Raw genomic sequence first — 72,089 nt, 5'->3', positions numbered from 1 at the left:
GCCTGTCCCTATAAGTTAGTGCCACTTTGGATTCACGACTAGTCATGTCGGCCCGGGTTTTTTGTCATATGGATGCTAGCGACACTATCATATACGTGAGCTAAAAGGCGCAAACGGTCCCAGGCCAGGTAAGGTGGCACCCGTGGCAGTACCGTACATGAGGCCGCAAAGTGATATGATGTGTTACATGCTAGATCGGTGTGACTTAGGATCAGGGTCCTGACAGCGTTGGTATCAGAGCATGACTGCCTGTAGGATTACCTAGCCAAACTGGTCGAAGTCGAGTCTAGAAATGCTTTTGTTATACAGGGGAATTGATTATGGAAGGGAACGTATGGCTCTTTTTACTCCTTTACCTTATGCCTTTCTGATCCGAGTCATCTTATCTTTCCTACGGGGTTAAGGAACTAGGCTTTCTATTCTTTCTATCAGGATCACATGTTACTAATCTGTAGACTTATAGGATTGTTGGATTCAAGCCTCAGTTCAGTTCCTATTATTTCCGTGTGTTGACAGTTGATCTCGGAACCTTGATATTACGATGTTGAGTGGCCATGCCACTATTTTGCAGGATGTCTCAAATCTTTTGAGCATTTACAGCCGTTATGCTGTTTGATTCATCCCAGGTTTCTAAATAGTCCGATGCATTTGCAAATCCTTTCTTCCCGTTCCCGATGTCCCTTTGGGCCAGATTAACCACACTAACCAGTGTGTTGAGGTACTTCATTGCCTCGGTATACATGTTGGAGATATTATTATGACCCTAGGTGTCTTAGAGAATCACCTAGTAATCTAGCCATGTTTTGTGTTCCCAGTATGATGATTCTGGCCATCATTCTCGAAAGCATCCCGTGATACCATATAGTTAGTAGGCATTCTATTCCTGGGTTCTTGAACTCGAGATTCACCCTACTTACTTCATGTTGATAGTGTTTGCTAGTTCCTTTAGGATATTAGTAACCTTTGTGATAGTCCTCGAGGTCCGTGGTATATCATTCTTCCAGTACCATGAACCATCATCGGCAGAAGTTCTTTTGAACCAAAAGATCACAACCAGAGTGCTCTTGATGAGTTTTTGATTCTATATTGTGAACCTACCAGTCCTACCCTTCGTCATGGGTTATCCAGAAGAAATATGTTGAGCTCTATTCGACATGTTAATCTATGCATCCACAACTCAGAAAATCATATGTTCCTTTGAGTTGCCCCTCTTTAGTTGTGTTCTGATCTCCGTCTATCAAGTGATAGTCAGGAGTAGTAGTGCAGTCGTGTTCATAGATGCCTATTATTCATGTGGTCCGTCAAGCCATTCTACTCCAGAATGACTAGGAGAAACAAACTCCAGTACCTCGTCCATCTCTGGGATTGGGTCAAAGCAGGTGTATTCCGCAGATCAAAATGCCAATCCAGCTTTTGATCTGTTCTACCTTGGAGTGTTGCCTCTTTATGTCAGAAATGTCATGGGAATTGCACCACCTATTATGACCTCTTGATGCAGTGATACTTCTCGTCATCATTATTCATTCCTCGTTCCATGTGTTGTTGCAACCAGAATGCCGACAAGTGAGTTGTGATGTGTGAAATCAATACTCCTAGCAACCTCGTTGCTTGGTAGTTAATGGACAATACTCTCATTCTTAGTGTGCTAGTTACTGAATCATCATCCTAAGATTGATCGTGCTACCTAGTCCTTATTTCTGGTGCACTCTTTGATCAATGAGTTAGGATTGTGTTAATCCCTCGCTCTTTTGATTGTATCGTCTTGCCCTAAAAAACAAAATTGTTCTCGAGCTTAATAACATGTCGGTGGTTCGTGATTTGCCAAATATCTTCTTGGAAGTATCACCAGGTTGTCCCCTGACCGATATGTTGAGTTCGTGATCAAGTTGGTTTTCCAATAAACCACTCCTTCTCCAAGAAGCTGTGTTGGATACTCCTGAGCTAGTTGGTTAAGCCAAACAACAACTTGAAGAGTTGGAAGATAAAAGTTTGTCCCACTTAGTTCATCTCTAAGGGATATCTTCTATGTGTGTGTGTTGAAGAAAGATGATATCTTCATCAAGTGGTCCTCGTGATCATTTATTGGATCTATTGTCTTGTCCAAACTTTGATTTGGGTGTGGGTTATCCTCAAATCAAATCAGAACCAACGATGTTCGTAATGTTGTCTTACTCGTGGTTGTTTCCTTGAGCATACAACATTATATCTTGCGGGTCTGACCAATGCATACACCATCTATATGGAAATCTCGATAAATTTATGTTGAGCCCATCGACAACATCCTTGTCCTCTCCATGATTTTGTTGGACATTAAGCTAACATGGAAACTTTTGTAAGCATTATCTTCATGTCCCGTTCATGAAGAATATGTTTGGATGAAAGAAGTGATTTCCTCCATACGTGCATTCGATGCAAGTTGCCGCTGTGAATTAGAGAAAGTTTATTTTTTGCCTCCTCTGGAATCATCCCAAGTTAGTCATGCATGTGTGAAGTATTCTATGGTTTGATAGACTGATCATCTCCATTCCATATGTATTCCCCAGCACACCAAGCCACTGATTGATTTGTTCAAGGAGAAGAAGTACCTGCATAAGAGCTAATCATATGACTTATGTAAGGACTTTTTATCCGCAATGATGGTTCCCAACCAGAACTCAGTAGTGTTTTGTTGTAAGACTACCATGTGGTCATGCTTGTCTGGGACAGCATGTTCACATGTGTGTAGTAGAGCTAGATCATGCTTTGGAGCTTGCTACCATAGTTCATCTCCCGTGAATCTCGCAACGTCATCTCGTCGATTTGTGTTGCAATCTTTCCTTTTCAGACATGCTGTCTAAAATATCCTGTTACCAACCAGATCTGAATCTCAGGCAGATACGATGTTGGAACATTCCCAACATTTGCATTTTGTTCCTAGCTTGCACCGCCATTGTGCCAATTTCCCATGGGCTGCCTTCTCAGCAGTTGTTGTCCAAGATCATCTTCAAAGTGGACTTACCATGGGTCCCATCCATTTCCAATGATAAGCAAAAATCATCCATTGCGTTGTCCACAACAAGCTAGTCCACATCATCCATTTTAGTCTGAGTATGCCATTATTCCGAACTCCTTCGAGCGATCGATTGAGATTTGCCTTAGGCTGGTGTAGGGATTTTCAATGATCTAGATATCAAAAGTAATTCTTTTTGCCACTTAAGGGAAAAATCCAACGAGTCACCTCCCCTAAGGTGCCCCGTTATGGAATCATGGCAATCTATCTCCTCGCTACTCTGACACATACTCGCCATCTACTGAAGTGTGTAATTGTTGCCCACCAACTTGAACCTTCGTCATCTGTTTCCTCTATCCCACTTGATGTGTGTTTCGTGTTTCAACTCAAGAGATGCTCCCACTTTTCATTCCATGAGTTGATCGTGTATCGCTTGATCCTTGTGAAGATCGAATTCTGTAGAGTTTCCTCTCTTCCGTCGTCATAGTCGGATGAAGATCTCGAAAGCAAGGGCGTCAAGATCAATTTGAAGCAATGATTCAACATCTTCGAGAGGGGAAATTTGAATCATGAAGTTTGTGTTAGCTTTGTGTCCCCTCTGTCTCTTTACCTCACGTCTTGAATCTCGGGACGAGATTCTTGTTTATTGGGGGTGAGTTGTCACAGCCCTAGGATAATGCTTGTAATTAGTGGCATTGCATCCATGCATCATGTTTAAATTCCATTTAAATTTGAAATGGGGGTGTTCAACCCTAGCACCAGATGAATCTCAACTAGGTTCAAATTAAAATATTTTTAATGAACCCAAAGTGCCTCCAGAAAAGTTCATGATTTTTGATGAAGGTAAAAACCTCTGCCAAAAATGATGACCATATTTCTAGGACATTCTGGATTTTTGAATTAACTCATATTGTATTTGAATTGGGGCATTTAAATCCTATAAATATTTTAAATGCTCTAATAATTCTGAAACTAGTTGTGAGGGCTGTTGGGAATAATTTCAATAGTGCCCACAAATATTTTCAGGAGTTTTAAAAATGGTTCAGTATTTTTATTAAATCTAAACAAAACAGAATAAATAGAAAACAAAAAGAATTAGAAGAGAGAGAGAGAAGGACTCACCTGGGACACTTACCTGGCTTGCCACTGTGCCGGCCCAGCCCACTGGCGCCTGCCAGTCGTCTTGTCCACCGCGCCTGGAGGACAGCGTGTGTGGCCGACGCGCACGAGCACGCGCCTCGCCACCTCCTGCTTGCCGCTTCGCCCTGGGCCTCTCCGGATGAAGCCACGCAACCCATGGAACCCCCTCGGCCTCTCCCTCATGCTCCTCCCCTCCTCTGCTCTCTCACTCACACGCACCCGAGCGGCCCCATCGCCGCCGTCCACCGCTCACATAGCCACCGGCCTCCCCTACGCCCCTAGACACACCCCTGAGCTCTGCGAAGACGTCCTCGTCCTCTCCATCGAGTCAGGCAACGCCGGGTGCCCGGGAACACCGCAACCACCATCGTCTTCAACTCCGGCCTCCGAGATCGCCGGCAATGCCCCGACGTCGTCCGACCTCCCCCGAGCCCACTGAGACGCGTGCTGCAACCGCTGTGAGCTCACGGACCGATTCCCCCTCCTCCCCTGCTCGCGCTCATACTCTAGCGCCGTTCCCCACCTCCGCCGAAGCTCGCCGTCGCCATGGTCGACGAGCTCCATGCTCCTGAGCTCGCCCGCTCGCCCCAGCATCACCAACATGCTTGCCGCGTTCCTGTGAACCCGCAGCACCCACGGGCTGGCCCTGCCGTGCCCTGTAGCGCCATCTCCGCCGTTGCCCGAGCTCCGGCCGCCGCCTCGCTCGCCGCCGTCGCCAAGTTCGGCCTCCCTAGCACGAACTGATGCCACGGTTTGATGCACGCACACTCCAGCTACGCATAGATGCCCTCGGTCGCTGTTTTGGCTACCGGAGCGCGAAACCTACGCCAGTCCGCCGCGTTTGGTTGTTTCCGGCGTCTAAACACCGATGATTTGACCCCCAGCCCTGGTCAAAGTTAGATTAGTGACTAACCTAACCACTAGTTAGTTAGTTAACTAGTTGAGTCACTAACGTGTTGACCCCACATGTCAGGTTTGACCTGGACCGCCCTGTTGACCTGCTGACGTCACAGTGACGCAGTAAAGAATTTTCTGGATTTAAACTTATTCAGAAAATTCCAGAATTTGTTATGAACTTCAATAAATCATAGAAAATAATCTATAGCTCAGAATGAAAAGATTTATATATGAAAAATGATCAGAAAAATCCAATCTATCAATTGGTACTGGTTTCATGGATGTTTAAACAACTTAACCTTGCTGTATAGAACAAAACATGATAATGCACATTATGAATTCATAATTTGAGTTTGAAGTTGAACCTTTGGTTCAAAATAACTCAAACCCCTCTGTTTGTAATTGCATTAGCTCAACACACTCATTTTACCATGTCATATGTATGCATCATATTGTTGCATATTGCCATGTATTGATTGTGTTACCGGTGTGATCTCCGTGGTAGGTTCTGCTCCCGAGGATATCCCTGAGTATCCAGTTGAAGGGCAGTGCCCCTCGACCACTCTATCAGGCAAGCAACCCCATTGATCATCTCGATACAATCCCATCTTCTCGCTCCTGCTCTCATTTACTGCACTAAGACAACAATTTCAAACTGCTGTGTGCTGCGGTAGTTGAACCCATTTCCTCTGCATGACCTGTCTTTGCCACAGTAACTAGATGAAACCCACTAGCATGTGTAGGAGTTGATTGAGCCATGTTTGTTTTTCCTACCATGCTATGTCTGCTATGCTTAGAGTCGTGTCAGGTCTGGTTCATCTGGGTGATGGGCTAGAGTGAAATGGTTGTGTCGGTGATGAGAGTCAAGTGTTGAACATGTTTTGGTAAAGGTATCGATGAGAGGCCATGTAGGAGTACATGGTGGGTTGTTTCATTGGAACCGCCCCTAAGAACAGACATCTGTATGTGTGATTTAAGATCAGCTACTACCATGCATTGGGCCCGAAACCAATGGACCATCTCGACTTATTAACTGCCCTTGTCCTCTGTCCAGGAGTTGCAAGTAGTTTCTGGTGTTTGTAGTATACTGGAGGCCGTCCGCAGCGCTGACCCTAGGGGTGGGCTGTGATGCAGTGGGTACGTGGCCCATACTGAGAGGCCCGTTTGGTGCCTCGGGAACCCTGTACACATCGTTTGGGGCCGTTGAGGACACCCCGGCCGGATCTCCTTGCGGATGGAACCCGAATAGGCGATAAACCTGGACTAGGGACTCGTGTGTTTAGTCAGGTCATGGCCGACACCCTCGCCGGGCTTCCACGTGAAGGTTGCCGAGTACATGTCGTGTAAGCGACGATAAGTGGTGGAAGCGTGTGTGAAGAAGTACACCCCTGCAGGGTTAACATCATCTATTCAAATAGCCGCATCCGCGGTAAAGGACTACTTGGTTGCCTATGAAGTTCATAGACAAGTTAATGGATACTCCTAAAAGCCTCAAGACAAGTGTGAGTGTCGTGGATGGCCCTCTCGTAGGAAGAAGGGAGAGGATCCACGGTAGAGTATTATTGTGGTGATAGAGGACTCATGTGCGAAAAATCATTTACAAGATACTGTCAAACGTAGGGTAGAATAGCCAAGAGTCAAAGCTGGCTTGCTGCAATAAACTCCACTACCCTTGTTGATAATGTTGCATGTATGTAGGATCTGATGTAAGTCTTGCTGAGTACCTTTGTACTGATGTTTGCTTAATAAACTGTTGCAGAGGAGAACACCACCCCCTCCGATGGGTTCTATGTAGATCTCGATGTTGACGAGTGACTTGCCACCCAGGTGGTGATTCTGAGCCGTGAAGGGCCTTGTAGATAGACAGGCTTTGCCAAACCTTCTTGCTTTCTAGTTGTCTGTACTCAAACAAGTTTGCTTCCGCATGTGCTTGTATGTTTGTATGACTTGAGTGTTGGGTCGTGTGACCCCTACCTGTATGGATATGTTATGTATGGCTCTCCGGAGACTTTTAAATAAAGTACTTTGAGTTGTAGAGTTTTGTTGTGATGCCATGTTGTATTTGCACATATCGAGCATATTGTGTGTATGATTTGAAATTCTTGGTATGTGTGGGATTCGACAACCTAGTTGTTTATTCTTGGTAGCCTCTCTTACCCGGAAATGTCTCCTAGTGCTTCCACTAAGCCATGGTAGCTTGCTACTGCTCCGGAACACCTAGGCTGGCCGGCATGTGTCCTTCTTCGTTCCCGTGTCTGTCCCTTCGGCGAAATGTCACGCGTTGTTCCTTTAAGTCCTTGTAGCTTGCTACGACTTGGGTCCATACGTTGATGACCGACACGTTCGTTGTTGGGTCATGTATGCCTGTCCCTGTAAGTTAGTGCCACTCTGGATTCATGACTAGTCATGTCGGCCCGGGTTCTTTGTCATATGGATGCTAGTGACACTATCATATACGTGAGCCAAAAGGCGCAAACGGTCCCGGGCTAGGTAAGGTGGCACCCGTGGGAATACCGTGCGTGAGGCCGCAAAGTGATATGATGTGTTACATGCTAGATTGGTGTGACTTAGGATCGGGGTCCTGACATGTACTTGTTTCATTTCATTATGATGACTGTGTTGCTGCTCTGTTTCACTTGCACCTGAGTACTTATTCCGCTGCTAGTTGTTTGTGACTTAGGAAATTCCTCGCCTTGAATTTCCTCGGGGACGAATTTGTAAAAATCTCCTATTCACCCCCCTCTCGTCGATATAACGCACTTTCAATTGGTATCAGAGCAAGGTACTCCCTTGTTCTGTGTGAGTTTGGTTTAACCACCTGGAGTTTTAGTTATGTCGACCGCAGGAATGAAGAAAGTGACATGCCCCATCTTTGACGGTCACGATTATCGCAAGTGGAAGGCCATGACGAGGAAGCGCCTCATGGCAATGAACAGCAAGCTGTGGACCGTCACTGAGATTGGCCTTACCGATCTATGCAAGATGGCGGATGCTGATGATATTCGCAAGTACACTTGACTTGACATCATGGCGAAGGACAACATCTGTTCCTGCCTATCCAGAAATCAGTTCAGGCTCATTATGCATCTCTGCAATGCTAAGCTTATCTGGGACCGAATCTCTGACGTCTATGAAGGTCATCGAACTTGTCATGATCCCTGTTTTGAGGATTTCAAGGAATCACTCAAAACGATGACTTTCGAACCTGAACCATCATCTTCTGCACCATGCCTCATGGAAAAAGGTGCCAAGGTAACCGAATGTTCCTCATCTGAGTCTAGTGATGATGAATTTGATGATGATTTTGGACCCAGCTATTCCAAGCTTGCCACTATTGCCACTAAATGACAAAAAGCTTTGGAAAAGGTTCAAAACATGCTAGACAAAAGCGATGACCTGTTCGGTGAAGAAATGGATCGAACTCAAACTCTGACTGAAAATCTTCAGAGACTTCAGTCTAAGTTTGATAACCTTCAGAGTCATCATAACACTCTCTTAGCTGATCATGAGAAACTTTCTTATGAATTTCTTCAAAGAAAGCAAGATCTTGAGAAGCTAAGGGTGAGTTATGAAGACCTTCGGAAGGAACGTGATTCATTGCTTGCTCAACAGATCAATTCCGCTCAGGATGAATTCATTCCACCATGTTTGAAATGCATTGAAAGTGAATCTGCTAATTCTTCACCTGAATGTTCAAATGCTTCTATTGCTGCAAATTCTTCAACTGTCTCTGTGGTCACAAATTCCTCATCTGAGGATACCACAAGTATCACTGACAATGCAGGGTTGAAGGAATTGTATGTAATAGGCATGTACAAAAGCGTCTAAGGGCATCAGGCTCTTTGTGATGTGCTTAAAAAGCAGATTCTCAACAGGAACCCTAGGAAAGAGGGTATTGCGTTTGAGAGGAAACCCAATGCTGATGGGACCTATTGGAAACCTGAGCAGTATCCCAAAACCTCATGGGTTGCTGCGAAAGGACCTCTCATAGATACATCCACTTTTATCTTGCTTTAAATGTGAATCTTCATATTCTTCTGATGAGTCATTTGACTCTAACTATAAACTGTTCAAAAATCAGAACGGTGAAGTATTTGCTAGATACGTTGGAACTAACTGCAGGAACGGCCCCCCTATGAAGAAAATCTGGGTTCCCAAAAGGTGCCTTGAAAGTCTTCAGGTGAATGTCATCATGACACCACCTGTGAAGAATAGGAACCCCAGAACAAATTCTTCATATGGACGAAAGTATCCAAGTCCTCATATGGATGAAATTCCTCATATGGATCCAAATCCTCATATGAACATCATCGTGCTAACACTTCTATTTCGCAGGGAAAATCTAAGGGCTATGAATATGTGCATTATTCTTCAAATCATTATTTTCATAAGTCCTCAAAGAATTTCTCTACTTATTCATATGCTTACTCTAACCCCTCTTTTGTGAAACGAAATGGACTGGCTTCTATGCCACCTTTCTCATATGGAGCTCGCATAATGATGAACTCTTTGCCACCCCTCCAAATGTGGTTGGTGAAGAAAAAGAACTAATCTCTTATGCAGGGTCAGGTCTCCAGACGAACTTGAACGTCTGATGAATTTGCTGTAGACCTGAATTTGCTTGAAAGGACGCAAGCTAATCATGAAGAAATGAATATTCATTTCTCACGCACTTATACTGCTATTTCTGTTGTACTGCTTGATGAAATTCAATCTGATGAATTTGATGTCATATTCTTCACTGATGAAGTATATGAGTTCATAAGTTGCACTAATTCATCTGCAGGATGATCAACCCAAAGCTACTGAGTGGGTCCTCGACAGTGGATGTAGAAATCACATGACCAGTGACAAGAACTTATTGATGGACACTGCTTTATCCCCATTGCATCTGAAGCATATCACCTACGCTGACAAAGGAAAAAAGCAAGGTATTGGGTCTAGGTAGGGTTGCGATCTCAAAGGATCGACACATGGACAAAGTCATGCTTGTCGAGTCCTTAGGATACAACCTCATGTCTGTCTCAATGCTTTGTGATCTTGATATGGTTGTCGTCTTTGGAAAATATCATTGCGTTGTGATCATGGAATCTGACAATTCCAAAGTCTTTGAAGGCTTTAGGAGAGGAGACTTGTACATTGTTGATTTGTCTACAGGACCACAGCCTGCCACTTGTCTACTTGCAAAAGCTTCAGAAGGCTGGTTATGGCATCGATGACTAGGTCATGCTGGCACGAGGAACTTACACACACTCGTGAAGAAGAAGCACGTCATTGGCATCGAGGCTGTCAAATTCCTCAAGGACCATCTGTGTGGAGCCTGTGAAGCTGGAAAGATGACCAAGTCCAAGCATCCCTCAAAGACTATCATGACTACCACTCGTCCATTTGAATTGCTTCACATGGATCTCTTCGGCCCTACTCACTATGCCACATTTACAAATGCAACATCTTTATATGGCTTTGTTATTGTTGATGACTATTCTCGTTACACATGGGTGCATATCATCACTTACAAAACTAAAGTGCAAGAAGTCTTCAAACGATTTTCCTCACGGGCCTCGACGAATTTCGGTGTGAAGATCAAGCACATTAGGAGTGACAATGGGACCGAGTTCAAGAATACTGGTCTTGATGACTATCTTGATGAACTTGGTATCACTCACGAGTTATCTGCCCCTTATACTCCTCAGCAGAACGACATCGTGGAGCACAAGAACAGGACTCTTGTTGAGATGGATCGCACTATGTTTGATGAATACAAGACGCCTCCTCGCTTCTGGCCTGAGGCAATTGATACTGCGTGCCACATCATCAACAGGGTATATCTTCACAAATTCTTCAAAAAGACCTCATATGAACTCCTCATGGACAAGAAACCCAATGTGAGTTATTTGAAAGTCTTGTGCTAAATGTTGGATTAGAGATCCTCATCACAATTCTAAATTTGCACGAAAGCACATGAAGGTTTTATGCTTGGTTACAGAAAGGACTCGCACACCTACAGTGTCTTCAACACCTTTCACCACAAGGTTGTTGAAACTGTAGATGTGCGGTTCGATGAAACTAACGGCTCGCAAAGAGAGCACCTACCTAGGGCTGGAAAAAAAGCTCGAAGCCCGCGAGCTAAATGAGTAGCTCATGACTCGGCTCGAATCGACTCGAACTCGAAGAATAATGAGTCGAGCCAAGCTTTATTTTAAGATCATTTATAGACCAAGTTAAACGAGCCGAGTTCACGAGTACTTGTGTAACTCGTTAGGCTCGATATAAAAATCAGCCACCCAGCACCACCTTCCATCCCTAGCGAAATAGCGAGAGACCAAACTATCGATTCCCCTCCTGTCTCCTCTGTTTCTGACGCGTGAGTTCGCGACGGTCGCAGTGCCGCGTAAACCCATCTCTCAGGTCATGTACATGTTACTAACCGCTGATTTATTGTGATCATGAACATGTTACTTACTTGCTGACATGTTGATGCATGGTACTAACAATTGTAAGTTAAGCTACTTACAATTATTTGTGCACATCATACATGCTAAATATGTACACGTTACATTCCCAAATAATAGTTTTTTATCATATTCATAAGGTTTTATGTTCATATCTATAACGAGCTTAACAAGCTAAACGAGCTAGCTCGCGAGCTATACGAGTCGAGCCAATCTTGGATTTGAGCTCGTTATAGTAACGAGTCGAGTCGAGCTAGCTCATTAATGAAACGAGCTCTAGCGAGTTGAGTCGAGCTAGCTCGACTCGGCTCGAATTCCAGCCCTACACCTACCTCCTATGCTAGATGAAATGTCACCTGAGGAATCCATTAAGTTCAAGGCTACTGAGGATGTCATTCCTACCGAAGAATCTGCTGAAGAAGTCATTCCAGAACATGAAGAACATCATGGTGGTGCACCTGAAGAAAATGGTTCTGAAGAAAATGCTGAGCCTACTCAACATCGTCAACCCGCTCATCCTCGCGTCGCAAATGAAGTGCAGATCAAGAAAATCATCGACGACATCAACGCACCAGGTCCTCTCACACACTCAAGGGCTTCACATTTTTCTAACTTTTGTGGGCACTTTGCTTTTGTCTCTATCACAGAGCCCACCAAAGTTGATGAGGCATTTCTGGAGCCTGAGTGGGTCCAAGCGATGCAAGAGGAATTACATCAATTCGAGCTCAACAATGTCTGGGAACTTGTCAAGCGCCCAGACCCACTGTCATGGAAGTGTCACGACAGATGTCCTCATGGCAGGACTTAGTTGCGGAGCCATTGCGACATGATTAGCTTAAAGGGGTTAAACGGGACAAAGGACGCGAGGAGTTTATACTGGTTCGGCCCCTTGCGGTGAAGGTAAAGGCCTAGTCCAGTTTGAGGTGGTATTGCTAGGGTTTCGATGACCAGGGAGCGAATACGCTTTGCCTGGTTCTCGACTTGTTGTTTCTTGCCCTAAGCCGATGCCGGGTCGTCCCCTTATATACACGGGTTGACGCCCTGCGGCCTACAGAGTCCCGGCCGGTTCATACAACATGTCCGGCTCGGTGACTTATTTTACATGCCTTACAATACAAGTTCACATATACATGGCGGTTTATACTTGTGGGCCTTAAGCCGCCTTCGGGTTTGGGCCCTCTAACAAGCCTGTCTATGAACCGCCATTTTAATATACTCTTGGGCTTCATTGAGATGAACCGCCATAGGGATGACCCGGCCCCTCCTGGCCGGGTCATATCTAATAGTCATATCCCCAACATTAGGTCCCAGGTTGATTTGAACTTGTTCATGTCAATCTTCAACACTTAGAAAAATCCTTCTTCATCTTACTGTGAAATACCGTAACCCGCCATGACGTCATCTCCGGAAATTGCGGTAACCCGCCCTGACGTCACCTGCGATTAATGCTTCATAGAACCCAAATCTAAATAAATCTCTTTCTTTACTGTCCCTCCAAAAATCGAGGCGCCCGCGCCGTCGCTTATCCATTTTTCTACCTCCTCGATTCTCGCGCCTGCCGTTTGTCCTTCCAGCCCTATAAATAATACCACAGACTCTCCTCTCATTCTCCCCCCTTTCATTCTCGCCTTCTTCTTCCTCCTCGCAACGCACCAGCCCGCACGAGCTCCGCCGCCGTCGACCTTCGTCCCCTTCATCAACTCTGGCCGCTGCATCACCCTAAACGGACCAGAAAACCGCGGCGCCTCTCCGCTGTCCCATCAGCATCAGTAAGTCTTCCCTTTCCTCACCATAGATCTGTCATTAGGTTTTCAGTGTTCATCGGTGTTTGTCACTGTTCTTCCCCTTCTCCATTCCAGATCGCGTAGTTTTGATCTGAAAATAACATAGATCCTGTGCGGTAGCAGTTTTAGCACCTGTTTTTGATACTAGAGCATATCCTCATTGAGACAGATCTCCTCTGGGGCACCTCCATCTTTTTTCCGCTGCCACCTTTAGGTTTAGAATTTATTTCCTTTTCTTAACAGCTACAGATCCAAATTTGTAGTCTTAATCTGCGAAACATGTTTGTCCTGGCACTTAGTAAAATTTTGCTCTTGTCAGATCTTGAACATCTATGCTGGTCATGGCGGCTTACCTCACCGGCTTATACTTACTCATATATCATTAGTCCTCACTTAAGCCGCCATGCTGAGTATATGCTGTAACTGTTTAACTTGTGTTTTCACCAAATGACTTAAACCGACCAAATTTTCCTTTCTATTAGGCTTTCTCTTTTCACCATGCCGCCAAAAACAGTCTATACATGCAACTGGGTCCCCTCCATCGTCACCAAGGGCTCATTTAAGGACTTTGTCAAAATCGGGTATCTGCCAGCCAAGAGTGTGATGCATTACCGTGCTCCTGACCCGGGCGAAGAAAGACCTCAACCGAAGGATGGCGAAATCATCATTTTTACTGGCCACATGAGCCGGGGCTTCTCACCACCGGCTCTAAATTCTTCCGGGACGTTCTGCACTTTTTCCAACTCCATCCTCAAGACATCAGACCCAATTCCATGTCAAATATCTGCAACTTTCAAGTCTTCTGTGAAGTATACCTTCAAGAGGAACCCAGTGTTGATCTCTTTAGAGAGTATTTTTACTTGAACCGCCAGACTGAGTTCACGAACGGCCCTAGCTTGGAGCTCGGCGGAATATCAATTCAACGCAGAAGAGACGCCATCTTCCCTTATGCCTGCCTGCCGAGTCACCCAAAATATTGGAACCAGACTTGGTTTTATTGCAAAGATACTTCTCCGGCTGACGAGAATCCACTGCCGGGTTACCGTGTCGAGCGCCTAGACCCAAAGCACAATCTTCCTGAAAAACTTACTGCTGCTGAACGGAAGAAAATTGCTCCTACCATTGTGAAGGTTAAGGCTCTCCTAGGAAATGGGCTAACTGGCGTTGATTTAGTCAAGTGTTGGGTTTCTTGGCGGATCATCCCCTTAAGTCGCCGCACCGGTTTAATGTGCACTTACACTGGTGGTGTAAAGGATCCACTGCGCCACAGCTCTGCACCATTAACCGACGCTGCAATAGACGAAATGGTTAAATCCCTTCTGAATGAAGACCCAGAAGATTGCACTAAAGTAGGCCTGGCTCCTTTCTGCAAACTTAACCTGCCACCATATGTGAGTCTCTAAACTTTATTACTTTTACCTCATTATTCCCAAACCTTATTAACTCAACTTTTGATGACCTTTACAGGCAAAATCTGACTTTTGGAAGATGGAGTATGATCATGAGGCTGCTAAGAAGGCTAGGGCTGTCAAGAAAGCCGCCAAAAAAGCTGCCAAGAGGACCACCAAGAAGAAGAAAAAACCAAGCGCCTCTGATCTGCTTAAGCTGGATGACACCTCTGAGTCGGAGGTAGCCCTTGACTCTCTTGGCTCTTTTTTCAATCATCTCATTGACACTGACTATTATCAGGATGACACGGGAGCTAGCCAAGCAGCTGAAGAAGAGGTAACTATTATTTCCTCCGTCTCAGAATCTTTGCCAAGACAGAAACTTCGACAAGTAACCCGGAAAGTAAGGTTTTCACACCCCTTGGCTTATTTAGATCCTCACTTTCTTTTGAAACAACAGCAACGCGAGAATCGTCATCAGACCTGGACCAATGGAGGTGACGAGTTGTCCTCCGGCTTACCAAACACTCCTGCTCCTCGAAAACGGTGAAACGAGGTTCTTGTTAACTTACTTCTTTGGCCTGTTGGCGGGTCTTATTTATCCATCACTTAACTCTGTTGATGATCATTGATCAGGAACTTGCTCGTTCTTCCTCTGGTGACTCATCACAAACCGAGTTGCCGACTTTCAAGACTGCCCCTGGGTAATGATAATCACTTCTTACTCTGCACCTCTTTATACTCTGATAACCATACTGATTTGTCATAATCCATGTAGGGGACAAGCAAAGCCTAACAAAAAGGCAAAGGTGACCAAGCCAACTGAGGCACCTGAAGTTGCTGAGCCGGAGTAGCAAGTCCCTGTACCTGAAGCTTCTGATAAACAACCAGAAGAAACTGTCACTACGCTCCGCCTGAGATTCCGGATCTCTGTGTTGATGACACTACTATCAATCCTTCAAATCCTGCACCATCCAGCTCACTTAAGCCGTCGGAGACTCATAATGTTTACATGTTGATTACTGGCATCGGCTTTATAGAGCCGGGAAATCCTATAGCCTTAGCTAAGCATACTGCAAAGCAAGAGGTTATTGAAAGGCGGAAGATGAAATTTGATGTCTCCCACTATGCGCAACTGAGCAGCAATGAGATCCTCTCTGGTTATGTCAGCCAAGTACACTCCAGCCGCGATCTTGAAATTGATATGGTGAAACAAATGCACCAAAAGTATGAGGTATGACTTCCAGCTTTGAACAATTTATGTATATCCTGCCAGCCCCCAAGTCTACTGGTTATGATAAGATTGAATAGGCTGTAGACTTAGAAGAACCCATAAACTTCTGTCATAGAATCCCTCCAAGTCCGGTTTAAAAATAAACCGGATGTTTAAGCAGTTTTAACTTTTGCATCCCTAGTCCCCAAGGGCCGGTTTAATCAGTATGAATGAGCCGGTCCTATTTATCATTTGTAAGAAAAGAGAGCTTAATCTGCATAGCCCCCATGAGTCGGTTGGGACTGTTTACCGTACATCTGGCTCATTATGAAGAAGATACAAGCGATATGCATTAGTCCCCAAGTGCCAAGTAGTCTTGCTTGCAAAGTGCTTGGGACTTTAGTTATAAGAGCCTTTTCCTTGAAAAATTTCTTTGACAGACATTAGCCCCAAGTGTCAAGTGTTGTTGCTTGCAAAAGACTTGGGACTTATATTCTTGTAACCTTGATATAAATGTTGATAACTCTGTACTTCATACAGGCTGCTACTGCTGAACTGGACTCTCAATTGAATGACGCAAAGACCCGGCTGGCGACTCAGGAAACTGAGACCCGGAAAGCTGAGTCAAAGTTCTAGTTTAGCGTGGTTGAGTCGGAAAAGCTGAAGACCAGTTTTGAGGCAGAGAAAAAGACTTGGGTTGAAGAAAAGACTGCTTTAACGCAGCGGGCTGAGAAAGCCGAGGCGGCTCTTCAAGAAGTCACCACTGAACTCACCGGTTTAAAACACCGTGTATCTCAGATGGTTTCAGCTATCTTTGGTAAGTCGCCTTTCTAACCGTCCAACGTCAATCCTTTCTTCATAGTATAAGCCGCCACTAACGAACTTGTGATCTAATTCAGGTCCCAGGAGCAGAAATCTTGACCAAGACATAATTGTAAAGCTGAAAGCTGTCTATACACTTGTTGAACAGTTGTACAGTGGAACTCAGCATGCCCTGGCCAAAATTTCTCCAACTAATCAAGCTCATAGGCTTTTGATAGATGTCTTAAAAAAGCTCTCTGTGCTGCCTGCTAGGATCGATGAAATGAAGCGATCATCTGCAAGAGCCGGCGCTGTGACAGCCTTGAGCCGGGCTAAAGCATGGGTACCGAAATTAGAGCCGGCTGATGTAGCCACTGGATATCCAAGCTTAAAAGAGGATGGTACTCCTTTTGACCAAAATGACTTTGCAGCCTGTGTGAAGGAAATTCGTCCAGTGGCCACCCAGATTGCCAATGATCCAGACATTTTAAAGTACCATCCGGCTTATGACAAGCAAAATCAGAAGATGCCTACACCGGCTTACAGAGTGATGGATCTGATCCCTCCAATCCGTAAGTATACTTTTGCCCGTGAAGTTGAACCGTCCAATCTTATAGATGACGAAGCTGAATTTCAAGCTTTATCTGGCATCGATTGGTCATCACCAAATTTTCACCCGGCAGAAGAGGACGAAGAACTGGCAAGGGATGACGCAGAAGCCTCCAGTCAGCTAGGCCAGGAAGATTGAACCGCCAGGCGGTTTATATACTTGATCTTTTTGAAAAACACTTGATCTTATTCGGCTCATGGAGCCATGTAATAGGGTAGTAAAAACTTGAATCTGCCATGCCATCGTGCACGTTTCTGCTTGTTGCTTAATACTGTTGATCCACCGGTTAAAAAACCATTATGGGTATGATAGCCTTTGATTTATGCAGATCTGAATGGTTATTATCCTGTACACAAAGAAAATACAAGCGCCCTGGAGGCTTACCGCCGGGCGGGTCATGATATCCAATGGAAGCCACTGGGGACAAATAGTCCATAACCAGGGCTAGTCTGTTCATAATGTTTAACATAAAATATCATACATGTGGCTTTATGCTTAGACTGCCGGTTGAGCAACCTTATGCAGTTAGAGGCGGTAGAGCCATAATTGTAAACATAAGAGTATGATCTTCTGGCGACTTAGAGTCTGCCATCCTGTTGGGTTATAGAGACCCAAAAGATGCTTCAAATATGAGCCATAAGTAGGGCACCTGGGCCCGACTTGTAAAAAACCAGAAGTCAAAGAAGAGATCTTCAAATGAAAAATCAAAAGAAATTCGAGACTTTTATGGGCTGCCAAGCCAAAGTGTCTTCTTCAATGAAACTAGCCGGAGCCACTGGATTGTTCATGCGTTCCGTGAGCTTGACTCACAGTGTGCCCAAATGACATTTGAACCCTAGATAAAGTCTGGTCTTGCTCAAAGACTTATCAGGAGTACGCGGGGCCAGAGTAACAGCATACATCACGGGCTGATTTATCCAAGTTTCAAGGAAGGCGGCTTATGAAGCCTGGATCTATCCTGACTATCTATAAACCGTTCTCTCGCATGGAAAGCCGGCGTTTGAACCTTAACGAGCTCAGATCTTGGTCGAATACGCCATAAGATTGATCGTTTAAGAGTTTGACGGGTCAATCGGGATTACCCGATGGAGTTGAAGCAACTGGGTATAGGTAGGATGACCCGGAAAGGTTATGTCCTCTTTGGTCGAATATGCCTATGTTTGGACAAACCTGGTCAAGAGGGTAGTAACGCTATGTTCTCTTTGGTCGAATATGCCTATGTTTGAACAGGAAGCCCCCAAGTGACATACTGACAAGTGTGGTGTTGAGCCGGTCAAGAGGGTACCGACAGCTATGATTCGAATACGATCAGGAAGCCCCCAAGTGACACACTGATGAATTGCACTTCATCAGGGACCTATGTTTGAGCTGTGCTGTGCATCCAACTCTCTTTGGTCCCTGTAATTTGGTCGTCAAGCCTCTTAAAAGAATATGTAAGATGATGATAAAAACTCAACTTTGAAGAAGTGAAACGACAGAGGCCCTGAGTTTATCAGGGATGCCGGCTTTATTATACTGTCTGTAATATATACATCATGTAACCATGTACATCATGAGAGCCGGTGGCTCAAGTATAGTAGGGCCGAAGATGAGCAATATTCCACGGCCGATGGGTCTCCTCCTCCGACTTACGTGAATCCTTGTGTTCTCGAATGTCGATAAGATAATATGACCAGTTATGCAGATTCTTGCTGACCACAAAAGGTCCTTCCCAGGGCGGCGAGAGCTTATGCATGTCTGTTTGATCATGGATGGGCCAGAGCACTAAGTTGCCTTCCTAAAATGTTCTGGTTTTCACTCGGCGGCTGTGGTAACGACGTAGGTCTTGCTGATAAATCGCCGAACGAGCTGCCGCGAGATCACGCTCCTCATCCAATAGGTCAAGTGCATCTTGACGTGCCTTTTCATTCTCAGCTTCCACGTAAGCCGCCACCCGGGGTGAATCGTGATGGATGTCACTAGGGAGAACCGCCTCTGCTCCATAAACCATGAAAAAGGGTGTGTAACCCGTAGATCTGTTGGGGGTCGTGTTGATACTCCATAACACCAAAGGCTACTCCTCTACCCAACAACCCAACGTTCTTTGCAAAGGGACCATAAGCCGGGGCTTGATACCTCGCAAAATCTCTTGATTTGCTCGTTCTGCCTGACCATTGGACTGAGGGTGAGCCACAGATGAAACGTCAAGCCGAATATGCTCCCGTTGACAAAATTCTTTCATAGCAGCTTTAGAGAGATTAGTGCCATTATCGGTTATAATGCTATGTGGAAAGCCAAAACGGAAGATCACCTTCTTCATGAATTGAACCGTCGTTGCTGCATCACACTTACTGACCGGCTCTGCCTCCACCCACTTGGTGAATTTATCAACCGCCACCAAAAGGTGGGTCTTTTTGTCCTTGGACCTTTTAAAAGGCCCAACCATGTCAAGCCCCCAAGTCGCAAATGGCCAAGTGATTGGAATCATTCTCAACTCCTGAGCCAGAACGTGAGCTCGTCGTGAAAACTTCTGACAACCGTCACATTTACTGACCAAGTCCTCAACATCAGCATGAGCCATTAGCCAATAGAAACCGTGACGAAAAGCCTTGGCTACGAGAGACTTAGAACCGGCGTGATGCCCACAATCCCCTTCGTGAATCTCTTGCAGAATCTCACAGCCTACGAGAGACGCAATGTTGAAACGCCCCTGTGACACTGCGATGGTGCAATTCTCCATTGACAATTGACATTGACTTAGACCGCCGGGTTATCTGTCTGGCGAAGATCTCATCCTCTGGAAACTCATCCCGGGTCATGTAAGCCAAGTATGGAACTGTCCAATCAGGAATATCATGAAGAGCCGCCACCAATTGTGCTTTCGGGTCAGGGACAGCAAGATCCTCCTCTGTAGGCAATTTTACAGAAGGGTTAAGCAAGATATCGAGGAATGTATTAGGTGGCACTGGCTTACGCTGAGATCCTAGCCGGCTTAAGTTGTCAGCCGCCTCATTCTTCCTTCGATCAATGCTCAACTTGGTAACCCTTGAAGTGACCAGCAATGGCATCAACCTCCCGTCGATAAGCCACCATAAGCGGATCCTTAGAATCCCAAGTACCAGTAACTTGCTGAGCCACCAGATCTGAATCGCCAAAGCACCTCACCCGGCTTAAGTTCATCTCTTTAGCCATATGAAGACCATGGAGCAAGGCCTCATACTCAGCTGCGTTGTTAGTACAGGGGAACATTAGCCGGAGAACATAAGAAAATTTGTCACCTCGTGGGGAAGTTAAGACAACTCCAGCCCCCGAGCCCTCCAACTGCCTGGACCCATCAAAGTGAATAGTCCAATATGTGCTATCCGGCTTTTCCTCAGGTGCCTGTAACTCTATCCAATCATTGATGAAATCCACAAGCGCTTTGGACTCGATGGCTGTACGTGGCACATACTTCAAGCCGTGAGGTCCAAGCTCAATGGCCCATTTAGCAACCCGTCCTGTGGCTTCCCTGTTTTGGATGATGTCTCCTAAAGGACCAGAACTAACCACAGTGATGGGATGACCCTGAAAGTATTGCTTAAGCTTCCGGCTTGCCATGAAAACCCCATACACAAGCTTCTGCTAGTGCGGATATCTCTGTTTGGACTCGATGAGCACCTCGCTGATGTAGTAAACCGGCCGTTGAACCGGGTACTCCTTGCCTGCTTCTTTCCTTTCCACCATGATGGCTACACTGACGGCCCGGCTATTAGTAGCCACATACAACAACAGAGGCTCTTTATCAATAGGGGCAGCAAGCACGGGCGGCTCAGCCAACCGTTTCTTCAGATCCTCAAACGCTTGATTAGCATCCTCGCTCCGAACAAAGTGATCCGTCTTCTTCATCATCTGATAAAGGGGAATAGCCTTCTCACCTAGCTGGCATATGAACCGGCTTAAAGCCGCAATACGACCCACCAGACGCTGAACATCATTAACACACGCCGGCTTAGCCAACGAAGTGATGGCCTTGATCTTCTCCGGGTTAGATTCAATCCCTCTGTTGGAAACCAAAAATCCCAAGAGCTTGCCCGCTGGTACACCAAAGACACACTTAGCCGGGTTAAGCATCATCTTGTAGACCCGGAGGTTGTCAAACGTCTCCTTTAAATCATCAACCAGGGTCTCCTTCTCTCTTGACTTCACCACAATGTCATCTACATAAGCATGAATATTGCGCCCAATCTGATTGTGAAGGCAATTTTGCACACACCGCTGATAAGTCGCCTGGGCACTCTTGAGCCCAAAAGGCATAGACACATAGCAGAAGGCTCCAAACAGAGTAATGAAAGCTGTCTTCTCCAGGTCCTTAACTGCCATCTTGATCCGATGATAACCAGAATAAGCATCCAAAAAACTCAAACGCTCACAACCCGCCGTAGCGTCAATGATTTGATCAATACGAGGGAGAGCAAACGGATCAGCTGGACAAGCCTTGTTTAAGTCCGTGTAATCCACATAGATCCGCCAAGTGCCATTTTCCTTGAGTACCATCACCGGGTTAGACAACCACTCAGGATGGAAAACCTCAACGATAAAACTGGTCGACAAGAGGCATGCCACTTCCTCACTGATAGCTTTTCGCCTCTCCTCATTAAATCTGTGAAGAAATTACTTGACCGGCTTAAACTTCGGATAAGTATTAAGAGGGTGCTCAGTGAGTTCCCTCGGTACACCCGGCATGTCTGAAGGCTTCCATGCAAAGATGTCCCGGTTCTCACGGATGAACTCGATGAGCGCGCTTTCCTATTTCGGATCCAGATTAGTGCTGATGCTGAACTGTTTAGATGAGTCACCAGGGACGAAGTCAACCAATTTGGTGTCATCTGCCGATTTAAGTAAGGATCATGCTCTGTGGTTGGCTTTTTCAAGGACGTCATGTCAGCCGGGTCAACATTATCCTTGTAAAATTTCAACTCCTCCGTTGCACAAACCGATTCAGCATAAGCCGCATCACCTTCTTCACACTCCAGTGCCACCTTGCAACTCCCATGCACTATGATGGTGCCTTTATAACCCGGCATCTTAAGCTGCAAGTAAACATAGCAAGGCCTCGCCATGAACTTAGCATAAGTCGGCCGCCCAAACAGAGCATGATAATGGCTCTTGATCTTGACCACTTCAAAGGTTAAAGTTTCAGACCTGGAATCATGCTCATCTCCAAAGGCAACTTCTAAAGATATCTTGCCCACCGGGTATGCTGACTTACACGGAACGACACCGTGGAAGATAGTGTTTGACGGCTTAAGATTTTTATCAGTAAGTCCCATGTGACTGAAGGTCTCATAATAAAGTATGTTACTGCTGCTACCTCCATCCATGAGTACCTTGGTAAATTTATAGCCCCCAACCTGAGGTGCCACCACCAGAGCCAGGTGACCTGGATTATCAACCCGGGGTGGATGATCCTCACGACTCCACACAATAGGCTACTCTGAACACCGCAAATAACGTGGCACCGCCGGCTCAACCGCATTCACGGCCCTCTGATGAAGCTTCTGGTCCCGCTTACATAAGCTAGTGGTGAAGACATGATATTGCCCACTATTCAACTGTTTCGGGTTGCTCTGATAACCAGACTGCTGCTGTTGATTCCCCTGATTACTCTGCTGGTTATAACCACCCTGGTTGTCGTGGCCCTGAAACCCGGAACTTGAACCGCTGCCGCCATGACCCGGACCATGAGAACCGGATCCTGATCCGCCGTTCGGGCCATGGTGGCGCTGGATGGACTCCCTAAAACTTCTCATTATGCTGCAATCTTTCCATGAATGAGTAGCCGGCTTCTGATCCGTTCCGTGTTTCGGACACGGCTGATTCAACATTGCCTGAAGGTCGAATCCTGTCCTTGGAGCCGGCTGTCCCTTACGACGCTGGTTATAATTGCGCATAGCTGTGGCACCCCGGCTCAGAGCAACCGGTTTACCATGCATTGCCAGCCCAGAGACCATGTCTTCTGGCAACACACAACATCTTGGTACAGAAAACAACCGCTTTATTGATGCTAGCGGATCATAGTTTATATTACAACAGGTGGCGAGGTCAAGCGGCACACACGGTGTGGCTAAACAATATGTACATTATTTAGTGGACATAAAGGGGCCTCGATCATAACAACTACGTGGTAGCGGAACAACGTCGTAGCGGAACTCCAAAGCACAGGGACACCGATGTGGACACGATCTAGACTCGGATAGCACTCCTTTCCAACGAGACTTTCCTGAAAGCTGGCATGACACGCCAGGTCAGTACATTGAATGTACTTGCAAGCTCACAACAAACATAAACATGATGACAAACAATATCATGATACTTAACCAATTAGCAATGCAACAACATATCATACATGCTGTGACCATGATCTCGTGATAAAATTCCCTCGGACTTGCTTACCAACGGTGATCGCTCTCGGATCACAAACGGACCAACCTCGTGGTCTTGGATCGGGTTCCCTTGTAACCAAACGGTGATCTTTCCAGGGATCACAAATGGAACTTTATCATCTTCTTCAGTACGAGCAATCTCAAGCTTCCTCTCAATGGTTCGCAACCAATCGTCTGCATCGAAGGGATCAATAACCTGACTGAAACTGGGAGGCTTGGTTCTCTGAAAATCTGACAGCTTGGAGTGATGACCGTTCTGATTTCCATTTTGTCCAACCACAGCTTGCACATTCCTTAATATTTCAATCAGATCATTATTCCTTCTTTCCTCAAACATACGCAGAATTTGCTCTGTGGAGGGCGGATTTGGCAGTGGAGGCGGTGGTGGAACGTATGGCTCGGGGGAGTGTCCTGCCTGTCGTGCGGAACGACGAACAGGAGTATCCGCATGAGCGTCGCTACTGCTGCCTCCTCGCGTCATCCTATTGTGCATTTTTCCCCAGGCAACGCATTCGAGATGAGAAACATCCAAAAATAAATTGGAGAAAAGCCAGCAACAAATCCCGAGAGAAAACGAAATAACAAAGAAAATACGACGAATAAAATAGAGTTCCAACATAATTATACATAGACTCATACATGAAAGATAAACATCATGCCAGGTTCAACTACTCTCATACAGGAACGGAACATCATGACTCGTACGACTACACCCGTACATCATCCTGACAACTGCGGATACTCACAAGCTCTACTGCTCTGCTGGTGCTGCGGGGTCCTCTCCTAATGCGGACTCGGATCCTGAACTAACGTGGTTAACTGAAACCTCCGGGTTAAAGGTAACACGACGACGCTGCCTCGAGGGTTCTCCCTCCGGGGCAGGTGCAGGGTGAAGCATCGGGGCTACAGGACTAGTAAGAAGTGAAACCCACTCAGCAGGAGCACTGAGAGGATTCACGGTCGAGGTGCCCAAGCTACTCGGAGGAGTAACCGGTGAGATAGGGGAACTAGAACTGGATGGAATATAAGGAGTAAATCCCGTAGAGGATGGAGCAGTGACAGATCTAGTAGAGGCTAAAGCATTACGCGCACGAGTCAGCTCTCAAGCCAGCTCGTGGATCATAAGATAGCAAGCAGTGATATAACGGGAAAGGTGGCTAGCAACACTATCAGACTCCGGATCAATGATAGGGAAACCGACACGACCATTATCGTGCAGAGAGGGATAGTAGTAGAAACCTGGGTGGTTCTGCATCCGGACCTTGTTATAACGAAGCTCGACAAGGACCTCGAATGCAGCAAACTAGACAGCCTGAGAAGCGGTAGAAGCAAAACCGCTCCGGGAGGTACGAGTGTAAGTGCTGGAATCAGAACTGGTGCGCAGAGTAACCACTGCGTGATACTCATACACTGAGTCTGCTAGACGCTCCCGGTACACACGATAGACCGGGTCGTCACCGAGGGGGTACAGCTGACGCCACATGTTACGAAGGAGATGCGGCGACGTGCACGGCATCAGCTGCAACTGGCACGGATACGGCACTGGAGCCATCTACACTCACAACCATTAGTAGGTTAGCATAAAAATAAAACGAGTGCATACAATGCAACAACCAGCTACAAATGCTACCGACACTCAACTTAAACTCGTAACTAACGTCCGGTTAACACGTCATAGTCTAGCGTGGCCTACAGTCAGCGCGGCTCTGATACCAAGCGTTGTGGCACGCCGGCTCAGAGCAACCGGTTTATCATGCATTGCTAGCCCAGAGACCATGTCTTCTGGCAACACACAACATCTTGGTACAGAAAACAACCGCTTTATTGATGCTAGCGGATCATAGTTTATATTACAACAGGTGGCGAGGCCAAGCGGCACACACGGTGTGGCTGAACAATATGTACATTATTTAGTGAACGTAAAGGGTCCTTGATCATAACAACTACGTGGCAGCGGAACAACATCGTAGCAGAACTCCAAAGCACAGGGACACCAATGTGGACACGATCTAGACTCGGACGGCACTCCTTTCCAATGAGACTTTCCTGAAAGCTGGCATGACACGCCAGGTCAGTCAATTGAATGTACTTGCAAGCTCACAACAAATATAAACATGATGACAAACAATATCATGATACTTAACCAATTAGCAATGCAACAACATATCATACATGTTGTGATCATAATCTCGTGATAAAATTCCCTCGGACTTGCTTACCAACGGTGATCGCTCTCGGATCACAAACGGACCAACCCCGTGGTCTTGGATCGGGTTATCTTGTAACCAAACGGTGATCTTTCCGGTGATCACGACCATGACCAACACTTGGTCTCAAACGGTGATCTTTCCGGCGATCACGGCCATGACCAACACTTGGTCTCCAACATCAAAATGGTTTACCCACCATCATCTTCTCAATAGTGCGATGTTCATAACTTAGTGTGCAAGATTAATTTAAACGTTGACCCATGGTGTGACCTACTTTCGAGCGTGTTCGTAACCGTGGACTCGGCTATCGATAGATTTAATACACTCTGCAGAGGTAGCGCACTATACCCACACCACGGAACCCATGGCCTCGCACTCCCATTCGGGTGGACCAACGACATTCCTACGAAACCCCTCCATTGCCATGACACTCTCTCGGCCACTCCGACTCACTCCCCACTGGGCTAGTCCTGGGTGGCCCCGTGTCTACCAAAGACACCAACGGCCACCGTCGTGGCAAAACCTAAACAGTCCCAAACGGGGACAAGGTACCATAACATCAACAACGGGCACTGATACATCTCCGTCGTATCTATAATTTTTGATTGTTCCATGCCAATATTATACAACTTTCATATACTTTTGGCAACTTTTTATACTATTTTTTGAGACTAACATATTGATCCAGTGCCCAGTGCCAGTTCCTGTTTGTTGCATGTTTTATGTTTCACAGAAACCCCATATCAAACGGAATCCAAACGGGATAAAAACGGACGTAGAATATTTTTGGAATATTTGGAGAATATGGGAGGAAGAATCAACGCGAGACGGTGCCCGAGGGGGGCATGAGGCAGGGGGCGCGCCTACCCCTCTCGTGGGCCCCCCGTAAGGCGGTTGCTGCTCTACTTTGTCGCAAGAAAGCTAATTTTCGGAAAAAAAATCTTGGCGAAGGTTTCAATCCAATCGGAGTTACGGATCTCCATATATATACGAAACGGTGAAAGGGCAGAATACCAGAGCGCAAAAACAGAGAGAGACAGAGAGGCAGATCCAATCTCGGAGGGGCTCTCGCCCCTCCCACGCCATGGAGACCAAGGACCAGAGGGAGAACCCTTCTCCCACCTAGGGAGAAGGCCAAGGAAGAAGGAGAAGGAGGGGGGCTCTCTCCCCCTCAGTTCCGGTGGCGCCGGAGTGCCACCGGGGGCCATCATCAGCACCGCGATCTTCACCAACACCTACGCCATCTTCACCAACATCTCCATCACCTTCCCCCCTCTATCTACAGCGGTCCACTCTCCCGCAACCCGTTGTACCCTCTACTTGAACATGGTGCTTTATGCTTCATATTATTATCCAATGATGTGTTGCCATCCTATGATGTCTGAGTAGATTTTCGTTGTCCTATCGGTGGTTGATGAATTTCTATGATTGATTTAATTTGCTTGTGGTTATGTTGCTGTCCTTTGGTGCCCATCATATGAGCGCGCGTGTGGATCACACCATATGGTTAGTTGTATGTTGATAGGACTATGTATTGGAGGGCAAGAGTGACAGAAGCTTCAACCTAGCATAGAAATTGATGCATACGGGATTGAAGGGGGACCAATATATCTTAATGCTATGGTTGGGTTTTACCTTAATGAAAGTTAGTAGTTGCGGACGCTTGCTAATAGTTCCAATCATAAGTGCATAGAATTCCAAGTCAGGGATGACATGCTAGCAGTGGCCTCTCCCACATAAAACTTGCTATCGGTCTAGTAAAGTAGTCAATTGCTTAGGGACAATTTCGCAACTCCTACCACCACTTTTCCACACTCGCTATATTTACTTTATTGTGTCTTTATCTAAACAGCCCCTAGTTTTTATTTACGTACTCTTTATTATCTTGCAAACCTATCCAACAACACCTACAAAGTACTTCTAGTTTCATACTTGTTCTAGGTAAAGCGAACGTTAAGCGTGCGTAGAGTTGTATCGGTGGTCGATAGAACTTGAGGGAATATTTGTTCTACCTTTAGATCCTCGTTGGGTTCGACACTCTTACTTATCGAAAGAGGCTACAATTGATCCCCTATACTTGTGGGTTATCAAGACCTTTTTCTGGCGCCGTTGCCGGGGAGCAATAGCGTGGGGTGAATATTCTCGTGTGTGCTTGTTTGCTTTATCACTAAGTAATTTTTATTTGATGTTCTTAGTTGTTTTCTATCTTTAGTTATGGGTAGGAAACACAAAATACCAAAAAAATTAGTTGTACCTACTGAACCAACGGTTGAATAACAACTCAAAATCTATCGCACTCCTGAAGCTTTTTACTTGGATCATCTTCGATCCCTATGTGCTCGTGCTGAAACCCCAACTAGCTTAGTTGAGGGCAGATCTTTAGATGAGCATGCTTGTTATGTACGACACCGTATATCTGAAAAAGGGAAACGTTTACTGGATCAAATTCATCGTTTGCAATGCTATGCTTGGAATTTATGTGAAATATATGATGTTACTTGTTGTTCTGAAAACCCTAAGAAACACCTTCCCTACCAATGTGAGTTTATCAATAATGGAATCGTATCTTCGTATGCTAAGTGTGTTTATAGTTACTATGATGTTCAACAAATTGAAGAATTTGTTGCTTTTAAGGGTGCTTATGGAATTGCTTCTTTGATTGAAACGTATGATGCTACTCTTTACAAATCTGAAAATTTTGCCATACTTGAATATTGTTATGATAATTTATGCTTCTAATGCCTATGTTAAACCATATATTGAGGATTCCTCCGCTTTCCAAGAAGAGACTAATATTTTGCAGGAGTCTATGGAAGAAGAAGTTGATGAAACTGTGAGCTCATTGGATGAAAAAGATGAGGAGAGCGAAGAACAAAAGGAGGAAGAGCGGATTAGCTACCTGTGCCCAGCTTTTAATGAGAGTAACTCTTCAACTCATACATTGTTTAATTTCCCTTCGTGCTTACCGAAGGATGATTGCTATGATGACTGTTATGATCCCGTTGATTCTTTTGAAATATCCCTTTTTGATGATGCTTGCTATGCTTGTGGCCATGATGCCAATATGAATTATGCTTATGGAGATGAACTTGCTATAGTTCCTTATGTTAAACATGAAATTGTTGCTATTTCACCCACGCATGATAGTCCTATTATCTTTTTGAATTCTCCCAACTACACTATATCGGAGAAGTTTGCACTTATTAAGGATTATATTGATGGGTTGCCTTTTGATGTTGCACATGATGATTTTGATGAATATAATATGCATGTGTTTGCGGCTCCTACTTGCAATTATTATGAGAGAGGAACTATATCTCCACCTCTCTATGTTTCCCACATGAAAAAATTGCAAGAAACTGTTTATACTATGCATTGGCCTTTACTTGTCGTGCATGAATTGTTCTTTTATGACATGCCAATGTATAGGAAGAGAGTTAGACTTCGTTGTTGCTTGATATATGTTACTTTGTGCTCACTACTAAATTACAAATCATTGTTAATTAAAATTGGCTTTGATATACCTTGGGATCCGGGTGGATCCATTACTTGAGCACTATATGCCTACCTTAATGGCTTTAAAGAAAGCGCTTCCAGGGAGACAACCCGGAAGTTTTAGAGAGTCATTTATTTCTGTTGAGTGCTTTTATATAGTTTAAAAACAAAAAAATAAAGAGGGGAACCCAAAACTTTTCAAAAAGAGAAGTGAAAGTGAGATAGACGAGCATTGTGAAAGTGGGGGACGTCCTTGAACTTTGTTCATGCCCATGGAAACTTTGTGAATCTTAATTACAGAAACTTTTCAACAAAAATAATTATCCCCTTGTAAAATTCCATTGTATTATAAAAATAATGTGCCAAGATTTGCCTTTAGGATGTTTACAATGCTTGTTGGTTTGTACGGTGTAGGACAGAAACTTTGCCTGTAGTGCGCGATTTTTAATTTTTTTAGTGGAACGTCAAACGGTTCTGAACTTTTTGCACTGTATTTCTATACAAATTGCTTATTTTTCCTAATTTTGGCAGAACTTTTCAAGTATCGGAAGTATGGTGAATGTTCAGATTATTACTGACTGTTCTGTTTTAGACAGATTCTGTTTTTTGATGCATAGTTTGCTTGTTTTGACGAAACTATCGATTCATATCAGTGGATTAAGCCGTGGAAAAGCTATACTACAGTAGACACAACGCAAAAACAAAATATGAATTGGTTTTCAACAGTACTTAGAGTAGTGATTTGCTTTATTATACTAACGGATCTTACCAAGTTTTCTGTTGAAGTTTTGTGTGGATCAAGTGTTCGATGATCGAGAAGGTCTCGATGTGAGGAGAAGGAAGAGAGGAAAGAGCTCAAGCTTGGGGATGCCCAAGGCACCCCAAGTAAATATTCAAGGATACTCAAGCGTCTAAGCTTGGGGATGCCCCGGAAGGCATCCCCTCTTTCTTCAACAAGTATCGGTATGTTTTCGGATTCGTTTCGTTCATGCGATATGTGCAAATCTTGGAGCGTCTTTTGCATTTAGTTTTCACTTTTCTTTTATGCACCATGCTGGTATGAGATAGTCCTTGGTTGATTTATAGAATGCTCTTTGCACTTCACTTATATCTTTTGAGTATGGCTTTATAGAATGCTTCATGTGCTTCACTTATATCATTTGAAGTTTGGATTGCCTGTTTCTCTTACATAGAAAACCGCCATTTGTAGAATGCTCTTTTGCTTCACTTATATTTGTTAGAGCGTGGGCATATCTTTTGTAGAAAGAATTAAACTCTCTTGCTTCACTTATATCTATTTAGAGAGATGACAGGAACTGGTCATTCACATGGTTAGTCATAAAATCCTACATAAAACTTGTAGATCACTGAATATGATATGTTTGATTCCTTGCAATAGTTTTGCGATATAAAGATGGTGATATTAGAGTCATGCTAGTGGGTAGTTGTGGATTAGTAGAAATATTTGTGTTGAGGTTTGTGATTCCCGTAGCATGCACGTATGGTGAACCGTTATGTAACGAAGTTGGAGCATGAGGTGTTTATTGATTGTCTTCCTTATGAGTGGCGGTCGGGGACGAGCGATGGTCTTTTCCTACCAATCTATCCCCCTAGGGGCATGCGTAGTAGTACTTTGCTTCGAGGGCTAATAAACTTTTGCAATAAGTATATGAGTTCTTTATGACTAATGTGAGTCCATGGATTATACACACTCTCACCCTTCCATCATTGCTAGCCTCTTCGGTACCGTGCATTGCCCTTTCTCACCACGAGAGTTGGTGCAAACTTCGCCGGTGCATCCAAACCCCGTGATACGATACACTCCATCACACATAAACCTCATTATATCTTCCTCAAAACAGCCACCATACCTACCTATCATGGCATTTCCGTAGCCATTCCGAGATATATTGCCATGCAACTTCCATCATCATCATATACATGACTTGAGCATTTATTGTCATATTGCTTTTCATGATCGTAAGATAGCTAGCATGATGTTTTCATGGCTTGTCCGTTTTTTGATGTCATTGCTATGCTAGATCATTGCACATCCCGGTACACTGCCGGAGGCATTCATATAGAGTCATATCTTTGTTCTAGTATCGAGTTGTAATATTGAGTTGTAAGTAAATAAAAGTGTGATGATAATCATTATTAGAACATTGTCCCATGTGAGGTTATCAAAATAAAAGAGGCCAAAGAAGCCCAAATAAAAAAAGAGGCCAAAGAAGCCCACCAAAAAAAGAGAAAAAAAGGGAAAATAAAAAAAATGAGAGAAAAAGAGAGAAGGGGCAATGTTACTATCCTTTTACCGCACTTGTGATTCAAAGTAGCACCATGTTTTTTCATATAGAGTCTCATTGAGTTATCACTTTCATATACTAGTGGGAATTTTCATTATAGAACTTGGCTTGTATATTCCGATGATGGGCTTCCTCAAATGCCCGAGGTCTTCATGAGCAAGCAAGTTGGATGCACACCCACTTAGTTTCAGTTTGAGCTTTCATATACTTATAGCTCTTAGTGCATCCGTTGCATGGCAATCCCTACTCCTTGCATTGACATCAATTGATGGGCATCCCCATAGCCCGTTGATTAGCCGCGTCAATGTGAGACTTTCTCCTTTTTGTCTTCTCCACACAACCTCCACCATCATATTCTATTCCACCTATAGTGCTATGTCCATGGCTCACGCTCATGTATTGCGTGAAAGTTGAAAAGGTTTGAGAACATCAAAAGTATGAAACAATTGGTTGGCTTGTCATCGGGGTTGTGCATGATTTGAATATTTTGTGTGGTGAAGATGGAGCATAGCCAGACTATATGATTTTGTAGGTATAACTTTCTTTGGCCTTGTTATTTTGAAAAGACATGATTGCTTTATTAGTAGGCTTGAAGTGTTATTGTTTTTATGTCAAACGATAGACTATTGCTTTGAATCACTCGTGTCTTAATATTCATGCCATGATTAGATACATGATCAAGATTATGCTAGGTAGCATTCCACATCAAAAATTATCTTTTTATCATTTACCTCCTCGAGGACGAGCAGGAATTAAGCTTGGGGATGCTGATACGTCTCCGTCGTATCTATAATTTTTGATTGTTCCATGCCAATATTATACAACTTTCATATACTTTTGGCAACTTTTTATACTATTTTTCAGGACTAACATATTGATCCAGTGCCCAGTGCCAGTTCCTGTTTGTTGCATGTTTTATGTTTCGTAGAAACCCCATATCAAACGGAATCCAAATGGGATAAAAATGGACGGAGAATATTTTTGGAATATTTGGAGAATATGGGAGGAAGAATCAACGCGAGACGGTGCCCGAGGGGGGCACGAGGCAGGGGGCGCGCCTACCCCCCTCGTGCCCCCCCGTAAGGCGGTGGCTGCTCTACTTTGGCCGCAAGAAAGCTAATTTTCGGAAAAAAATCTCGGCGAAGGTTTCAATCCAATCGGAGTTATGGATCTCCATATATATACGAAACGGTGAAAGGGCAGAATACCACAGCGCAGAAACAGAGAGAGACAGAGAGACAGATCTAATCTTGGAGGGGCTCTCGCCCTCCCACGCCATGGAGACCAAGGACCAGAGGGAGAACCCTTCTCCCACCTAGGGAGAAGGCCAAGGAAGAAGGAGAAGGAGGGGGGCTCTCTCCCCCTCGCTTCCGGTGGCGCCAGAGTGCCACCGGGGGCCATCATCATCACCGCGATCTTCACCAACACCTACGCAATCTTCACCAACATCTCCATCACCTTCCCACCTCTATCTACAACGGTCCACTCTCCCGCAACCCGCTGTACCCTCTACTTGAACATGGTGCTTTATGCTTCATATTATTATCCAATGATGTGTTGCCATCCTATGATGTCTGAGTAGATTTTCGTTGTCCCATCGGTGGTTGATGAATTTCTATGATTGATTTAATTTGCTTGTGGTTATGTTGCTGTCCTTTGGTGCCCATCATATGAGCGCGCGTGTGGATCACACCATAGGGTTAGTTGTATGTTGATAGGACTATGTATTGGAGGGCAAGAGTGACAGAAGCTTCAACCTAGCATAGAAATTGATGCATACGTGACTGAAGGGGGACCAATATATCTTCATGCTATGGTTGGGTTTTACCTTAATGAACATTAGTAGTTGCGGACGCTTGCTAATAGTTCCAATCATAAGTGCATAGAATTCCAACTCAGGGATGACATGCTAGCAGTGGCCTCTCCCACATAAAACTAGCTATCGGTCTAGTAAAGTAGTCAATTGCTTAGGGACAATTTCGCAACTCCTACCACCACTTTTCCACACTCACTATATTTACTTTATTGTGTCTTTATCTAAACAGCCCCTAGTTTTTATTTACGTACTCTTTATTATCTTGCAAACCCATCCAACAACATCTACAAAGTACTTCTAGTTTCATACTTGTTCTAGGTAAAGCGAACGTTAAGCGTGCATAGAGTTGTATCGGTGGTCGATAGAACTTGAGGGAATATTTGCTCTACCTTTAGCTCCTCGTTGGGTTCGACACTCTTACTTATCGAAAGAGGATACAATTGATCCCCTATACTTGTGGGTTATCAGGCACACAAGGTTATGTCTGCTTACTGGGCCAGGGTACCGCATGCCCATAACCTTCCCTCGTTGGAGGCACCGACCAGAGGCATGAAAACGGACCGAATAAAGGCCTTCCCATAAAGGCAAATGTGGTTGCACTGGGAAAACTCGATTCAGTGGCACCATGACCCAGTCAACGATATATTCAAGTTGAGTTATTAGCAGGTTCAACTTAACGTGAAAGTAACCGGTGTCATAACATGCCACGAAAGTGCAACACAAATATATGCATCATAAACCATCGGAAATAACTGGGTCAACTATAACCACACTAAGCATAGACATCAACAACTCATAACACTTCCCTGGTTATGATTAATCATCACTTTAAACAGAATCTTTACTTAGCCAATCTATCATTTTTCTCCTCCAAGAAAATAACTCAAGATAATTACTTATAACCATATTACTTCTTCATAACAAATATTACTTCTAGTTACTTAACCAACTTAGTTAGCTTCACATTTTCTGTAAACTAAGCTTATCAACTTAAACAAGCAATCAATCAGAATATAAATAATATACTAGTGATTTAAATGCATGGATTAAATCATTAATTCAAGATGAAAAATCACAAATATTGTAATGGCACCATGAAAATGTTGCTGTGGCTTGCCTTAGTGCAGATGAGGTTGACAATCCTCCTGGTGATCCTCAAGACAAGCTTCCCTTTCTGAAAATAATTATAAACACCAAAAGAAAACATCAAGAACCCTTCTGAAATTCACCAGAAAATCTAGACAGCAGAGAAAAATCTCATTTTTTGTGAGCTTCTATATTTCTACATAAAGAAGACAATGCAAAAAGAATCAATTCATTTGGACTTATGGTTAAAAAGTTTTGTCTATTTGAAGCTCTCTGGATATAATTAAATTTGAATTTAAAGAAAACATAACTGAGGGGGGGGTGACGTCGAAGGCGTAAACCTCGCGGGCGCCAGCACTCGTACCGCTTCGCGCGCGTACAGAGTGGCTGACTAGCGGGCCCCGCTAGTCAGGTGAGAGGGAGTGGGAGAGGGAAATAGAGGACGGCGCGGCTTCGCCGGAGCACACGCCGGAGAGGAGGGCTTCTTGGCCCGAACTAAAGGGAGGGATCGAAAGAAGAGACGGAGGCGCACCTGCCCGTACCCGTAGGTTAGCTAGGGGTGGTCGGACGGCGTCGGAAACAACCTCTCAAGCGGCGACAGAAGGCAGAGGTCACCGGAGTTGAAGACGACGGCGACTAGAGGCGACACCAGGGGCTCCAACCGGGCGGAACGGCACGACCGAGGCACGGCGGAGGCCCTGGAAGGGTGGCCCGAGACTGGGAGGGGCTGGAGCTGCGGAGACGACCCGAGGGGATCACCGGCGAGCTCGAGGTCGAGGACAACGGCTCGCGGCCTGCCCAGCCGAGGAGTGGAGTGTGTGTGTGAGGACTTGATGATGCTCGAGGAGGCTGGGGAGGGCTCTATTTATAGCCGAGCGTCGAGAGGGGATCGGGCTCCGCCGGAGGACACCTGGACACGGTGCCCGGCGACGAACGACGTCAGTGAGCGAGGGGGAAGGCGACACAGCTCACGCGGGAACTGTGGGCGAGAGGAGACGAGCACAGGAGCGAGGGGGTGGTGACGAATAGAGTGCGCAACGCACTGTTAGGTTGGCCGGACCACGCCCGTGCTCGCTGCGGCGAGCTCCGGCGTCGGCGAGCGCCAGGAGAGAGTTATGAGGGTCGGGACGATGACCGGGGCAAAGTTTGGCAAGGTTTGGCAGGCGGGGAAGCGATCACGCGAGCAACAGAGGCGCGGGCGCGACGCAGAGCGTGTCGGCCGTATGCCAGCACGCCTGGACGAACGCGGTCACCGCGTGAAATCTGACCTCAGGCCGACCTAAGCCCAAAGTTCATGTCTGGCGTGTAGTTCATGGTAGATTGAGAGGTTACCACGCTTTGGTTTGAGCTCAGACGCAGTAGAATGGATTTCAACTTCCTGGTAAGTTTCTGGTCAGTAACTTTGAGAGCTTACTGTGGTCAAACTACTGAGAGTTGGGGGCTGGGCTTTGGAGGTTAGCAATCATCTACTAAGGTGATGATGCACAAGAAAAATCAGCCACAATAGAGCAAGTAAAATGGTAGTTGCTGTAGAACCTACCATTTCTGTCCAGAACAGAAAATATTTTCTGTAGCAAAAATATTCCAAAAAGTGATGAAATATTTTTGCTCAGGAAGGTGCCCTAGGGTTCAAAGAATATTTGGGAATTTTCTCAGATTTTTGTGGGCAAGAAAAATTGGGGTTGCTTTGGAGTACATTGAGCTAGCTAGGGTTTTAGAGAGGGAAATGAATATTTTCCTTTAAGAAAAATATTCAAAATATTATTTTGAGGTGAACCAGAGAGGAAATGATAGTTATAGAGGGAAATGAGGCACTTGGGTCAAAGTCAAGGGGTACCCAAGTGTTTAAGTCCATCTGAAAAGATTCAAAACTCCAAATTTCAAAACCAAACCAACTGAAAATCAGCCAAAGAGAAGAGGGCAAAAACCAGACTGTCACAAACCTCCCCCACTTAGGATGAATCTCGTCCTCGAGATTCGATTGCTTGGGAAAACCATTCTGGATAATGTGCCTTTAGAAATTCTTCTCGTTCCCAAGTCGATTCTGCCTCTGTGTGATGCTCCCACTGAACTTTGTAAAACTTAGTTGCTTTACTACGAGTGACCCTTTCCATCTGATCCAAAATTCTGACCGGTCTCTCTTCATATGTTAAATGCTTTGCCAACTCTATTTCAGTCGCAGCAGTATTTTTCTCAGGCGGCGATATGCATCGCCTCAACTGCGAAACATGAAACACATTGTGCACTTCCGACAATTCAGGGGGTAGTTCCAATTGATATGCAACAGTACCCACTCTGGACATAATTGGAAATGGACCAATAAATCTGGGTGCCAACTTTCCACGAGTCTAGAATCTCTTGACTCCTTTCATAGGAGTGACTCAGAGGTATACGTGTTCTCTGGGTTCAAAACTGATCTGTCGGTGCTTTGCATCATAATAACTCTTTTGTCGCGATTTGGCCTATTGCAATCTGTCTCGGATTTCCTTGACTTGCTTCTCAGCTTCCATCATGAGATCTATTCCGAAAATACGGGTATCTCCAGTTTGAGACCAATTCAAAGGGGTGCGGCACTTACGGCCATACAAAGCCTCATACGGTGACATCTTTAGACTGTTCTGGAAGCTGTTGTTGTATGAGAACTCGGCATACGACAGGCAGTCTTCCCATTTAGATCCTTGGGCCAAAGCACAAGCTCGTAGCATATCTTCGAGTATTTGGTTTACCCGCTCAGTCTGTCCATCAGTCTGAGGATGATAAGCGGTGCTATATTTTAGAGATGTCCCCAAAGCTTGATGGAGACGTGACCAGAAAGCGGAGGTAAAAAGTGACCCTCGGTCAGAAGTGATTGTTCTGGGTACTCCATGCAGACTGACTATCCTGGATACATACAGTTGTGCAAGTGGATCTGCTCGATATGTGGTTCTGATCGGGATAAAGTGAGCTACCTTGGTTAAGGTGTCTACTATGACCCAGATTGTATCATTGCCTCGGTGAGTCTTAGGTAGCCCTGTGACAAAATCCATGCAGACATCATCCCATTTCCATTGTGAAACTGGCAGCGGTTGGAGAAGTCCGGCTGGCTTCTGATGCTCTGCCTTCACCTTGTTGCATATGTCGCAACAGGCCACAAAATAGGCAATGTATTTCTTCACTCCATCCCACCAGAATATTTGTCGAAGGTCTTCATACATTTTAGTACCTCCAGGGTGAATAGAATACGAAGATTCGTGTGCTTCTGACAGGATTTTCTTCTTTAAATCCGCCTGAGTGGGTACACAAATCCTTCCACGGAATCAGAGGGTACCAAGTTGATCCTTAGAAAAAGCTGACGTCTGTCCTGCTATCATACGCTTGTCATGTTTTTGCAGGACGGTGTCAGCTGGCTGGGCCTTGCGGATCTCTTCCTCAAGTGTAGGTGCAATTTCCAAAATATTGGCAAGACCAGCATCAACTATGACCAGGTTGAGCTGAGCAATCTCCTCTTGAAGTTCAGGAGGCAATGATTTCATTATAACATTCAGGCTGACAGGCTTTCGACTGAGTGCATCGGCAACCACGTTGGCCTTACCCGGGTGGTAATTTATTCCAAGATCATAATCCTTGACCAACTCAAGCCATCTTCGTTGATGGAGATTTAAATCTGGCTGAGTAACTATATACTTGAGACTTTTGTGGTCGGTAAAAATTTGGCACCTCTTCCCGATGAGATAGTGTCTCCAAATTTTTAGGGCATGAACCACCGCGGCCAATTCCAGATCATGAGTGGGATAATTTCCCTCGTGGGGTCGTAGCTGTCATGATGCATATGCTACCACCTTGCCATCTTGCATAAGTACACTCCAAGACCTTGTCTGGAGGCATCGCAGTACACATCAAAGCTGCGGTAGATATCTGTAAGAGTCAACACAGGTGCGGTCGTCAGCCGTATCTTTAGATCATTGAAACTTTTCTCATAGTCCTCAGTCCATTAAAACTTCTTATCCTTCTTGAGCAGCTCCGTCATGGGTTTAGCAATCTTGGAAAATCCTTCAATGAAACGATGGTAGTATTCGGCTGATCCAAGAAAACTCCGGATCTGTGATACGGTTGTGGGTGGCAACCAATCTAGCACATCCTTTACTTTGCTCGGGTCCATGGCTATACCTTCGGCTGATAGCACATGTCCGAGAAATCCAACTTGCTTGAGCCAAAACTCACATTTACTGAATTTGGCATATAGCTGATGGTCGCGGAGTCGTTGTAGCACTGCTCGGAGGTGTTCTTTGTGCTCTTCTTCACTTTTTGAGTATATAAGTATGTCATCGATAAAGACTACCACGAATTTATCGAGGAATTCCATGAATACTTTGTTCATCATATGCATGAAGAAGGCAGGGGCATTGGTGAGACCAAAGGGCATAACTGTATATTCATAAAGACCGTACCGAGTAGTGAATGCGGTCTTAGGAATATCTTCCTTTTTAATCTTGAGTTGATGATATCCTGTCCTTAAATCAATCTTGGAGAACACCTTGGCCCCACTGAGCTGATCAAACAAGTCATCAATCCTAGGAAGTGGATATTTATTTTTGATGGTGACATCATTCAGCTGACGGTAATCCACACACATGCAGAGGCTGCCATCCTTCCTATCCACGAAGATAGCAGGTGATCCCCATGGTGAAGAGCTGGGACGGATATATCCTTTCCGGAGCATTTCATCAAGCTATTTCTTTAGCTCCACTAATTCTGATGAGGGCATCCGGTAATACTTCTTGTATAACGGTGCGGTCCTGGGCACAAGATCTATTTCAAACTCAAGCTCTCGATCGGGTGGCATGCCTGGCAGTTCTTCTGGGAATACATCAGGAAACTCACTGACCACAGGAATTAATTCCAACTGACCAGCCATAGCGGTGAAAACCATTTCTTTCTTTGGTATGCTTCTGCGAGCATAGAATTTGGTAGTCTGCCCCTCTTGACTGGTCAAAGTGACTTCTCGGGTCGCGCAATTTATGCATACTTGATATTGGGTCAACCAATTCATACCCAAGATAACATCCAACTTTACAGACTCAATGATTATCAAGGAAGTTGGAAAACGGGCTCCATTGATATTGATTTCCAGATTATGGCAGACTAGATTGCTCGTGATTAAGGATCCCGGGGATTGTACCAGCATATTCTTGCCCAAAAGCGAACAAGGAAATTTGTTTTGGGCAACAAAATTCCGGGAAATAAAAGAGTGGGAAGCCCCAGAGTCAAATAAAATTACGGCAAGTATGTTATTAACAGAAAACATACCAATGACGACTTCGGGGTTCTCTTGGGCTTCATCTGCGGAGAGGTGATGAACGTGCCCAGTGATGTTTTGCTGGGTAGGGCATGACTCCATAAAGTTGACTTGTGGCCTGAATAGGGCATTTGCCTTGCCGTTCTTGGGACACTGTCTGGCATAATGTCCGGTTTTCCCACAACTGAAGCAAGAATTGTTGCGCTGGCACTCCTCTCGCACCAGGTTGGTCACGGCATTCTTGACTTGTGTGGTGGTCTTGTTAACATTCTGTTGCCAATTGGGCTTGTAGTCCACCTGAGTATGCTGCCAGGTACGAGCCTTTTGCACTGGCTGCCCTTCCTTCCTTGGCTCGAACTTGCGCTTGTGATCGTTATTGGCAGGCCTGTTGCCTGATACGAGCTTGTGCCCCCTTTCAGCAATCAAAGCCTTGTTTACCAGAGTTTGGAAATCTGGGAAATCAAACATACTGAGGGTACATCGGAGTTGGGGGTTTAATCCCCCAAGAAATCTGTCAATCTTTCTCTCTTTGGTGGCCACGTCATAAAGGGAGTAACGGGCCAAATGATTGAACTTTTGCAAATATTCACCCACAGACTGATTTCCTTGAAGGAGCGCGAGAAATTCACGCTGCTTAACCTTCATAATTCCAGTAGGAATATGATATTTCTGGAACTAATCCTTAAATTTTGCCCAGGTGATTTCTTCATCAGCAGGCCACATGGCTTTTACGTTTTCCCACCATATGGCAGCAGCGCCTTCAAGATAATCGGTTGCAAATGGAACTTTATCATCTTCTTCAGTACGAGCAATCTCAAGCTTCCTCTCAATGGTTCGCAACCAATCGTCTGCATCCAAGGGATCAATAACCTGACTGAAACTGGGAGGCTTGGTTCTCTGAAAATCTGACAACTTGGAGTGATGACCGTTCTGATTTCCATTTTGTCCAACCACAGCTTGCACATTCCTTAATATTTCAATCAGATCATTATTCCTTCTTTCCTCAAACATACGCAGAATTTGCTTTGTGGAGGGCGGATTTGGCGGTGGAGGAACGTACGGCTCGGGGGAGTGTCCTGCCTGTTGTGCGGAACGACGAACAGGAGTATCCGCATGAGCGTCGCTACTGCTGCCTCCCCGCATCATCCTATTGTGATTTTTCCCAAGACAACGCATTCGAGATGAGAAACATCCAAAAATAAATTGGAGAAAAGCCAGCAACAAATCCCGAGAGAAAACGAAATAACAAAGAAAATACGACGAATAAAATAGAGTTCCAACATAATTATACATAGACTCATACATGAAAGATAAACATCATGCCAGGTTCAACTACTCTCATACAGGAACGGAACATCATGACTCGTACGACTACACCCGTACATCATCCTGACAACTGCGGATACTCACAAGCCCTACTGCTCTGCTGGTGCTGCGGGGTCCTCTCCTAATGCAGACTCGGATCCTGAACTAATGTGGTTAACTGAAACCTCCGGGTTAAAGGTAACACGACGACGCTGCCTCGAGGGTTCTCCCTCCGGGGCAGGTGCAGGGTGAAGCATCGGGGCTACAGGACTAGTAAGAAGTGAAACCCACTCAGCAGGAGCACTGAGAGGATTCACGGTCGAGGTGCCCAAGCTACTCGGAGGAGTAATCGGTGAGATAGGGGAACTAGAACTGGATGGAATATAAGGAGTAAATCCTGTAGAGGATGGAGCAGTGACAGATCTAGTAGAGGCTAAAGCATTACGAGCACGAGTCAGCTCTCAAGCCAGCTCGTGGATCATAAGATAGCTAGCCGTGATATAACGGGAAAGGTGGCTAGCAACACTATCAGACTCCGAATCAATGATAGGGAAACGGACACGACCATTATCGTGCAGAGAGAGATAGTAGTAGAAACCTGGGTGGTTCTGCATCCGGACCTCGTTATAACGAAGCTCGACAAGGACCTCGAATGCAGCAAACTAGACAGCCTGAGAAGCGGTAGAAGCAAAACCGCTCCGGGAGGTACGAGTGTAAGTGCTGGAATCAGAACTGGTGCGCAGAGTAACCACTGCGTGATACTCATACACTGAGTCTGCTAGACGCTCCCGGTACACACGATAGACCGGGTCGTCACCGAGGGGGTACAGCTGAGGCCACACGTTACGAAGGAGATGCGGCGACGTGCACGACATCAGCTGCAACTGGCACGGATACGGCACTGGAGCCATCTACACTCACAACCATTAGTAGGTTAGCATAAAAATAAAACGAGTGCATACAATGCAACAACTAGCTACAAATGCTACCGACACTCAACTTAAACTCGTAACTAACGTCTGGTTAACACGTCATAGTCTAGCGTGGCCTACAGTCAGCGCGGCTCTGATACCAAGCGTTGTGGCACCCCGGCTCAGAGCAACCGGTTTACCATGCATTGCTAGCCCAGAGACCATGTCTTCTGGCAACACACAACATCTTGGTACAGAAAACAACCGCTTTATTGATGCATGATCCCAGAGACCATGATGATCTTGAAGCTTCGGATCAAGTTACTATTGAACTTCGTAGGTCCACAAGGACACGTTCCGCACCAGAGTGGTACGGCAACCCTGTCCTGGAAATCATGTTGTTAGACAACGGTGAACCTTCGAACTATGAAGAAGCGATGGCGGGCCCGGATTCCGACAAATGGCTAGAAGCCATGAAATCTGAGATAGGATCCATGTATGAAAACGAAGTATGGACTTTGACTGACTTGCCCGATGATCGGCGAGCCATAGAAAACAAATGGATCTTTAAGAAGAAGACAGACGCGGATGGTAATGTGACCATCTATAAGGCTCGACTTGTCGCTAAGGGTTATCGACAAGTTCAAGGGGTTGACTACGATGAGACTTTCTCACCCGTAGCGAAGCTGAAGTCCGTCCGAATCATGTTAGCAATTGCCGCATACTATGATTATGAGATATGGCAGATGGACGTCAAAACGACATTCCTTAATGGCTTCCTTAAGGAAGACTTGTATATGATGCAGCCGGAAGGTTTTGTCGATCCTAAGAATGCTAACAAAGTATGCAAGCTCCAGCGCTCAATCTATGGGCCGGTGCAAGCATCTCGGAGTTGGAACATTCGCTTTGATGAGATGATCAAAGCATTTGGGTTTACACAGACTTATGGAGAAGCCTGTGTTTACAAGAAAGTGAGTGGGAGCTCTGTTGCATTTCTCATATTATATGTGGATGACATACTATTGATGGGAAATGATATAGAATTCTTGGAAAGTATAAAGGCCTATTTGAATAAGTGTTTTTCAATGAAGGACCTTGGAGAAGCTGCTTATATATTAGGCATCAAGATCTATAGAGATAGATCAAGACGCCTCATTGGTCTTTCACAGAGTACATACCTTGACAAGATATTGAAGAAGTTCAGTATGGATCAGTCCAAGAAGGGGTTCTTGCCTGTATTGCAAGGTGTGCAATTGAGCACGGCTCAATGCCCGACCACGGCAGAAGATAGAGAAAAGATGAGTGTCATCCCCTATGCCTCGGCCATAGGGTCTATTATGTATGCCATGCTGTGTACCAGACCTGATGTAAACCTTGCCGTGAGTTTGGTAGGAAGGTACCAAAGTAATCCCGGCATGGAACACTGGACAGCGGTCAAGAATATCCTGAAGTACCTGAAGAGGACTAAGGATATGTTTCTCGTATATGGAGGTGACGAAGAGCTCGTCGTAAAGGGTTACGTCGACGCTAGCTTCGACACAGATCTGGATGACTCGAAGTCACAAACCGGATACGTGTATATTTTGAATGGAGGAGCAGTAAGCTGGTGCAGTTGCAAGCAAAGCGTCGTGGCGGGATCTACATGTGAAGCGGAGTACATGGTAGCCTCGGAGGCAGCACAGGAAGCAGTCTGGATGAAGGAGTTCATTACCAACCTAGGGGTGATTCCCAATGCGTCGGGCCCGATGACTCTCTTTTGTGACAACACTGGAGCTATTGCCCTTGCGAAGGAGCCCAGATTTCACAGGAAGACCAGGCATATCAAGCGTCGCTTCAACTCCATTCGTGAAAGTGTTCAAAATGGAGACATAGATATTTGTAAAGTACATACGGACCTGAATGTAGCAGATCCGTTGACTAAACCTCTCCCTAGAGCAAAACATGATCAACACCAGGACGCAATGGGTGTTCGATTCATCACTATGTAACTAGATTATTGACTCTAGTGCAAGTGGGAGACTGTTGGAAATATGCCCTAGAGGCAATAATAAATGGTTATTATTATATTTCTTTGTTCATGGTAATTGTCTATTGTTCATGCTATAATTGTATTATCCGGAAATCGTAATACATGTGTGAATACATAGACCACAACGTGTCCCTAGTATGCCTCTAGTTGACTAGCTCGTTGATCAACAGATAGTCATGGTTTCCTGACTATGGACATTGGATGTCATTGATAACGGGATCACATCATTAGGAGAATGATGTGATGGACAAGACCCAATCCTAAGCATAGCGTAAAGATCGTGTAGTTCGTTTGCTAGAGCTTTTCCAATGTCAAGTATCTTTTCCTTAGACCATGAGATCGTGCAACTCCCGGATGCCGTAGGAGTGCTTTGGGTGTGCCAAACGTCACAACGTAACTGGGTGACTATAAAGGTGCACTACGGGTATCTCCGAAAGTGTCTGTTGGGTTGGCACGGATCGAGACTGGGATTTGTCACTCCGTGTGACGGAGAGGTATCTCTGGGCCCACTCGGTAATGCATCATCATAATGAGCTCAATGTGACTAAGGCGTTAGTCACGGGATCATGCATTGCGGTACGAGTAAAGAGACTTGCCGGTAACGAGATTGAACAAGGTATTGGGATATCGACGATCGAATCTCGGGCAAGTAACATACCGATTGACAAAGGGAATTGTATACGGGATTGATTGAACCCTTGACATCGTGGTTCATCCGATGAGATCATCGTGGAACATGTGGGAGCCAACATGGGTATCCAGATCCCGCTGTTGGTTATTGACCGGAGAGGCGTCTCGGTCATGTCTGCATGTCTCCAGAACCCGTAGGGTCTACACACTTAAGGTTCGGTGACGCTAGGGTTGTAGAGATATGAGTATGCGGAAACCCGAAAGTTGTTCGGAGTCCCGGATGAGATCCCGGACGTCACGAGGAGTTCCGGAATGGTCCGGAGGTGAAGAATTATATATAGGAAATCAAGTTTCGGCAACCGGGAAAGTTTCGGGGGTCACCGGTATTGTACTGGAGCCACCGGAAGGGTCCCGGGGGTCCACTGGGTGGGGCCACCTGTCTCGGAGGGCCCCATGGGCTGAAGTGGGAAGGGAACCAGCCCCTAGTGGGCTGGGGCGCCCCCCATGGGCCTCCCCCCTGCGCCTAGGGTTGGAAACCCTAGGGTGGGGGCGCCCCACTTGCCTTGGGGGGCAAGTCTCCCCCCTGGCCGCCGCCCCCCCATCTAGATGAGACTTGGCCGGCGCCCCCCCCCCCTCCCAGGGGGCCTATATAAAGGGAGGAGGGAGGGCAGCAACACAACAGCCTTGGGCGCCTCCCTCCTCCCCTGCAACACCTCTCTCTCTCGCAGAAGCTCGGCGAAGCCCTGCCGACATCCCGCTACATCCACCACCACGCCGTCGTGCTGCTGGATCTCCATCAACCTCTCCTTCCCCCTTGCTGGATCAAGAAGGAGGAGACATCTCTGCACCGTACGTGTGTTGAACGCGGAGGTGCCGTCCGTTCGGCACTCGGTCATCGGTGATTTGAATCACGGCGAGTACGACTCCGTCAACCTCGTTCATTGGAACGCTTCCGCTCGCGATCTACAAGGGTATGTAGATGCACTCCTTTCCCCTCGTTGCTAGTATACTCCATAGATGGATCTTGGTGAGCGTAGGAAAATTTTAAAATTCTGCTACGATCCCCAACACTTCCCTCGTTGGAGGCACCGACCAGAGGCATGACAATGGACCGAATAAAGGCCTTCCCATAAAGGCAAATGTGGTTGCACTGGGAAAACTCGATTCAGTGGCACCATGACCCGGTCAACGATATATTCAAGTTGAGTTATTAGCAGGTTCAACTTAACGTGAAAGTAACCAGTGTCATAACATGCCATGAAAGTGCAACACAATATATGCATCATAAACCATCGGAAATAACTGGGTCAACTATAACCACACTAAGCATAGACATCAACAACTCATAACACTTCCCTGGTTATGATTAATCATCACTTTAAAAAGAATCTTTACTTAGCCAATCTATCATTTTTCTCCTCCAAGAAAATAACTCAAGATAATTACTTATAACCATATTACTTCTTCATAACAAATATTACTTTTAGTTACTTAACTAACTTAGTTAGCTTCACACTTTCTGTAAACTAAGCATATCAACTTAAACAAGCAATCAATCAGAATATAAATAATATACTAGTGATTTAAATGCATGGATTAAATCATTAATTCAAGTTGAAAAATCAAAAATATTGTAATGGTACCATGAAAATGTTGCTGTGGCTTGCCTTAGTGCAGATGAGGTTCACAATCCTCCTGGTGATCCTCAAGACAAGCTTCACTTTCTGAAAATAATAATAAACACCAAAAGAAAACATCAAGAACCCTTCTGAAATTCACCAGAAAATCTAGACAGCAAAGAAAAATCTCATTTTTTGTGAGCTTCTATATTTCTACATAAAGAAGACAATGCAAAAAGAATCAATTCATTTGGACTTATGGTTAAAAAGTTTTGTCTGTTTGAAGCTCTCTGGATATAATTAAATTTGAATTTAAAGAAAACATAACTGAGGGGGGTGACGTCGAAGGCGTAAACCTCGCGGGCGCCAGCACTCGTACCGCTTCGCGCGCGTACAGAGTGGCTGACTAACGGGCCCCGCTAGTCAGGTGAGAGGGAGTGGGAGAGGGAAACAGAGGACGGCGCGGCTTCGCCGGAGCACACGCCGGAGAGGAGGGCTTCTTGGCCCGAACTAAATTGAGGGATCGAAAGAGGAGACGGAGGCGCACCTGCCCGTACCGTAGCTTAGCTAGGGGTGGTCGGACGGCGTCGGAAATGACCTCTCCAGCGGCGACAAAAGGCAGAGGTCGCCGGAGTTGAAGACGACGGCAACTAGAGGTGACACCAGGGGCTCCAACCGGGCGGAACGGCACCACCGAGGCACGGCGGAGGCCCTGGAAGGGTGGCCCGAGACTGGGAGGGGCTGGAGCTATGGAGACGACCCGAGGGGATCGCCGGCGAGCTCGAGCTCGGGGACGGCGGCCCGCGGCCTTCCCGGCCGGGCTACGGCTTTCTACGAGTTTGTGGAGTGTGTGTGAGGAGTGGATGATGCTCGAGGAGGCTGGGGAGGGCTCTATTTATAGCCGAGCGTCGAGAGAGGATCGGGCTCCGCCGGAGGACACCTGGACACGGCGCCTGGCGACGAGCGGCGTCAGTGAGCGAGGGGGAAGGTGACGCAGCTCACGCGGGAACTGTGGGCGAGCGGAGACGAGCATAGGAGCGAGGGGGTGTCGACGAAGACAGTGCGCAGCGCACTGTTGGGTTGGCCGGACCGCGCCCGTGCTCGCTGCGGCGAGCTCCGACGTCGGCGAGCACCAGGAGAGAGTTATGAGGGTCGGGACGATGATCAGGGCGAAGTTTGGCAAGTTTTGGCAGGCGGGGAAGCGATCACGCGAGCAACAGAGCGCATCGGCCGTATGCCAGCACGCCTGGACGAACGCGGTCACCGCGTGAACTCTGACCTCAGGCCGACCTATGCCCAAACTTCATGTCTGGCGTGTAGTTCATGGTAGATTGAGAGGTTACCACGCTTTGGTTTGATCTCAGACGCAGTAGAATGGATTTCAACTTCCTGGTAAGTTTCTAGTCAGTAACTTTGAGCGCTTACTGTGGTCAAACTACTGAGAGTTGGGGGCTGGGCTTTGGAGGTTAGCAATCATCTACTAAGGTGATGATGCACAAGAAAAATCAGCCACAATAGAGCAAGTAAAATGGTAGTTACTGTAGAACCTACCATTTCTGTCTAGAACAAAAAATATTTTCTGTATCAAAAGTATTCCAAAAAGTGATGAAATATTTTTGCTCAGGAAGGTGCCCTAGGGTTCAAAGAATATTTGGGAATTTTCTTAGATTTTTGTCGGCAAGAAAAATTGGGGTTGCTTTGAAGCACATTGAGCTAGCTAGGGTTTTAGAGAGGGAAATTAATATTTTCCTTTAAGAAAAATATTCAAAATATTATTTTGAGGTGAACCAAAGAGGAAATGATAGTTAGAGAGGGAAATGAGGCACTTGGGTTAAAGTAAAGGGGTACCCAAGTGTTTAAGTCCATCTGAAAAGATTCGAAACTCCAAATTTCAAAACCAAACCAACTGAAAATCAGGCAAAGAGAAGAGGGCAAAAAACCAGACTATCACAGCAGCGGTGTTAGCCACAAAACCATCAGCCTTGCGCTTACAGTTGCCGCCCTGGTTGGTAGGATTGTACTGCTGTCCCTTCATGCCGCTACTCTTCTTTCCCTTTCCCGATCTTTCATCCTCAGAGTCGGGGTCCTTGGTACCATCAGAGTCAGCATACTTAACAAGAGCCGCCATTAGAGTACCCATGTCATTGCAATGATGCTCGAGCCGTCCAAGCTTCTACTTGAGTGGAATAAAACGGCAATTTTTCTCCAACATCAGAATCGCTGAACCGACGTTCATGTTATCTGAAGAGTGCATGATAGTCGAGACCCGGCGTACCCAACTGGTGGTTGACTCGCCCTCAGCTTGAACACAAGAAGCCAAATCCACAATTGACATGGGTTGCTTGCATGTATCTCTGAAATTCTGGATGAACCGGGCCTTCAGCTCCGCCCATGACCCGATGGAATTAGTCGGCAGCCCCTTCAACCAGGTACGAGTCGTCCCCTCCAGCATCATGGTGAAATACTTGGCGTATGCAGCCTCACTAACATCCAACATCTCCATAGCCATCTCATAACTCTCAACCCAAGCCTCAGGAGGCTGATCTGCTGTGTAATTGGCCACCTTACAAGGGCCTTTGAAATCCTTGGGCAAGCGCTCGTTCCGTAGAGCCGCTGTTAGACATGGCACACCGAAAGTTCTAGAAGTTACACCCGCCTCAACTGAAGTCGTCGGGTAAACCGGCGCGTGCTGATGAGCCGCCAGCTCAGCCCCCCGACGTGCTCTGCCCTGGTCCACCAAATCCTGCGCATCGGCACCATTGCGCGCCGGGTCATGACGATGAGGTTGGTGACGACGTCGCTCAGTACTCGAGACTGCTGGCGAGTCAATATGCCTACTGTAACTTCGGCTCAAACGAGGGGTTGAATGAATCCAGTCACAGCTATAGGAGTAAGCCTGCTGCTGCACCAAAGCCGTTTGAAGAAGTTCCCTGGCCCTTCTGGTTTCAATCGCCGCCGGGGTCTCACCCTCGACCGGTAGAGCTGCCAATCGCGTAGCTGCAGCAATCATGTTATCTAGATGGGTGGAGTAATGACCCGGCGGCATCACTACGCGTTGAGGCGGGGTATTATCCATGTGTGGAGAACCGGCCACGCGCAGCTGACCCGGTACTCCTCCTCCTGGCGCCTCAATCGTTTGGTTTATCACCGGCGAATTACTAGCCCCTGCTCCGGGTGTGTTGAAGAGGTCCCTCGACTCATAAACTGAGGGCAGACGACTCTGGTGCTTCCTCCGCAAGACTTCGTTTGAAGCGTTCTGATCCACCAAAAGCCGATATGAATCTGCTTGAATCCGCTGCGCTTGGGCGTTCAAAACGGCCCGTTCTGCAGCCATCCTGGAGTTTCCCGCTGCCAAGTCCGCCTTAGCTTGCGCGATCCCATCACGCAATTTAGCCACTTCCACCTTATGTTGTTCCTGGTTGTCTAGGGTCACATCAACCTCCATCAGAGTCGCCAGAGCGTCTAGTAGATTTGCCAGAACTTGAGCCGGCGGGCGTGTTGAACCGCCAACACCCGCTGCTGTCACCGCCGTTGCACTCGAAGTCATGGCCGCGGCGGCTGTCGAACCAAGAACCGGCTGGGTGCCAGCCATGAACATCTCCACCCTGTTCGGCGGCTCATGGGGGTCCGGAATACTGTCGCCATCGGAATAGCCCCCAAGCCGCCCGTCTTGCAACTGATACATTGAGTCGGTTTCGCCCGTGGATGACTCATCGTCGGAGTAGATGGGCGTCTCACCGCCAGACACAGAGCCTTCCAACTCAGCCCCATGGATACATCCAACAAAAGCATGCTTCACGGTGGGTTTAACCTGGGCGGGTCATGCGCGCTGAGCCGTCTCGATGATGTTGGTGCAGGTGTCCGGCTCAGGGCCCGACTCGCCGATCTTGCTGATGAAGACGTGAATTCCGCCGAAGGGGACCCGGTACCCGTACTTAATTGAGCCGGCCTCGGGGCCCCAGCCTGCATTGTCGATGTAGATCTTGCCGCGACGACTCTTGGTCATCCGGCCCACAGCGTATCCCTTAATCCCTTCGAAGCTGCCCTTTAAGAACTCGAAACCACCGTGCACGAGCCCCACGATGGGCGCCAACTATTGTGGAAGGTTCACGGCAGATGTCCTCATGGCAGGACTTAGTTGCGGAGCCATTACGACGTGATTAGCTTAAAGGGGCCGAACCAGTATAAACTCCTCGCGTCCTTTGTCCTGTTTAACCCCTTTAAGCTAATCACGTCGCAATGGCTCCGCAACTAAGTCCTGCCATGAGGACATCTGCCGTGACACTTCCACGACACCCACGCAAGCACAATATCATCGGTACCAAATGGATCTACCGCAACAAGCAGGATGAAAATGGCCTTGTGGTGAGGAATAAGCCTCGTCTTGTAGCTCAAGGCTACACACAGGTTGAAGTAATTGATTTCGGTGAAAATTTTGCAACTATTGCTAGACTTGAGGCTATTCACATATTGCTTGCTTATGCTAACCATCATAATATCATCTTATATCAAATGTATGTGAAAAGTGCATTCCTCAATGGTAAGCTTGAGGAAGAAGTATATGTTGCTCAACGCCCAGGTTTTGAAGATCCTAAGCATCCTGACAAGGTCTTCAGACTCAATAAGGCCCTCTATGGCCTCAAGCAGGCCCCTCGGGCGTGGTATGATACTTTGAAGGAATTCCTCATGAAGAAAGGCTTCAAACACGGCTCACTTGACCCAACTCTTTTTACCAAAACCTATGATGATGAATTATTCGTCTGCCAAATATATGTTGATGATATTATCTTTGGCTGTACTAACCAATGTTACAGTGACGAATTTGCCTATATGATGGGAGAATTGAAATTCTTCTTAGGTCTTCAAATTCGTCAACAACGCAATGGCATCTTCATATCTCAAGAGAAATACCTCAAGGATGTGTTGAGGAAATTCGGCATGCAAGATTGCAAAGGCGTCAAAATCTCTATGCCCACAAATGGCCATCTATGCACTGATGAATGATATAGACTTCGATCAAAAGGTATACCGCTCCATGTTTGGCTCCTTATTGTATCTGTGTGCATCTAGGCCAGATATTATGCTTGGTGTTTGCATGTGTGCCCGATTTTAGGCTACACCGAAGGAATCACACCATAAGGCTGTGAAGCATATTCTTCGATATCTAGCTCACACCCCAACACTTGGATTATGGTATCCCAAGGGCTCGGCTTTTGATCTCATTGGATATTCTAACTCTGACTGTGCTGGTGATCGAGTGGATTGCAAGTCAACATCAGGCACATGCCATTTCCTCGGATGATCCTTAGTATATTGGTCCTCAAAGAAGCAGAACTGCGTATTACTCTCTACTGATGAAGCTGAGTACATTGCTGCTGGTTCTTGTTGTGCTCAATTGCTATGGATGAAGCAAACCCTCAAGGACGACGACATCAATGTGAAGAATGTGCCACTCTACTGTGACAATGAGAATGCCATCAAGATTGCTCATAACCCAGTTCAGCACTCGAAGACAAAGCACATCCAGATTCGTCATCATTTTCTTCGAGATCATGTGTTGAAGGGCGACATCTCTATTGAGCACGTGAAGACTGAAGAACAGCTAGCGGATATCTTCAGAAAGCCCTTAGATGAGAAGAGATTTAGCAAGTTGCGGTGTGAGCTAAATATCTTAGAATCTCCGAATGTTCTTTGAAAAGGACACACATCCTAACACTTATGCAAAATTGATGACTTAGTTGTGCAACACACGAAGTAACATTTTTCTTCAATCAATGAAGACTAACCCTCTAAGTTTGAAGAAATTAATGAAGAATTTGATTCTCAAAGCCCTATGACAATTGTGCGTGGCATCTGAAATCATCATTCTTATATGGTGGGTCACGCCACCAACAAAAGTTGAAAATCTTCAATTTGAGTTTCTCTTCAGTTTGCAAATTCCTCAGTTGTTCAAATTCTTCGACTTTGCAAAGTCTGCACCCTTTCCGACTGTGTTCTTCATTGACTATATATATATTTGAGTTTTCAAGTCCTCTACAGCATTCACTTATTGCTAATTTTTCAAGTTGACTTTTTGCCTAAGTGAATGTGATCGGACCCGTCCCCCTCTATGTTAAACTCAACCCAGTCTGTTCACAAATTCTTCATATGTGTTCTATTTGAAACCCGTTCAAAATCTTCACTGTGTCCTTGTCAGCTGAAGAATTTGCGAACGAATGGTTAAAATTTTCATATCTAAATTTTCGGCTTTTGCCACTCAAACCGTCTCGCATCCCAAGATAGGATTAAAATACTCACCCACGATCTACCACGATCTCCACTTCTCAGTACGTGGGTGACACATGTCGCTAGGATGGGAAGGGTTAGGGGCACGTTCGTCCAATTTCTTCGGACGAGTGGTTTTTCACCTCGGCTATAAATACCCCTCGCCCTCCTCAGACCTCATTTACTCCGCTCGATCTCACTCGCCTCGCTCGAGCTCTCTGACCTAGCGCCGCCGCTAATCTCCATCATCGCCGGTGAGGAAGAGCTTCACTGCCTCGACCTCGTCGCCGTCCTACTCGCGCCCGCCACGGAAATCTTCACTCTGCCGCCGCTGTAGCTGTCTTCCTCCGCCAAGTTAGGGGGTGGAAGATCTGAACGGATGAGCTTCTCAACTTCAACTCCCAGTTTGTCGTGTTCTTTGTCAAGGGTAAATAAAATCTGTTTTTACTGCCCTTGTTGATTCTGATGATTTCTACAAAATCTTCAAAGGTGTTTATTCTTCAACTTCCATGTCCTTAAACACCAAGTTGCATATGTTCTTGATTTGTCTCTCTAAGCTACGTTTTTCCTCAAGATTCCTCAATTGTGTGGATTTTCAAATCTATACAACTCTGGAACCTAAGTCAAGAACGCTTAGTGAAATTCCTCAAGACACCCCTGGTCAATTTCCTCAAACTTGATTCTTTTGAAAAAATTCTGAGAATGCATATGACCTCTCCAAATTCTTTGCACCTATACTCTATTCACAGGTACACATCTCCGCTACTGAATCACTAGGTTCTCATCAACTGAACTCATTTGCAGCGTCCCTCGAAGACAAATTGCATACCTCCTCAGAAACATCAATTGTTCAAAATCCTCAAGTGAAGAAAATGACTGATGGCAAAAGACCTCAGAAGGTAGGAAAGAGGCCAGAAACAGATACACTTTTGAGATCCCTGAAGACATATATGATGAATATTGTACTCCTGATGAGGCCAAGCATGGCAAGGAGAACAAAAATCAGCGCAAGGTGCGCATTCAACGGATCGAAAGAATATGGGCAAGAGAATGGAGGGAGTATAGATAAGTGACTCCAAAGTACATGAAGAAATTCGCTGTACACCCTCCATGCCCAAGACCTCCATTGGCTCTAGGCTAAGAAGTTGATCCCTCTAGCATCAGAAGAGGTGAGGATTTTTCCAAGGAATGGGCCAAGCGCCAAGCTAAGTTGGCCAAAATGGCAAAAGAAGTAGTGAAGAAATTCAACAAAGATTCTGCTGCTGCTACTACTGAGGCCTCTGCTAGCAAGCCAAGAAGGCTTTGCCAAAGAAATCAGCTGTTAAGCCAAGTTCCTCAGCTGCAATGCCCTCACGGCCAAGTTCCTCAAAGCCCTCATGGCCTATTCCTCAAGCGACATCTTCAAAAGCAGCTCCAATTCCCCCAACTGCAAAATCCTCAGCTGCTACAGCAAAGTCCTCAGCACCTGTGCATCTTGCCTCGTGCCAAAGGACTCCAGGCATCTCAATTGCTTCAGGAGCCTCTGCAAGTTCCTCAGCTCCTCCTCAGCCCTCAACAGCTCCAACCTTGCTGAAGGAAAAGGCCACTGCTGGACGAGGCCAGAGGCCAAGTCCTCACAAGAAGCAGGTTGCCTTTCAAGTTCCGTCAAGTGACGATGAAGCTAATGATGAAGAATTGGCTGAGACCATCAGAGATAGGCAAGGAAGGGCCGCTAGAGCCAAAGAAAGTGCACTGCCACTCATGCTGGATCCAAAGCTGATCCTTGATTCATTGTTCTATGGCACAAGGACCCTAACACTCTGCCTGACTTCAACCTCACTCCTGGCCAAAGTCATATGTTGACGGCCTTCATAGGTGAAGAAAAATGGAAATTTGAGAAGGGCAGGCAAGTGAAGAAAGCTCAGTACAAGAATGAGTGTTTCCTGAAGAAGAATTTGTGAAAATGTCTCCTGAAGAACTTGTGACTATGCAGACTGAGATCAAAGCTCTCAATGATGAATTTGACGCATATCATGCAGATTGGCTAGGCGCCAAAATCAGATTCGTCAGAATGGCGAAGGGATTCACACCAAATGTTGCAGCTTCATCGCAACAAGAAATTCCTCAGGCTGAGGCATCTGCTCAACCTACTGAAGAGAATGCAAGCACAACTGATGAAAATCAGACTGTTGAAGAAACTGAAAGTAGCAGGGCTGCTGAAGAAATTCTAGTCTCTGAAGAAAATGCCAGGGCAACCTCCAATGTTGTGCCTGAAGAACAAACCAGGCCAATAGAAGCATCTGCTGTTGCTCCTGAGGAAACTGAACAGGCCAAGGCAACTGCATCGGTTGTGCCTAAAGAAACTGAACCAATTTCATCTGCTCCTCCTGCAAAGTCATCACAGATGAAAAATATCAACCTTCCTTCTACATCAGAAGCGAAGAAGACGAAAGCTGTGGAGAGGGCAGCATTGAAGAAAAGTAAAGCATCTACAACTTCAGAGTCTTCAGCTCCTAAGAAAGCGAAGACTTTGAAGAGCTCATACACCAACGCCATTGATGTTGTTCCTATCTCAAGCAGGCCATCAAAGGAGATTGTTCCCTTTGGTGAGGAATATGTCATTCCAGATGACAGCGATGAAGAAAATCCGTCTGCTGCTTCTTCAGAGCAGTTGGATGAAGACATTGAAGTGGATGAAATCCCTTCAACTCCGCTGGTATCATCGCCCATGCCTCAGTTCACAGCTGAAGAGGCAGGCGTTGAAGAAATTGACGAAGAAGATGAGGATGTGGACATTGGGTCAACAATTCCTATTTTCAATGATGACTATTGGGAAAGTCATCACCCCAATTCATCACTTACAACCCCTCTGCATCAACTTCCTCAGTCCCCTGTCCAAACTGAATAAATTCATACATGCTCTAAAGGACATCAAGCTTCACTACATTCTATACCAGAAGAAGTTCCAGCCATTAGTGCTGAAGAAATGAAGGCCAAGACTGCTGCTGATGAAACTGCTAAAGAAATTCCTCAGTCTGTGGCTCTAGAGGCTGTGCGCCAAGAGGCTGTGAAGCCATCAACTACAAATCTTCAGCCCAAGCCACAAAACCCTCTTACCAAGAAGCAGAAATTCAAGGCCGATGATTTCTTTGTTGAGCATCATTTCTTCTCAGATTATAATCCGTATGACTCTGCAAGACTTCGACGCAAGCGCTTCTGGCCAGCCACCCAAATGAACTTTTATTCATCACTACTTTTTGATAAGGACAAGGTATTTGACCACGAGCAAATTCCTCATGTGGATATGGAGTCTCTTCCGTGCTTCACCCCTGTTCTAAGTGTTCTTCATGACGCTGGGCCACTCAACTTCTGCGCTGACATATGCGACTGGAATGAAGAACTCATTCTTCAATTCTATGCAACGCTGCACATCAAATGTTGAAGATGTGTCATGGGTGCTCGACTGGATGCCTAAAAACACTCATTACAAAGAACCGACCTCTGAATTGCTTCACTCCGTCCCAATCAGTCCTCCCACTGAAGGTGCAAGGCTCATGTATGCAGAACCTGAACTCTCAAATCATTTGATGCAAGTGCTGATGAAGCCTTTGAAGGCTGGCCAAGCTCCAAGGACCACATACATCGTCAAGGAATTGCTTTATGTGCCAAGGAGAGTATATCGCATATTGACCAAAACCCTCAGTCCGATCAAGGGCCACAACTCTGATGAAGAAGAGGTGGTTGGCATAATGAAGAATCTGTTGTTCAATATCATTCATGGTATTCCTATCGACTACCACAATTTCTTCATGAGGACTTTGGCCAATGTTGCTCTGTCGCCTTTTGAGTTGAAGCCTTATGCTCCCTAGATCATGAAATTCATCAGATCAAGGTCTTTAATTCATTACAAGGTTGACTTTCAAAATCATCTCAGCTATTTGCCACCTATTGAAGTCCTCAAAAGGACCATTTCCTCAGCTGATGAGAAGGGTAAGACTGCTGTCATAGATGAAGGCACTCGTCCATTGCATGGACAGCTTCGTAAAGCTACATCCTATTCCACCAATGATGCCTCTGCAACACAAGACTCTACCGCCAAAGCTTCAAAGCAAATTCCTCAAGCTACTGCTCTGCGTGTGATGACTGACCGTGAACTTCTCCTCAGTCTTCATCAGAAAGTTGATAGAAATCACAAGTGGGTCAAGCGTCAATTTGGTGCAATTCTTCAGAACATGACAGTCACACAAAATACTGTGAAGAAGAACCACTACTACTTGCATGAAGTCTTTGACCGCACTTGGGCTATTCTGTCTAATCTTTATAGTGCTGAAGATCTCAAGGAGATGGAATTTCAACAAGACTTTGACTGAGCACAACCACCTTTGAAGAAATTCAAGAAGGTCAAAGTTCCTCAGCTGGTCGCCAGTTCATATTCCTCATCGCGCGAGACAGATGAAGCCGAAGACTTGAATGACACCGCGACAGGCCCTACTCCAATGCACGACCCCAACAACACTGGCGCTCCTCCATCAACTTCATGATGATATTCTTCAGGGGCGTTAGTCCACATTTTTCATCCCTTTTGGTCATTCGATGACAAAGGGGGAGAAATTTGAGTTAGTCTTCAAGCGGGTCTCTTATATATGGGCGTTTTTTGTTAAGTTACAACTCTTGCTCTTCTGAGGTGTTTGCTCTGATGAGATGTAAACTTAAGTCCTATGGTGCTCTGACTCTTTTGAACTGTCTTTCTGCATGCTTATTCCTCAACTGCCTTAATGCATGCATGCTGAATTCGTCAGAGTCCATATTTCATCATGCATTTCAAATTCTTCATATCATATGTTAAATGTGTGTATGAATTACAAGATATAGGGGGAGGTCTCCATGATTCTACTCAACAATGTGCATTTTCTATTCAAAGCAAATTCCTCAAATATGCACATCTTCAGGGCGAGTTCTTCTATATCTTGCAATCAAATTCCTCAATATCAGTATCTACACTTCATCGGTTTATCCCCGTTGAAAACTTAACCTATATTGTCATCAATCACCAAAAAGGAGGAGATTGTTAGTGCATCTAGTGCCCCTTAGCGATTTTGCTGTATTGAAGACTTATAGGTTAAGAGACTAATGTGTTTGTGAGTGTACACAGGTACTATAAGTCTATGAGGAGCTTAATATTTACATTGAAAGTCGACCCCTAAAAATAAATGTCTTCAGTTGAAGACTTTGGTTTTCTTGAAGACTTTGAAAGTGAGGAAATTGGTGTGACCTAGAAGACTTGATATTTATGTGAGGATTATGAAGCATGAAGACATTTGCTTTTGTAGTTTCATTTCTCTTTCTTGAGTCATAGGAAACACCGTACTGTTAAAGGGGGTCAAGGTAAAACTAAGGAAAAGTTTCCAAGTGATGCTCATCTCAAAATCCTACAACTACCCAATCCTTTCGAGTGAAGCCATTGGAAATCTCATGCAGTTCAGTCAATTTCTTCAGTGACAGAGACAAAGATCTTCTGGTCTCTGAGGAATTTGTTCTGACTAAGGAGTTAGGAATTCGCCAGTGCGAATTGCCTACAAGTGAGGAACATGATAGCCCTAAGGAATTTGACACTCAAATTTCCGACCGTTGCTGTGCTAACCGCCAGCTGTCCCAAAATATCTACCCACCTAACGGTCATATCATTGAAGGGCATTTATGTCTTATCATGACGGGCTGCTCCCTAGGCTATAAATAGCCGCCCCCTAAAACCACTAGTTGGTTGGCTGCTCTGAGAGAAGCTGCCACTTGTCATTGAGAGCATCCCATCCTCCGAGGACTTTGAGCGAAAATCATCAGTGAGGAAAACCCAAACCCAAACACCTACAAACCCAAAGTGATTGAGCATCACTGAAGAGATTGTTCCTATGTGGAGCTGACACTTGTTGCCTTTGAGGACTGTGCATCCTCCAGACGGTTAGGCGTCATGGGCTAGAGCATCCAAGAGGAAATTATGGATCGCCGAGTGACCGAGTCTGTGAAGGTTTGGAAGTCACCTGAAGACTTACCACGAGTGATTGGGCGAGGTCTGTGTCATCTTAGCTCAAGGACAATACGGTGAGGACTGTGTGTCCTCAGGTTTAAATACCCAGCCGCTCCAACCAGACATACGACTATCACAACAGTTGGAACTGGTCTACCAAATCATCATCTTCACCAAGCTACTGGTTCTATTTCCTCAACCCTTTCATTTCCTCATTCATGTGTTGATGTACTTGATCATTACTATTTGAAGACTTTGACTGAAGACTTTCTCAATTTCCTCAATTCTAATTCTTCAGTCACTTTGTCTTCAGCCTGCTTATCCTGTTTACACGCTACTTGTGCTTTGTGCTTGTTTCCTTGCATTATGATGACTGCGCTACTGCTCTGTTTCGCTTGCACGTGAGTACTTATTCCGCTGCTAGTTGTTTGTGACTTAGGAAATTCCTCACCTTGAATTTCCTTAGTGACGAATTTGTAAAAATTGCCTATTCACCCCCCCCCCTCTAGTCGATATAACACACTTTCATGTTGCTTGGTGCTGAAGCGCTGACACCCCTTGCACTTTCGGACCAACTCCTTGGCTTCATCTAGAGCAGTCGGCCAGAAGAAACGATGGCGGAAAGCTTTAGCAACGAGAGATGTGGAGGCGGCATGGTGGCCACATTCACCTTGATGGATGTCTCTGAGGATAGCAACGCCCTTCTCCGGCTCGACGCAGCGTTGGAAGACACCAATCGCACTCTGCCTGACGAGCTCTCTGTTGATGATCGTGCACGCGCCCGCCCAGCGTTGCACCTGCTGGGCCGAGACTTCGTCGGCTGGTAGCTCGCGGCTCACAAGAAAGTTGAGGATGGGTTGCACCCAAGACGGGGCTTCCACCACCGTCATGACAGCAACCGGTGTTAGGGTGGCCGGGTTGGGAGGCGGCGGGTTTGAGCCGGCCGCTCCTTGTTGCGGCGTTGAAGTCCCCGGGCCGGGTTCTGGAGTCCCTAGGCCGGGTTTGGGTGCTGCAGCCCCCGGGCCGCCTGCTGAAGTCCCCGAGCCAGATCCGCCTGCTCCAGTGTCAGCCGACACGAAGATGGATTCTGATTCTGGCGAAGGCTGGATAGACGGCTTGCGTAGGCACTCGAGAGAGACGCCTGCTAGAATGGCCTATCGGGTAGAGCCAATATGTGCCAGGGCGTCGACTACGTCATTGTCGTCCCTTGGGACCCGGCATCTTCATATCCAGGTAGGCGTAATGCGGAACCGCCATGAATTTGGCCAGAGCGGGCCGGCCCAAGAGCTCATGGTAGGGGTTGTCCAGGTCGACCAGCTCAAACCAGATAGGCTTGCGGCGGAAGTTGGTCTTGTCGCCGAACAGAACATCGATCTTGATCTTGCCGATTGGAGAGCAGGAAAGCCCGGGGACAATGCCATGGAACACGGTCTAGTTGGGCAGGAGTTGCTTTTCCTTGATGCCCAACTTTTCCATGGTGTCGCGGTAGAGGATGTTGATGCTGCTGCCGCCGTCTATCAGGACTCGGGAGAAGCGCCACGCCCACCTCTCGGTTGAGAAGGTGGAGTCCAGCACCATGGCATAAGCACCCGAGAAGGCATCATGGCCGGATGGTCATCACGGCTCCAAGTGATGGGCATCTCGGACCAGTGCATGAATTGGGGGACCTCTGAAGCAACAGCATTCACCTCGCGGTGTTGCTGACACCGACTGTGCTTGTCGTTGGCTTCACTGGTGAAAACAACATAAGTGGCGTTCTCATTCGGGAATTCATCTTGGAGCATGCCGGTAGGGCGGGCCGGCTGCTGACGAGCCGGAGCCGCCGGGCCGACTGGAGGAGGCGGCAAGCCCGTACCCTTAGTGATTCGGGTGAGCCAGCCGCACTGTCGGGTGGTGTGGTTGGACGACTTCGCTGTGATAGTCTGGCTTATTAGGGATGATAGACTACTCATATCAATAAGGAATTCCTTCTTTTCCAGGAGCCCATTCGGAAAGTACTCCAAAGTTAAGCATGCTCAGCTTGGAGTAGTTTAAGGATGGGTCACCGACCGGGAAGTTGCTCCCAGGTGCGCACAAGTGAGGACAAAGTGCGTAGAAAAGACTAGTATTGATCTGTGGGGCCAGTCTAGATCCTGCCTGGAGTAACGACCACCGACGGGTGTGTCCGGGGTGTTACATTCACGCCGCTGTGGAACTTGCACGGGGCATCGAGGGCTTGCATGGGGCATCGAGGGCTTGCACGAAGGAGAAGGCAGGCTGCCAGGCACCCTTGCCGCCCCGCTGACGCTTGGGGCCGGGTTGCCCGGCCGGCTATTGATCCTCAACGGTGGCCACCTGCTGGCTTTTGGAAGCCAGCTGCTGGGCCTTGGCTTGTTGTCGTTCGGCTATTGGTGCCGGTTGGAGTCACCACCCAGCGCTTGGGAAGCCGGCGGGATCACCTTCCCGGACGCGTCAACCCGGATCTCCGACTTCATGGAGGAGTCGGCTGTGGCGTACTTGTCCGCCACAACCAGGAGCTCGTCCAAGGTAGCCGACTCGTTGCACAGAAGCTTGTGCTTGAGCAGGGTGCCCTCTCTGCACCCGGTGGTGAAGTACTCGATGGCCTACGCCTCGTGCACCCCTTCGCAGGAGTTGCACAACTCGGCCCAGCGTGCCAGGTAGTCGCGAGTGGACTCAGTCGGACCCTGAACGCATATGGAGAGGTGGTGACGCTTGGGGGGCCGCTTGTAGGTGTTGTTGAAGTTTCGGACAAAGACGTCACTAAAGTCCAAACAGTTGTTGATGCTATTGGGTTTGAGGCTATTCAGCCATATCCGGGCTGTGCCCTGCAACATGAGCGGAACATACTTCACGGCAACGCGCTTGTTGCCATTTGCTATGCTGACTGCTGTGGCTTAGTCCGTCAGCCAATCCTCCGGCTTCACGGCGCTGGTGTACTTGGGAGTATCGCGAGGGAGCGAGAAACCTTTGGGGAAGGGCTCGTCGCGGATGCGGGGGCCGAAGCAGGCCGGGCCAACTGTATCCTCCACCTCTACTACCAGGGACCGAGCCAGCCGCTCGATCCCGTGATGATCGTCATTCTTGCCGACTGCTTCACAGGGGCCTAGCCGGTGTCGGTGTCAAAACCGGCAGATCACGGATAGGGGGTCCCAAACTGTGTGTCTAAGGATCGAGGGTAACAAGAGACGGGGGACACGATGTTTACCCAGGTTTGGGCCCTCTTAATGGAGGTAATACCCTACTTCCTGCTTGATTGACTTTGATGAGTATGGGGGTTACAAGAGTTGATCTACCTCGAGATCGTAATGGCTAAACCCTAGATGTCTAGCATGTATGATTATGATTGCCTCTACGGACTAAACCCTTCGGTTTATATAGACGCCGGAGGGGGCTAGGGTTGTACAGAGTCGGTTTACAGATAAAGGAATCTTAATGTCCACACGCCAAGCTTGCCTTCCACGCCAAGGAGAGTCCCATCCGGATACGGGGGGAAGCCTTCCGTCTTGTATCTTTGTCGGCGTTTTGGGAACGGGGGTCCCCAGACTTGCCTGCCTACGGCCCACGGCGTGGCTCCACTCACGGCCCTATATGGCCCGTCTTCACCAACAAATACTCAAGACCCTCGCGAGGGGCCAAGCCTCGCGAGGCGGACGACACAAGACCTCCTCGGGGGCAGCCTCACCAGGCTGGCTCGCGACGGGCGGAGAGATCAAGGCAAGGCGAACCTCGCGATGTTCCAATGACGTAAGCCATGACGACCAAGGCCAGGCGGGTGCCAGGCGGGCGCCAGTGCGCACAGTGTCCTCGTTTCCTCTTTGGTGCTAAGGAGGCAAGCGCATGTGAGGAGTACCGAGGCATCAGGCAAAGGTTTTCATATCAGTGCAATGAGACCAAGACCAACAGGACGGCAGGACGAAGGTCACCATGGAGCCCAAGATGGTGTCACCACCAGAGCCTTTGGCAGGCGAAGACCACCATTAGTCAGGATAGCTTGTACTAGCTGTCCCCCTTCAAATTGGCCGTTGTGGCATCCCCTTCCCGCTCAATATTTGGGAAACAGGACCAGGCCTCTATAAATAGGACTAGCCACCACAGTAGTAGAGGAGATTCAGATCATCCTCACCCACACAAGTTCACCAAGCACAAGAACACCTCTCCTCAGGAGGCCGTTCTTCCCCTTGTACTGTTCATCCTCAGCCCAAGAGGCGATCCACCACACCACACTCGAGTTGGGTATTACACCACAACGGTGGCCCGAAGCAGTATAAATCTCGTGTCTCTTGTGTTGCGAGTTCGTCGAGCTAGGCTTTGAGATCGCGGCGAGGCTGAGGGCGTGATTAGGTAGGGGGAAATCTTCGTGCGCACCCCAGTGTTCGAACCTCAAGGGTTTTGCCGGAACCCGAAATCCGACATTTGGCGTGTCAGGTAGGGGTGCGCCGAAGCTTTCCTTCCGTCTATCCGCGTCCCGTCGCTTCGTCGCATCCATGGCGGACGCTCGCCGAGCTCGTGCTGAGCGCCGGGCCGCCCTTGCCGCCCACGTTGCTCAGACGGCTCCCGTCGGCAGGCCTCCCCGTCGTTCTCCGTCACCTGCCGCCAACGCCGCCACCGGCCCGACGGGGAACAAGCAGCAAGCGTCCTCGCTGCACCCCTTGGTGTAGCGGGATGGCCGCATCGCCACTCTGTCGCTGACCCCGGCCGGCTCGTCGTCTCACGCTCGTCGCGCTCCCACTGACGCGCAGGCCGCGCTGCTCATGGCACGCGAACTCCTGCGCTACTGCCCTGTTGACGACCTCTACGAGGACTGGCTGGACCGCATCACCGAGCTCATCAGCGCCGCAGGGGGCTGCCCCGCGCCATCCCTCTCGCTGCCTCGCCCTCCGCCAGCTCCGAGCGACGTGGCTCATGGAGCGCCACCACCACCACCTCCGCACCAAGACGGCTCCCTGGCGCCAAGGCGTGCGGCCCCCCGGCACGACCCACCACATCGGGCGCCCGTGCGCGAAGAAGGAAGCTGCCAAGAAGTTCCTCGTCCACAAGAAAATGCTCCCGCGCTCCCAGCACCACTACAGCAAGACCGTGCGCCGCCCACGGTGGTGGTGCGCGGACATCAAGGGCAGGCTCCACATCAGCAAAGAGTCCTGGTGGCCACCGCGGGATGTCGCGCCTTCACCCCTGAGCTGCGTAGCGTCGCATGGCCGGGCAAGTTCAAGCCAGACCTGCCTCCACGCTACGACGGCACCCCCGACCCCGCGGAGTTCCCGCAGCTCTACGAGCTGAGCATCGAGGCAGCCAACGGCGACGAAAAAGTCATTGCGAACTGGTTCCCCATGGCTCTCAAGGATGGTGCCCCCTCATGGCTCCTGAACCTACCTCCAGGCTCCATCTCCTCCTGGAACGAGATGCGCGACCGCTTCATCGCCAACTTCTAGGGCACTCGCGACCGCCCTCCGGCCGCGGGTGACCTGCGCTGCGTCAAGCAGCAGCCAGCAGAGACCCTCCAGAAGTACATCCAGCGCTTCAACAACATCCGCCTCAAGATCCCCAAGGTGACTGGCGAGGCCATCATCTCCGCGTTTTCCGATGGCATCCGCGACAGCAAGATGAAGGAGGTGCTCGCCATCCACGAGGAGTTGTGCACGTCCTTGGAGTTGTCCAACCTGGCGACCAAGTGCGCAAGGGCTGAGGAAGGGCGTCTTTCCCTCCTCGAGCTCCCAGCTGCCGACCTGGAGGAGAAGAAAGCCAAGGACAAGGACGTGAAGTGCAAAGGAGTGGCCTTACTCGCGGCGGAGCCAGACACGAAGCGCGGCCGCGACCAGCCTGAGTCTTCCAAGAGCAGCCGACCATTCTGTGCCTTCCACAACGTTCACAGCCACAACACTAACGACTGTCATGAGCTCAGGGCCATTCGAGATGGACGCCTCGGTCGACGCCCCGAGCGCAACGACCAGGGCTACGGCCGAGGAGGAGGACGTGGCGGAGGATGCTGGGGAGACCGTGGCCCTCGCCAATAGTGGCGCGACCGGCCTCGTGAGGACCGCTGGCAAGACCAGCCTCGTGAGGGCGCTTGGAGGGATCAGCCCCGCGAGGACCGCCCCTAGGGCAACGCCAGTCTTCCTCCGCTACCGCCACCCCCAAGAAGGAACGACGACCACCATCAGGACGAGGGGGCTGGGGGCTTCCAGGAGCCGCGGGCTATCGCTTGCATCCTGGGCGGAGCTCAAGCCCCAGCCTCTCAACGAATCTTCTAGCAATTTGCTCGCGAGTTGAACGCAGTCCTCCCCAGGCTCGAGGCCACACGCCCGCTTAGGTGGTCCAAGTGCGCCATCACCTTCAGTTCGGCAGATCAGCTCAAGTGCGCGGCCACCGCTGGCGCTCTCCTGATGCTTTGCTCACTCGTCATCAGCAACATACAAGTCACCAAGACCCTCATCGACAGCGGCGTAGGGCTTAACGTCCTGTCCGTCGAGATGTTCGATAGCCTTCAAGTGCCCTACGATCAGCTTCAGCCTACCAAGCCTTTCTCGGGAGTGACCGACGGCTCCACCACGCTGATAGGGCAGATCCACCTCGCTGTCACCTTCGGACATTGCGACAACTACCGCACCGAGCTCATCGACTTCGACGTCGCCCACATCTGTCTGCCATACAATGCCATCCCCGGGTATCCGGCCCTGGCCAAGTTCATGGAAGTGACACACCATGGCTACAACGTCCTCAAGATGCGAGGGAGTGGCGGAATCATCACAGTCCCCTGCGAACAAATAGATGCAGTGTGCTCCCTCGAGCGCGCCTTCCAAGGAGCGTCAATCGACGACCCCGACAGCAATGCAGCACAGTACCCTCCTGAGGTCGTCCCCAAGAAGAAGAAGCAGCTACTCCGCGTAGGGCCTCAGGAGAGCGGCGCAGCAAGTGGAGCCACGTCAGGATCAGCGCCCGCGCCTGGGGCGCCTCCCTCTCTCGCATAGGAAGGCGCGCCCGACGCCCTCCTCAAGCAGAGCTCGGGGGCTCTCTTCTGGAGGACCTCTGACCTTGCCAACATCACGAGGGAGGCGCTCGGGCACCACGTGGAGGCATGCTTCACAGCACGTTTCCCTCAGGAGGACACCAGACGAGGAGCGCCCTGCGCTTAGGACTTCATTGCCAAGACCACTCAGGAACTGCAGGATGCAAGAGCCACGCGCGGCAACCGCCGCTCACCTGGCGCGGCTCCCCATCCAGGTGAGGATGGCGGGCTGCGCGTCTGCATCGATGTCCCGGGGCTCAACAGGGCCGCATCTCAGGAGCTCTTCTGGCCTTCGTGCACGGGACACTGCGAGGGCCCACCTCACAGCTATGTTCGCATGCCTTTTGGCCTGCCGAGCGTGGCGTCCGCCTTCCAGCGCAACCTGCGGAGCATCCTGGCGGCTCAGGAGGCCAGGCACCACGCAGTCCTGGCAGAGATGGAGACGGTCCTCAAGGAACCACCTGGACCCCCAGAGCCTCCCGAGGCTCAGGGCCCCGGTGGCTCGTAAGGAGCAACCCCTTCACCACGCGTCTTCAGCTGCCCCAACACTCCTTCAACAACAGAACCAGGTGACATTTTACAAGTTTATTTAGCTGGGAGCACCCCTCGGGCTGCATCATTCCCAGGCCCATGGGTCCGTCCCTGTGGTATGTATCCCTTTACATCTTTAGCTTACTCTGTTGGGGGCGCCCCTCGGGCTGCACCATCCCCAAGCCACTCGGGTCCAGCCCAGTGGCATGTATCGCTCTTGCATTTACCTAAGCTAGCTCGCCTGCCATGCATAATCTATCTATGGTTATCGCCTACTTGATTGCCGCCCACCATGGGAGCCGCGCGCCGATCGTATTTCTTCAGGGCCCTTTCACATAAGAAGGCTAGGCACGGCGTCTGTGCTCGGGCCCGTCCCTGCAGTGTCGACAAATCCAATGGCCGAGTTCTGTCTGGCGGGCTGGCCCCGTTCACGTCACCTCCTGGGGTCGTTGGTGCTTGGCCTTCTCACGCGATAACCTCAGGAGATTCGTTCGGCGCAGGTTGTCTAACCATCACGCAGGACCACCACAGCCATCAAGAATCAAGACCAGGCGCAACCCGCCTTGAGGTAGGGCCTCGTGAGTCCCGCGCTGGCTCACGAGTGCCCAGACACACCTCGTCTAGCCCTGCCGTGCAAGCCACATGTCAGGGCGGGGCTGTACACGCCCCGGGGGCTCTCCGCAGTAGGGAGTCCCCTCCCACGTACCAGTAGAAACACCATGCTCCGCGCTGGCCGTCGACACTGCCGAGGAGAGGCTATGCCCGTGCAAGTGCGGAAGCGCTATGCTCTGCACGGGTGATAAACAACTGAGGGCGGACTCGTGGCTGTATCAACCTCAGGGAGCCCTTGAGCTCAGTGTCTGGCCTCATCGCAACACCTCCCCTCGGTAGAGTCGCGCGAGGGGGTGTGGCACGGGGGCTGCGCTTGGGTCACGCCCAAGCGTACGCCACCCAGCCAGGTCCCCCGGACCTGGTCGTCGCGCGCCCCTCCCGAGCCGAGCCTCGGCGAGGACAAAGGTATGAAGGTCGTTTGAGCGTCAAGGGGGACTCCTGAGCATCACGACTCAGGAGCCTAACTGGCCACGTAGCCCCTCACTCCTTGGTCTCGTCCTGGTGATCCGGACGACCCAACGGCGGTTGAGGTATGCACGGGGTCGGGCCCTGCCGACGTAGAACACTAGACCTACCCTTGCATCTCCTTTCCATAAGCTGTTTGCGCATCAAGGGGGACTCCTGAGCATCGCGACTCAGGAGCCTAACCTGCCACGTAGCCCCTCACTCCTTGGTCTCATCCTGGTGATCCGGACGACCCAACGGTGGCTGAGGTATGCACGGGGTCGGGCTCTGCCGACGTTGAATGTAAAGCAAATGCGAAGGAAATCGCAAAATCTCAAAGCAAATATTACAAGACATATTGTTCTCCGAGTATCAAACACAAGTTTAAACGCCTCCACGAGGCACGGTACATGTTGTGGGAGTTTAAATAGGAAAGGAGCTGCAAGCAAGTCATCCCTGGATACTGCCGACGCCCGCAAGAGGCGCTCCTTCCTTGGTGGCGTCGCCTTCACCTCTACCACCGGCCGGGGCTGCAGGGTTAGTAGCACCACCAGTTGAAGGCGCGGGAGCGAAGGCGCGAAACTTATTCAGCAGGGCCTCCACCCGACCCTTCACGGCTGCGGTAGCGGCTGCACAGTGCTCGTCGTCCACAGGCTCCAGCAGCTCGTCAAGGCGGGCGGCAGGATCACGAAGATGGAGGTGGTTGAAGACGTGCGTCAGCGCAACCGAAGAAAGGACGCGAGCCTCTTCCTCTGCCATGGGGCCGATGCCGCTCACGACTTCCTCAAGCGCCTCGACCAAATAGGGAAGCAGCTGGGCGGGGCCGTTCTCGTCGGTGGTCAACGGCTTCTCCAAGCCCTTCTCATAGAGTGCCTTCAGTGCCACGCGAGACCTCTCCTCGAGGAGCGCAGAGGCCGCGCAGTCCTCGGCCAAAACCTTCGCCTTGGCGTCAAGTTCGGCTTTCTCCGCCTTCACCTTCTGCTCCAGCTCCTCCAGCCGGCCGCGCTCAGCGTCCTGCACCTTCGCCGACTGCTCCAGCTCGGCGTCGCGACCCTTGATGGCATCTTCCCGGGCCTTCATCTTCTCCTCCTCCGCCTTGCGGCTACGGGCTTCTTCTGCGCGCTCGTTGCGCAGGGTCTTCAGTTCGGCCTCCAGCGCCCGACAGCGATCCTGGGCAGGCTCGACGTCCTTCAGCGCCGCCTCGCGAGCAGCGCTACTTGGGCGGCGGCCTGCTTCTCCTTCTCGGAGGTCGTCGTGGCCTGGCTCAGTGCCGCACAAACGGACACGTCAGAATGGAGCCAGTCAGAGACCAGCTCGAGGCGCCCAGCCACCAGGTGGGGTTCGGCGCCCTGAAGATCTTCTCGCAGTCGGGTCATCTCAGAAAGGGCACGCTCCAAGACGTCAGAAGAGGCGGAAGGACCTGGAATCAGCGGTGCAGCTGGAGGAGGAGGAGGAGGAGAAGGTATTGTCGCCATAGCTTAGGAGACTGGGGGCTCCTGAGCCTTGGATACCTCAGCAGCCGAGCCGGACACCGGTGCCTCCGGAGCCAGCGGGGCCACGGGGGCTGACTCCTCCCAAGGATTCTCCCCCAGGCCTCGTGAGGACGACCGAGCCGGAGAGACATGAGCAGCAACGCTGCCCTTCTCCATGGAGGGAGACGCAGCCGGAGCAGGCAGGTTGGTCCCGAGCAGCACCACCGCCTCGTCCTTCCTCTTCTTCGCCGCAGGCGTCGGCCTGATTGCACAGCGAAGAAGCGTCAAGGTCAAGCAGCAGAAGCAAGAACGAAACAAGGCAAGAGCACTTACTGGTCCACCGCGGTGTAGTCCACCCTCCTCTTGCTAAGCTTGAAGCCTGAGAGCCTCCCAGCCTGGGGCGCGGGCACGCTGGCTCCAGGGGTAGAGGAAGGAGCAGCAGATGGACTAGAAGCAGCCCCAGGCGGAGTCAGAACAGGGGTGTCGTCTCGAGAGACCAACACCGACCTTCCCCTCGTCGGGATCACGGGCGGCTCCCCCCTCTGGAGGACATCGGCCTCGTCGTCGTCAGGCATGGTGTGGACGAGGTCAGCCTTGCACAAGGGGGAGATCTCCCCCATCCCCTCGAGGGTCGCCTCTGAGTCGCGCTCCTCGTCTTCCTCCTCTTCCTCCTCCTTGCGAGAGTCGTCAGAAGACACTTCCACCGGCGCCGTTGCAGCCGGGACCGCAGGAGGCGCTGGCGGCACCAGCCCGCGCCCATCAAAGGTTGGCCTGGCAGCCACGACCTGTGCCCCATCCTTGCAGCGGAACAAGGGAACGAAGGCACTCGGCGGGTATTCCTGGTCGTCCCCGACCAGGAGGCGGAGAGCCGCAGCCAGCTCTTCGTCAGGCAAAGCTTCCGGGCTCAAGCGAAGCTTGTCTTCTTCGCCCCCAAGCCTCCATAAGGGGTGCGTACGCGCGTGAAGCGGGGCCACGCGCAGGATCAGGAATTCCCTCAGGAGCATGGACCCTATCACCTGCGCCGCCTTCGCGTTGCCTGGCTTCAGGTCAGCGTTCATCTTCTCCAGCACCGACGTCGCCCGATCATCAGTGAGCTTCGCACGAGACCACCCCGCGTCAGACTGGGGCATCTCCGTTGGCAGCACCAAGCGTGGGTGGACGCACTTGGCATTCATCATGACCCACTTGCTCCTGAAGCTATAGGCCTTCTTCCCAGCCTTCGAGATCGATTTGGCCTTGCCGGTCGCGATGAAGTTGGCGCACCCGGAGGTACGACCATCGTTGATGCGAAGGAAGAAGAAGTGGCGCAGCAGAGCCACGGACGGCATCATGCCGACATACGCCTCGCAGTAGAAGGCGAAGATCGACAGAAGGAGAACAGAGCTGGGATGAAGATGCATTTGGGAAAGAGGACCAGACCTCTATAAATAGGACTAGCCACCACAGTAGTAGAGGAGATTCAGATCATCCTCACCCACACAAGTTCACCAAGCACAAGAACACCTCTCCTCAGGAGGCCGTTCTTCCCCTTGTATTGTTCATCTTCAGCCCAAGAGGCAATCCACCACACCACACTGGAGTAGGATATTACACCACAATGGTGGCCCGAAGCAGTATAAATCTCGTGTCTCTTGTGTTGCGAGTTCGTCGAGCTAGGCTTTGAGATCGCGGCAAGGCTGATGGCGTGATTAGGTAGGGGGGAAATCTTCGTGCGCACCCCAGTGTTTGAGCCTCAAGGGTTTTGCTGGAACCCGAAATCCGACAATCTTCACGGCCCATCAGTCTGGCCCACGTCACATAGCCCGGACGCCCGAGGACCCCATAATCCAGGACTCCCTCAGTAGCCCCCCGAACCAGTCTTCACTGACGACGTGTCTAGCACGCAAATTTTCTTTAGCATTGCAAGGCGGGTTCCTCCACCGAATACTTCAAAGCATCTGAACCGAAGGGCTATATTCGGCCCTTACATCTTCGGTCTTGGTAAGGTGAATTCTTCGAACAACTCGGTTTTACATTGAATGCCATACCCTTCGGCTTCTGCTTCCATCACATCGGCTACCACGTGGTGAACGAATATGAAGGGTCCAAGTGCTTTTACAGATAACCCCTCGATAGCGTACGGAAGGTGTCTATTTAAGGAGATTAGATCTCAGATGCCATTCCATACCAGGTGAATATCCTTCGAACTTGCCTCAAGAAACCACACAATCATGGCCAATGTTCCTAACTCTTTCTCCCGCCCCCACGGCCCTCAAACAGGCGATTGGGAGAGATGCTCTATATCCCATGCCCAGATGACCAAGCTCCAGGTGCAAGGCTATCTCCCCCTGCGGATCTACTCCCAGTTCGGGCGGGATTAGCTTCTTTTACTGGCGAAGCCCTGCCAGAAAATTTCCCGAATCCTTCAGAAGGTGAGCGAGTGTGCTTCGTTTCCTTTCTCTTAAGAGGCATTGGGTTTGCAATCCATCCTTTCCTCCGAGGTCTCCTGGAGTATTATGGCCTCCAACTGCACAATCTCACGCCGGGCTCCATTCTGCACATCGCTGGTTTCGTCGCTCTTTGCGAACTGTTCCTAGGCTGCGAGGCCCATTTCGCGCTATGGAGGAAACTTTTCTGCCTCGTCCCTCGCTCCCAAAAGGGATCCATATTCGAGGTGGGCGGTGCCGAAGTATGGCGCATAGCCGAGACAGGATACCTATCTGGCACTCCGAAGAAGGCACCCGAAGAGTGGCCCTCAGAGTGGTTATATATTGAAGACGTCGTTCTTTCGGACCCAAACCGACGAGGCCTTCCTGAATTTTCCAATGCTCCGTTAAAAAAGCACCACAGCTGGCGCCCCGGAGCCTCGAGGAGGCAGATAGTGCGGAGGTTAAGATGTTAATGGACAAGATAAAAATACTCGCCCAATCCGGACTGTCCATGATTGAGGTCATGGTGATTTCCATAATGCGAGGTGTTCAGCCACTCCAATCTAGAGGACTCCTGATAATCCCCAAGTGCAGGGAATCATCGTAGCAATTTCCAAAGGTTGAAGTGATAAGTATGGAGTGTCAAACCCACAAGGAGCTAAAGTTAAGACAATATTCTCTCAAGCCCTATCTGCCACTGATACGACTCTACGTACACCGAACGTTTGCTTCCAACTAGAAACGAGAAATAAAACTACGTTGTGGGTATGAAGAGGATAACTTTGTATGATATCGGAGAGCTAAAATATAAAAGTAGGTGCTGTTATCATAAAGTTAGAATATATTACTAAATATTATAAATAGCGAGTGTGGAATAATGGTGGATCGGTGTGCGGAATTGTCCTAGGCAATTGTTAACAAGACCGGTAGTCGTCATTGCAATTTCATATGAGGGAGAGGCATAAGCTAACATACTTTCTCTACTTGGATCATATGC

The sequence above is a fragment of the Triticum aestivum genome, chromosome 3D (assembly GCF_018294505.1).
Source record: "Triticum aestivum cultivar Chinese Spring chromosome 3D, IWGSC CS RefSeq v2.1, whole genome shotgun sequence".
In the NCBI taxonomy this organism is placed as follows: Eukaryota; Viridiplantae; Streptophyta; class Magnoliopsida; order Poales; family Poaceae; genus Triticum; species Triticum aestivum.
This window is presented reverse-complemented; position numbering follows the sequence as displayed.